General features: G+C 37.2%; 1 long non-coding RNA gene across 2 annotated transcripts; it reads left to right on the top strand.

Annotated features, from left to right (window-relative positions):
* Positions 1 to 27,329: 27,329 nt before the first annotated feature.
* Positions 27,330 to 60,110, top strand: LOC112653733 (uncharacterized). 2 transcript variants are annotated; one of them, XR_003132460.3, is made up of 5 exons: positions 27,330 to 27,531; positions 53,751 to 53,878; positions 56,265 to 57,658; positions 58,755 to 58,847; positions 59,827 to 60,110. It is a non-coding gene; the product is annotated as an uncharacterized LOC112653733 (long non-coding RNA). The 2 variants fall into 2 exon arrangements; XR_003132246.2 differs by lacking the exon at positions 53,751 to 53,878 and having other exon boundaries at positions 27,332 to 27,531.
* Positions 60,111 to 60,948: the final 838 nt, after the last annotated feature.

Genomic DNA, 60,948 nt, shown 5'->3' on the forward strand with positions numbered 1-60,948 from the left:
CTACAGGGTGGAGTTTGTTAACCTGGGCAAGTTAATCCTCCTCAGTCTCACTTTTCTCCCTGGTAAGTAATACAAGTTTACTGTGCATGAAAGATATCCAGTGCTGTTAGAGCACTGGTCTTCAAAGATACATCTAGATTATCTTGGTCTCTTAGATATAGAATGTGAGCCACAAATGCAAGCTGCATATGTAATGTGAAATTTTCTAGTAACTACATCTAAAAAAAGAAAATGAGACAGGTGATATTAACTTGAGCAATATATTTTAACTTAACATATGCAGAATGTGATTAGTTCATCATGTAATTGATAGAAAAATAATTACTAATTTTTGTTCATCTATTGAGTTGATTCTGGTTTTTGTGGTTTATTCACAATATAATATATATTAATTAATATAATTATATTAATATAATAATGTATTACATTGGTTTCCAGATGTTAGACCAATCTTGTATTTCTGGGAGAAAACCCTCTTAGTATAATATATGTAGATAGATAGATAGATAGATAGATAGATAGATAGATAGATAGATATACACATATAGCTAGATATGGATTGCTAGTATTTTGTTGAGGATATTTGCATCCCTTATTCACAGGGGATTTTGGTCTGTATTTTCTTTTCTTGTGATGTCTGGTTTTAGTATCCAGGTAATTCTAGTCTCATAGAATAAGTTGGAAAATGTTCCTTCTTGTAATTTTTTGTGACATATGTGAAGGATTGGTATTAATTCTTATTTACATGTGTAGAATTCACCAGTAAAGTCATCTGGGCCCAGTCTTTTCTTTGTGGGAAGTTGTAAAATTGCTAATTCAATCTCCTTATTATAGGTCTATTCAGATTTTTTATTTCCTCTTACTTCTGTTTCAGTTGTTTGTGTTTATCTGGAAATGTGTCCATTTCATCTAGGTTTTTAATTTGTTGATATATAATTGTTCATAATATTACCTTACAGTCCTTTTTATTTCTGTGAGGTTGGTTTCCAGATCCTCTCTTTTATTCCCAATTTTGCTAACTTGAGTCCTTTTTTTGTCAGCCTAGCTAAAAGGTCACTTTTGTTGATTTTTTTTTTTTTCAAAGAGCTAACTTTGGGTTTCATTGGTGTTCATTATTATTTCTGTTCTCTATTTAATTTGTGCTCTAAATCTTTATTATTTTCTTCTTTCTGCTTGCTTTGCTTTTAGTTTATTCTTCTTTTGCTAGTTTCTTACAGCAGAAGTTTAGGTTATTGATTTGAGATCTTTATTCTTTTTATAAATGTGAGCATTATTGCTCTGATTGTTGCTTTAGCTGAGTCTCAAAAGTTGTGGTATACTGTGTTTTGTTTTCATTTATCTCAAATTATTTTGTAATCTGCCTTGTGGTTTCTTCTTTAACCTATTTGTTACTTAGGTGAATTTTGTTTACTTTTCACATATCTATGAATTCTTAAATTTCCTTCTGTTATTATGACTTTAATTTCATTTTATTGTGGACAAAGAGCACAATCTATTGTGTGATTGCGTGCTTTTGAATTTATTGGATTTGTGTTATAGCTTCTAAACATAATCTCTATCCTGGAGGATGTTCCACATATACTTGAAAAAAGATCTACCTTGCTGTTGTTGACTGGAATGTTCTATAGATATGTGTTACATTTAGTTAGTTATTGTGTTCAAGTTTTCTATTTCTATTTCCTTGTTGATCTTGTGTCAAGTTGTTCTATCCACTACTGAAAGTGGGTTATTGAAGTTGCCAGATATCATTTTTGAATCATTATTTCTCCTTTTAAGTTATTTATCTTATTTCATGTTTTGGGGGACTCTGTTGTTAGGTGCATTATGTTTATAATTGTTTTGTATTCCTTTTTTTTTTTATAAATTTTTTATTTATTTATGATAGTCACAGAGAGAGAGAGAGAGAGAGGCAGAGACACAGGCAGAGGGAGAAGCAGGCTCCATGCACCGGGAGCCCGACGTGGGACTAGATCCCGGGTCTCCAGGATCGCGCCCTGGGCCAAAGGCAGGCGCTAAACCACTGCGCCACCCAGGGATCCCTGTTTTGTATTCCTGATGCATTTTCTCTCATTATTATTATGCCTCTTTTTTTTTTTGGTCTCTAGGAATAAATTTTGTCTTTAAGTCTATTTTCCTAGATACTGGTAGAGCCCCTCTGGCTCTCCTTTGGATACTGTTTGCATGGTATGTATTTTTCTATCCTTTTACTTCCCTCTTCTTGTATCTTTGAATCTAGTGTGTCTCTCTCAGATGGCATGTAGCTGGATCAAGTTTGCTCCATTCTACCATTCTCTGCTTTTTCGCTGGAGAGAGACACACATTCTTATTAGAAGAATGATGTCATCATTATTTCATAAACTGTACATTCATTGCTCTATTACAAATTAGTTAATGAAAACTAGCATATTGATTCATATTGATTCATCTTTTTACAGTTCATGAACATAGATTATTTATATTAGATCTATATTATTTTAATCTCAACTACTTTTCATAATCTTACAGGATTCATTTTGTAACTTATTTCTCAATGTTTTTATAATATTGCAATGCTTATTAGCACATTTATTTGAACTAAAAATATAAAGGCAGAATTTTTCTGAAAGAAAGTATAATTTAGCTTATTGGTTTGCCAATAAGATATATGATGGACAATTTCCATAAATTGAACTAAATATGCAGGTCCATAGTTTTGCTTTCATATAATGTATAAATTCCAGGGAAAAAGTATAATGGAAATGTGAGTTCAAAGAGAAAAAGGAACGAGATATTTATAATAGCTGGTCATGGGTATTAAATTATTATAATATTTTATTGAATATTATAATATTCAAATTTCATCAGATATATTTAAAATGATATAGTCACTATATTTAAATATATGCTAAAATTACATCCTTTGCAACTCTCTGAACTTATGATAAACTTTATAGATGACTTAAAATGTATAAGACATTTCAGGGTAGCCCTGGTGGTGCAGCGGTTTAGCGCCGCCTGCAGCCCAGGGCGTAATCTGGAGACCCTGGATAGAGTCCCACGTCAGGCTCTCTGCATGGAGCCTGCTTCTCCCTCTGCCTGTGTCTCTGCCTTTCTCTCTGCATCTCTATGAATAAATAAATAAAAATCTAAAAAAAAATGTATAAGACATTTAAAACAATTTAAATATATAATATTTTTTTAATTGTTCAAAATTTCTGTAGGTGATTCTTGAAGAGAAATGCTTGAACAATAAGTACAAAGTGAATTCCAAATTCATTGTCTCTGGTTGCCTTATTTACTGCTATATTCCCAATGTCAATCAGATCCCCATGATTGAATGAATGAGTGAATGAATGAATGAATGAATATCATGAATAGTAACATTACAAATTATATACTTGCTGCTTAAAAGAAGAATGGCCCTATCATTTTTCCCTATCTGGGGTAGGTTATTATTAGTTGGTAGGTAGAGAGAGCAGATAGAAAAGGGGTAAAAATCTTCATTCCTAACTTGAGAAGACAGCCATGAATGACTAGCTTTACCCTTGTCAGACCCCAGGAACGTGAGAGAAAGATTGAGACCAAGATTTAAGGGAGGCCAACAAAATATGATCCATACATAGCAATTGCCTTGAATTCTGTAAGTATTTTGTGAACATCTACTTCTTGTCTGGCACTCTGCTAGGCATTGGGCATGTAATGGTGAAGAAGACAGGGTACATGAGGAATACATTTAAATTAAGAGGTCTAATGAAATGGGATAAATGCTATAAAAGGGATATATTAAATTACTATTATTTGACCATTTTTTACTTACCCCAAACTGCTAATTCATTGGTTCAACCTACATGGAAGTGTAAATCCAGTTGAAACAACAATAAATCTTGAGGGATTCACTATTCAGGGAAAGTGATATATACTCAGTAGCATTTGGGCTGAACACTGAAGGATCAAAAAGAATGTGAGTGGATGGATGGATGGATGGGTGGATGGCAGATAAGACTTTTGAAACAACAGAATCAACAAGAGCAAAAGTGGAGAGGTACAGAGGATATATATGTGTTCTGGAAAGGTGCATTAAGTTTTTGTGTGTGTTGAGGTCTGAGAAGTGTGGAAAAAAGGAGAAAGGAGCCTGAGACTTATGTTAAAAGTCCTGTAGGCCTAAGAAGACACTGCTGGATCAGCAATAGGAAGCCATTGAAGATTTCCTAAGGGAGTAATGTGAACAGATACCAGCTTTAGAAAAACTCAGGTGGGAAGAGAGGGAAGAGGGGAAGTTGAGACTACAGATACCCAGATGCTGAGGAATCTCCTGTATTAATAGTCAAGTTGAATGTAGTCAGTGTGTATAGGAGTCTTGAAGTGGGGCATAACATTTCTCTGACAGAATTATCATACTTTGGTCAATGATTAGGTTGAACAGTTAGTTGGAATAGGTACAGGATCAAGTACAGGGGGAAGAGAGTAAGCTACATGGAGGTATCAGTGAGCATGGAATTCTGGGCTAGGGGTCTTGACTCTGTTGGTGCATTGTTGATAGCTGAAGCCATGAAAGTGGATGCAGTTATCAAGGCAATCTGTCTTGAGAGAGCAGGAAAACTGAATAAGCACAAAAGGACAGAGCTGGGGAGTAAGAATGAATCTGTACCCTATGCTTTACCTTGTTGTATCTCCATCATAACACTTGTTTACCTGAGTGTCTACCCTTTGCAAGTGCAAAGGTGGGATGATAAAAGATCCCAAAGGTGGGATATCTTATCTATTCCTTGGCATCCTGCAAACTCACACATAGTCAAGGGATAGCCACTTAAAAAATTCTCTTCTGAATTATACCAAAACTTTTATGGAATACTTTCTTTTCTAGGCATTATTCTATGTGCCATGCAGGTGCCCTTCCAGTTCGTATTTTGCAAATGAGCAAATGGAAGCATTAAACTTGTTCAAGGCCATAGTGGGTGACAGCCTGGATTTAAACTCAGGTGGTCTAACACAAGAGGCCAGCTGCACTTAATTCCCATGCCATGGAATGGGTGGAGTCAGAGTGACATCTGCAGCTGAGAATTATTTACACAATAATGTTTTCTAGAAAATTCTAACATCTTCAGAGTAACTTTGTGAGATGGAGGGAAGGCACAATATTTCTATTGAGTAAATGAAAGCTAAAGTTAACTGAATTCATGAGGAAACACAGGTAGTAAGTGCCAAAACCACTGTCTCCTGAGTTATACCCATGTCTTATTTCAGTTTTGCTCCCTGTAAGTCCAGTTGTTTCCCCTATCATTCAAGAAGATGGAATGCCTCAGCATGTGTCCAGAGGAATCTGGAGAGAGGGGCTGTGGAAAAAGCAAGAAGGCTCTTTGCCTAATAGATTCTATTTCCTTGAGGGACTTAGGAACTTGGTTCTGGGTAAGACTATAAGAATCTGTGGGTCAGGCATCCCTGGGTGGCTCAGCGGTTTAGCACCTGCCTTCGGCCCAGGGCGTGATCCTGGAGTCCTGGGATCAAGTCCCATATCGGGCTTCTGCATGGAGCCTGCTTCTCCCTCTGCCTGTGTCTCTGCCTCTCTCTCTGGGTCTCTCATGAATAAATAAGTAAAATCTTAGAGAGAGAGAATCTGTGGGTCTAACTTGCTTGTGATTGCTAGCATAATATTCTCCCTTTTATTACTAATCATGAGTGTTCAAATTTAGACACAACTCACGTGTAGAAAAATATTGGTTTGTTGACTTTAAATGTGAATGAAAGATGATCTTTTAACTTGTTACTTATTCATCCTTCTTGAGGACGTAATCTGGAATCTGTCCGTGGTAAAACATCAGGCATCCCTTGACAGTCTAAAAGCCCCACCCTCTTTAGAGCCTTCTCTGGTTCATTTAATAAGGGGGATAAGATGTACCCTCTTAATAGGAGACTGGAAAGAATGATGGATACTGAATTTTTGTAAGCATTCGTTTAACCTAATCCTGTATAACACATAGACTCTTCTCTGATGGCTGGCCTCCTTAGATAGGGGAGTCTCACAAAAAGATTTCAAAGGAACTGAAAATGAGATCGATAATAAGCTTTGTACTTGTGTTCATCTCAGTCCAGTTGAGAAAAAAATATCCTGGTGCATCTGACAGATATTGCCTTGTTTAAATTTTATGAATCATAGGCAAGGTTGTCCTGCCATTTCTCAGCCATTATACAACATTGGCTATCTTGCCAAGTTTCAACATTGTCAATATAGACTCTGAAGCAATAAATACCACAGAGGACTCAAAGATGGAAAATCTCCTATCTTGTGAGTTAAGTGTAGACATATTTATACAGAAGATGAAAATATATCCTCAACGTAGCCAATATATTTAATCCTATGACTTCTAAAATACACAGTGTTAGGATAATTAAAACAGAGGCACCTTCATTCTTCCTATTTAAAGAAGGATAGAATGAAGAAAAGGAATTCAGTAGTTCTTGTCTGTGTGTTAGCTAACATATAATTTTAACTCTTAACAACTTATGATATTAAATATTAACATTTACCTAGTACTCTCTTACATGCAAGATGCTATTCCAAACATTTAATCCACTTTACAACTCTCTGGTAAAAACTCTATTATTGCCCTCATTTCACACATGGACAAACTGAGGCAGAGAAGTGTTAAGCAGCTTACCTGAAACCACAGAACTAATAGTAGAGCTAGAATCCCAGAGTTCCTGCTCTTAATCTGCTGGGCTAAAATTGTGGTGAGTCCAATGACTTTGTCCCCACTGAAATAAAATGAATTTAGACTTTAGAATATATTTCAAAGATGGGGACAAATTTAGAAAAATGAAGAGCTAGAAATTTTACAATGTTTGTAAGTAAACCCTCTCTTGTGTAGCTTTGAGGGATTCTTACACTTAGATAACTGAAGTCTCACTGAAGTCTAGAGCAAGGTCTCTGTATGCAGCAGAGTCAGGATGGTGTCTCAGGTCTATGAGAAGCTGATGGCTTTGTGCTGGGATGGTTTTCCTGTTGATCTTTTTTTTTTTTTTTTCTTGTTGATCTTATTGGAATGGGGCCATCTAGTCCCACAGGTGCATTCTTGTCCACTGATAGCACCCCTCAAACACTGTACAAATGGATGCCATTCCTTCTTTCTTCCCTTCCTCCCTTCCTCTTCTCTTAGTCAGTGAAATTACTTAAAATAGCCAGGTTCTGTGCCAGGTGCCAATGATTAAATAAATACGTATGTAAGTAAATAAGGCAAGGGTTCATAGTCTTTATGAAGACTCAAAAATGGTTTTAAAAATTGATCATCTGAGAAAGAAAAGGAGGACCTTGGTGGCTCAGTCAGTTTAGTGTCTGACAATTTTGGCTCAGGTCATGATCTTAGAGTCGTGAGATCAAGCCCCACATTGGGTTCCACACTGGGCATGGAGACTGTTTAAGGTTCTCTCTCTCCCTTTGCCCTCCTCCCCAACCCCTTTCCTTCTCTAAAAAAAAAAAAAAAAAAAAAAAAAAAAAAAAAAAAAAAAGCCACCTGTTCATGATATAAGCAGATGCAAAAGCGAGGATGGTTACTTCAATGTTGGGAAAATCTTCATAGAAGAGGTTGTACTTAGGGGCACTTGGGAGGTTCAGTGGCTGAGCCATCTATCTTTGGCTCAGGGTATGATCCCGGAGTCCTGGGATCAAATCCTGCATCAGGCTCTTTGCAGGGAACCTGCTTCTCCTTCAGCCTATGTCCTGCCTCTCTCTCTGTGTGTGTCTCTCATGAATAAATAAATAAGGGACACCTCAATGGTTGAGCATCTGCCTTTGGCCCAGGTGTGATCCCAGGATCTGGGATTGAGTCCCACATCAGGTTTCTTGCAGGGAGCCTGCTTCTCCCTCAGCGTATGTCTCTGCCTCTCTCTATCACTGTCTCTCATGAATAAGTAAATAAATAAATAAATAGAATCTTTTAAAATAAAAATAAAAGTAAGAGGTTGTACTTGAATCAAGCCTTAAAAGATATATAGGTTGGGGGTGGGATGATCAGAGCAGAATGAGTAAAGCCCTCTAGGAACAAGGATCAGCAAGAGCAGCAAAGGGTCGAAGGAGCAAAACAATAGGACATGTTGAAGGAAGTGGAGAGAAGGTTGCTGGAATAGGTACGAGTGTGATGTGCAGCCATTAGGACAAGGCTAGAGAAGCAGGCAAAGGCCAGCCCAGCAGAGACAAAGAAGTTTCATCACTGAAAATCCACTTCCAGGCCCTAAACACAAACACGGTGCCTGTGTATGGTGATCATGTTTTAAAAATTCTCTGCAGTTCATCATATACTATCTGAGCTTCAAGCCTTCAGGAATACTGGATATATTTACTAAATTTTAATAGCCTCCTAACTGGACTCCTTACTTCCACTTCTGCCCTCTTATAATCCTTTCTCTTATAGCATCTGTAGCATCCAGCTACATCATTCACTTGCTTAGGATCTTTCAGTGTTTTCCTTGCCTTGGTCTATGAAGTCCTGCGTAATCCACTGTGACCTTGCACCATTCTCTCCTCCTCCCACATGCTTAACCGCACTGGTCTTTCAGTTTCTTAAACACTCCAAGATTTCCCCTGGGCCAGCAGGCTCTTCTTCCAACTGCATGGCTGGCTTCTCCTCTTTCATGTCTCATCTAAATGTGATTTCCTCATAGGGTTCTTCGTGGACCATCTGCTCCAAAGTACCTCTCTTCTTAGGCCATCCTTTCTTTCCTTAATAGCACATACACTATTCCCATAGAATTAAATTAATTAATTTTATTGTCTGTTTATTTCAGAGAATGTAAGATCCATGATAAATTAATGCTTGCCTTGTTTTGACTTATCCCTGGCTGGTTCCTTACACATGGTAGAGAATATACTCTCAAAAGAATAGTTCTGTGTTAAAAGAATATAAATATCATGAATCTTTGGCATGAATAAAAAAACCCATATGATCTTTTTCCTTCTCTTCTTTTCCTTAAAAAAGAGAAAAGACTAGGGGCACCTGGGTGGCTCAATTGGTTGCACATCAGATTCTTGATTTCAGTTCAAGTTGTGACACAGGGTTATGAGATCAAGCCCTGAAGCTGGCTCCTTGTTCAGCACAGAGTCTGCTTGAGATGCTCTCTTTCTCCCTCTTCCTTCACCCCTCCCCCTGCTCGTGTATGCTTTCCCTTTATATGTAAATAAATAAAATATTTAAAAAAGAAAGAGGGAAAAGACTAGATTAGTGGTTCCCAAACTGTATTTTATTCAGTAATGAATTAAGAAAACACAACAAGAGCCAAATTGGATTGCCAAGATTTTACTGCTAGGTAAGTCTTCATATAAACAGCATGAAAAATGCACACTTTTGCCCCTTTCTTCCTCACTGCTGCCTACAGAGGTGGCAGCTATTTCCTACTTGGCATCATGGTTGCCCTTAGACCTCTAGTGAAGTTCAAGATCATTAAAAAGAGTGATCATCCAGTACCAATCAAATATGTCAAAATTAAGTGCAACTGAAGGAAACCCAGAGGCACTGACAATAGGATGCACAGAAGATTCAAGGTCCAGATCTTGATGCCCAACATTGGCTATGGGAGAAACAAGAAAACAAAGCCCACACTGCCCAGTGAATTCCGGGATTTCCTAGCCCACAATGTCAAGGAGCTTGAAGTGTGCCGATGTGCAACAAATCTCACTATACAGAGATTACTCACAATGTCTCCTCTAAGAACCACAAAACCATTGTGGAAAGAGCAGCCCAGCTGGCCATCAGAGTCAGCAATCCCAATGCCAATTTTTGCAGCAAAGAAAATGAATAGACGGCTTATGTGATGTTGTATGTGTGTTAAGAAAACCATAAAACTACCCCAAAAATGGATACTTTTTATGCCTATCATCATTTTACCAAATAGATGGAGAGCTAAGGCATTCCAGACTGAAGACACTATGAAGGCATAGAAATGGAAATAATAGGATGGCCTTGAACAAAATCAGTAAAATTGCTGGAGGAGTCACCAATAAAGAATTTGAAGAATTTGGTAGGTTTAGACAATGGAGAGTTTCATGTACTATGCACAATCTTTTGGACTTTATGCTACAGTGAGTCAGGAGCTCTATAGGATAAAAGAACTTTAAGCAGGAAAATTACATGGTTCCATTTGTATGTAAAAATTATCATGTGTGGCCTGTGTAGCAAATGGCTTGGAGAGAGTTGATATATGTACCAGGGAATCCACTTAGAAGGTTATTACAATAACCCACAAGCAAGATGGTGGATCAGGCATGGCACTGGGGATGAAGGGGAAGGAATGGGTCTTTGCTATTAACTCTTCTTGGAATGATTACTGTAAAACTTTAGTAAAGTCTTGCTTTTGGTTTTGGCTTGTATTATCTACCTAGGGGCTTTCGAATAAATTTCCATATTCTTTATCTTTTGGCCTCTTAGCTACCTTTTTTGATGACTATGTATTTTTTTAAATCACTAAACTATAGAGCCTTCGTTGTGAGGATAAAAAAAAATAAATGGATATGAAAGCATTTTGCAAAATATTACACAAATGGAAAGTATTTTTATTCCCAGTAAGTCAATTTAGTTTACAAAGAGGAAAAATCACTTCCCTACATGTAAGCTCCCATAAGCATACTCCCCAGGCAGAATGAATCACTCTTATAACCAGGACATTTTTTTTGTACTTCTATCATAACACCTCCATTAATTATAAATTGTTTATGCATTGGTTTTTCCTTGTAGCATATAAATCCTTTAGAGGCAGAGAGAGAGTCTTATGAATCTTTGTAACCTGGTTTGTGGTAGGCAGTAAGTGCTCAGTAAATGTTAATTGCATGCATGAATGAATGATTAGTTCCCAGGAAAGGATAAAGGCAGGTTGTAGGGAGCTGATGGGGACTTCAGAAGTAAATAAATAATAGGGTAAATGTGTTAAAGTGAGAAGATTCAGAGTGATTGGTGATCATATATTTTATTTTAGTCTAGAAGATATGCATAGATTTACTAAACTGCCAAAATACAGTATCAACTTGCTCTTAGTAAAGTTAAATATTTTGTAACTGATAATTAAGCATCCTTTTGCAGTATTGATTCTTTATTCCATTCATTTAGCCAGTTTCTTTCCAGTGGCTGATAAGTACAAGGCACTGTGGTGTGGTTTGTAGATAGTCATATTCCTGTCCTCATGAAGTTTACTATCCAGTGGAGGGGAGGGTAGAAGGCCTGCTCCAAACCAAACAGTGTCTTACAAATTTTACATATTTTATAGTAATTACCATTTAGTGAGTATTTCTTATATTCATAACAACCTTGTCATACCTGAGCATTATTATGCTCATTTTCCAAAAAGAACCCTAAGCTAAGGGAATTTTATTAATTAAGCTGGGATCACCAAGCTAGGAAAGGACTGGACCACACTGATTGATCACTAGGAAGAACATCAAGGGTTATTTTCTCCTTTCATAATCCATATTATCTGGCAGTCACTGAAGTTGATACTAATAGAATACCAACAAGGACAGATGTATAAAATGACAATGAGTTATAATGATTAAGTTACCACCCTCATGGAATTTTTGGTTTGGTGGAAGGGTTTAGAAAAATGAACATAATCAAAAGGTGGGATTTTAACCAAAGACTGACAGATCTTTGAGGGGAAAATGGTTCTCAGGAGCTGAGCAGCATTGCCCTGTGGTGTGAAAAGCATCCTCGGCTTGGGGGCTAAAGGCCACTATTTAAGACCTCACACCAATTCTGCTTGGGGGACTCTGAGCAAGACATTTACATTTCTGGGCTTTACTGTCTTCATTTGTTAAGCATGAGCAACAACAGGTGAGTTTTCTACCTTATTTTAAGAATTAATGGGTTGAGATAAGGGAAAGCAGTTTCTGAAGTGCAGTACAGATGAATGATAAAGAAAGCCAATTTCCTAGAAACATCCTTTTGGTGTAAGAGCCATCAAATAAGAGAAAGTGATTTATAAATTCTTATCCCTATACATAATCTGGTGCCTGTCACATAGTAAGTGCTTAATAAATACTTACTGAGCTTAGCTCCTGAATGGCTGCAAGAGAACAAAGGGGACCAAATCTTTCCTTTAGCTAGTAGGGAGGACATATTGCACCCAACTTCTTGTCACCTGGTGAACACATCAAGCAGCTGTCAATAAATACATTAGTTATAATCCAAAGTGCCATTTAAATGGGATATTTTTGTTTGTTCACTTGTTTTTTTTTGTTTTTTTTTTTGAAGATAATGTATATGACTCTGTGTGTCTAGAAGAAGATATTTGGGGGATTGTGATGAGCAGTCCTCATATCTATTTGGTTCTGTTAAGTATCTGTGTACTCCTCTCTACTGGTAAATACTCACAGTGCGCTGTACTATTAGGGTCTAGAATAATACCATATATTCTCTATGGATGTTTCTATTTCAACAGGTATTATAGACATAAGCTAGGGGATAAAGCTTAAGCCTGGTAATGCTATGCACTAGCCAGAGAGAGGATTTATTTGAGGAAGACAGGCTTACTTAGCAGCATCAAGCCACACACCCAAAGGCAGTTACCTATCTGCTTACCACGACTAGCTTTTAATTTGGATCATTGGCCAGACATGTACATGCCTTTGTACAGATATGAACAAATAAGGACCACCCACATGTCTACATCTTGTGTGTTTTTACAACGTTAATATTAGTAAAATCATCTAGAATTCTTTTTTTCCTAGCATTCACATTTTATTTAATGTGATTTGGAACTTTTTTATAATAAAATATTAATAAAGATGAATATTCAGAACTTCAACTTCCATTAAGGTAGACGACTTTTCTCTGTTCCTCTCACTGAGTACAACTAATAACTCTTGATGTTATACATAAAGCAAACATAGAATGTCTGTTAGGTGAGAGGAGAGGGCAAACTGTCTAGGGACCTCTGAATCCAAGGGACAATGAGGTAGTGAGTTCCTTGTATTTTCGTTTTGCCTTACATATCCCAAAATTGGAATTGCAGAAGTTAGAACACTGGAAAGCTAACAGGTACATGAGGGGACAAAGTCCCAACAGAAGCCTGCTCTCTGTAAATGAAAGGACCAAGAGATGGGTAGTCTCACATCACAGATAAGTTTTACAAAATAGCTGCTCTACTCTAGCCAAACATCACAAGAAAGAGATTGTGACCCCACCCCCTACCCATGTTAGTAAAGACCAGGAGTTCCACCCTACCTTGGATATAACAAGGTACCCCTCCACTCACTAGATGACATTGGAGGAGGACTTTGATTCCCACTGAATAATCATGAACCACCACCCCCATCCCCCACTCCATCCACAGTGTCTTGGGAGACCATGTATGAAACCTAGACTTGAACCTACACCCTGCAATAATAAGGTTCACTTCCCTCTCCTCACTGCAGTTAAGATGTCACTCCAATTCTCCTAGTTCTAGGATCATGGAAAAAATACTTTACTGGGTTGATTCCAGAGGAGCTAGTGGATAGTCAAGATTTTACCAATATCTAGTGCTAATGAGGCCTTACTATCCCTGTGATCACACTGTAGGGTATGTGGGGAGCATTTATGAGACACTCTTATTCCTCCTCTCTGGTGGGTATTGGAAGAGGCCTACAAGGAAGTTGGATATCCCATTTCTTCCCATTAGTGTCATGGACCCACCTGCTCTGTCCTCTTCAGGTGTCAACAGAAGCCAAGTCTATCTCAACCTAGCAGTACTGAGGCAACACCCTCCTCTTCCTGTACCAATAATACTATGGAAAGCTCACTAAAACAGAAAGCTGAAATAAAATCTGTAGTTTCTTAACAGAATACTAAGAATGTCCAGGTTCCATCTGAAAATATAGTACCAAGAACCAGGAAAACATCAACATAAAAGAACAAAGACTATGAGTGCTAACACCGAGATAACAGAGGTGTTAGAATATGGGAAGTCTTCTGATATTATTTCTTTCAGCTTTCTTTTCTTTTCTCTCTTCCATATTCTAGTGATACAAATGCTAGAACATTTATTATAGTCACACAGGTTCCTGAGTGTCTGTCTCTTTTTTTTCAGTTTATTCTCTTTGTTGTTCAGTTTGTTATATTTTTATTCTTTCTTCCAGTTTGTAAATTCTTTTTTGTCCCTTCTGTTCAGCTGATGAAATTTTAAAGCAGCCATCATAAAAAATGCTTCAGTGAGCAATTATAAATACATTTGAAACAAATAAAAAAATAGAAGTCTCAGCAGAGAAATAGAGGCTATAAAGAAATCTAAGTTTTAGAACTTCAAAATACAATAACCAAAATAAAAAGCTCAGGTGGATGCATTCAACAGCTGAATGGAAGGATCAGAGGAAAGAATCAGCAAATCCAAAGAAAATAGAAATTACTCAATCCTAATGACAAAGAGGATAGACCAAAGTAAATCAGTGATCAGAGACTCAGGAACCTGTATAATAATAATGAGAGACCTATTTTCTGTATCACCAGAGTACTGCAAAGGGAGGAGAAAGAGGTTGAGACCAGAAAGTATTTGAAGAAATAGTGGTTTCCCAAGTTTGGCAAAAGACATAAATCCTATAGATTCAAGAAGCTGAGTAAATTCCAAACAGAATGAACAACAAACAAAACAAAAATCCACACCAAGACACACTATGGTCATACATCTAAAAGTTGAAGAAAAACTCCAAAAGCAGTGAGAGAAACAACACCTTAACTATGCAAGAAACGCCATTCAAAGGACAGCACATTCCTCATTTGAAATCACAGAGGCTGGAAGAAAATGGCACAACATTTTTTAACAACTGAAAGAAAAGAACTATTAATCTAGAATTCTAGATCTATAAGAATATCCTTCAGGAATAAAAGGGAGATCAGATATTCTAAGATAAAGGAAAACAAAAGGAATTAGTCACTAGAAGAACTACTCTAAAAGAAAGAGTAAAGGAAGTTCTTTAAACAAAAAGAAAGTCTTGGAACATCAGGGTAAGAAGAAGGATCGTGATAAGCACATAAAAGGGTGCCTTTTGAGTTTCTAAATTTGAGTTTCTAAATTATGTTTGATGGCTGTAACAAAAATAGTAATACTGTCTGATATGGTGCTAAAAGTATGTAGAGGAAATATTTAAGACAATTGTATTTTGAGTGTAGAAGGGTAAAGAGAAATAAAGGAAGTAAAATTTCTATACTTCATTCTAACTGGTAAAATGTGGACACCAGTAAATTGTGATAAATTTTGTATCTATCACATAGAGCAGCCACTAAAAACCTGTGCAAAAAGAGATACTCAAAAGATACCATAGATAAATCAAAACTGAGTTCTGAAAGTGTTTCAGTAGCCCATAGGAAGGCAAGAAATGGAAACAAATGAAAAACAGAACAAACAGAAGATGGAATTAAATGGCAAACCTAAGTCCTGACATATCAATAATTACTTTATAGGAAGCAAAACTCATAGAACTGAACAGCGAAATCAACAAATTCACAATCATAGTTGGAAATTTTAATATTCCTGTCTCAACACCTGGTAGAATGACTAGACCAAAAATTATCAACCACATAGAAGAACTTCATACCATCAACCAACAAGATCGAATATACATTTACAAACCACTCCACCCAAGAACAGAATACACATTCTTTTCAATCACCCCATGAGATGTATCATATCCTGGGCCATAAAACAAACCACAGCAAATTTATGAGAATGAGAATTATTTAGAGTATGTTCTCTGACCACATAGAATCAATCTAGAAGTCATTAACAGAAGAATAACAGGAAAATCTCCAAATGCTTAACAACTAGACAACACACTTAAATAACTCATGAGTCAAAGTAGAATTCTTGAGGGAAATTAAAAAAAAAAAAGAAAAAAAAAAAAAAACAAAGAAACGAAACCCTGATGGGGCACTTGGCTCAGTTAAGCATCCAACTCTCAATTTCTTTGGGCTCAGGTCATGATCTTAGGGTTGTGGGATCGAGCCTCACATTGGAATCCACACTCAGAGGGGAGTCTATTTGAGATTCTTTCTCTCTGACCCTGCCCCCACTCTCTCTCTTTCTCAATAAATATTTAAAAAAATACATTGAACTGAAAGAAAATGGAAGGAAAACATATCAAAATTTTTGGAGTTCAGCTAAAATAGTGCTGAGAGGAAAATTTATAGCACTAACTGCTTCCATTAGAACATAGGACAAATTTCAAATTATTAATCTAGTTTCCCACATCAAGAAAATAAAGGATGAGAAAAACAAACCCAGAGTAGACAGAGGGAAGGAAATAATAATGATGAAAGCAGGAATTAATAAAATTAAAAGCAGAAAAATAGAGAAAATCAATGAACAAAAAACTGGTTCTTATAAAAGATCAATATAATTGTCAAGCCCCTAGCAAGCTTGACAAAAATAGAGAGGAGATTCAGATTACCCATACAAAGAATGAATCAGAGGAGATCATGATGATCCGACAGACATTTAAAAGACAGTAAGTGATTGACTCCACACTGAAGATTTTGCCAACTTAGATGAAATGTACCAATTGCTCAAAAAGCACAAATCATCACAACTAATCCAATAACAGAGATAATTGGAAGAGCCTAACAACACTTTAGGACATTTTATTGGTATTTAAAAAATTGTCAAAAAAATATCTCCAGGCCCAGATAGTTTCACTGGATTATTCTATCAAACATTTGAAGAATAATTAAAATCCATTCTAGAGATGCTTGGGTGGCACAGCCAGTTGAGCTTCCAACTCTTGATTAAAGCTGGGGTCTTGGGAGCACATGGGGCTCCACACTAGGTTCAGAGTTTGCTTGGGATTCTCTCTCTCTCTTCTTCCCTGCCTATTTGTGCTCTCTCTTTCTTTCTCTAAAATAAATAAGTAAATATTTAAAAATATATCTGTTCTACACAACCTCTTCCAGAAGAAAAATTAGAAGGTAATGCTTCCTTATTTTATGAAGCTAATATTGACTCTGAAATGAAAACCCAAAAAAGTAGAGAAAAAGAAAACTATGGATGAATATCCCTCATAAACATAAACATAAAAATCTTTAACAACATATATAACCAAATATATTTAACAAAATGACAAAATAAAACGTTAAAAATATTTAACAAAATATTTAATGTGTATTAAAAATAAATAGAATTAGGCAATATATATGAAGAATTATGCCTCCTGATCAAATGATTTTTATCCAAGAATGCAAGAATTGTTCCATATTGAAAAATCAATCAGTGTAACTCAGTATGATAGCAGGTAAGTAAGAAAAATTATATGATCTTGTAAACCAATGCAGAAAAAGCATTTGACAAAACTCAATACCTGTTCATGATTGAAATTTTTTTTCAGAAAAATAGGTATATCAGAGAACTTTCTCAACTTGATAAAAAGAACCTAAAAAATATCTACAGTTACCATTATATTTAGTGGTGAATGACTGAATGATTTCCCTTTAAAATTGGGAACAACACATGGATGTTAGCTCTTGTCACGTTTAATCAATATAATATTAAAGTTCTAACTGGTGCAAATAAGACAAGAAAAGAAATAAAAGGCACGCAGATCAGGAAGGAAGAAATATGTCATTTGCAGATGATATGATTGCCTGTATAGAAAATTTTAATGCATCTACAAAAAACAAACAATAAAATCCCAAACCTCTTAAAAACCTCTCTTAGAACTTAAAAGTAAGTTTAGAAAGATGATAGGATACAAGATAACCATACAGCAACTAATTGTTTTTCTATTTTTTTATTGATGTATAATTGACATATAACATTGTATTAGTTTCAGGAGTACAACATAATGATCATTGCCATGAGGCTTACTATTCATCCTTCTACAAAGTAATAATTTTTTTTCTTGTGTTGGGAACTTTCAAGATCTATAAATTCCAAATATGCCATACAATATTATTGATTATAGTCATCATGCTGTACATTACATCCCCATGACTTACTTATTTTCTAACTGGAAGTTTGTACCTCTTGTTCCCCTTCATCTGTTTTGCCCACCCCCACTGGCAACCACAAATCTGTCCTCCATCTATGAGTTTTGTTTATCTATTTGTCTTGATTTTTAGATTCCACAGATGAGTGAAATCATACAGTATTTGCCTTTCTCTGTCAGACCTATTTCATTTAGCATAATATCCTCAAGTTCTAGCATGATGCCACAAATGGCAAGATCTCATTATTTTTTATGGCTGAGTAGTATTCCATCATGTATGTGTGTGTGGGTGTATACCATATCTTCTTTATCCATTTATCTCTCAGTGGACACTTTGGTTGTTTCCATATCTTGGCTATTGCAAATAATGCCGCAATGATTATAGGGGTACACATATCTTTTTAGTAGTATTTTTACTTTCTTTGGATTACCCAGAAGTGGAATAGCTGGATCATGTGGTATTTCTATTTTTAATTTTTGTAGAACCTTTGTACTGTTTCCCACAGTAGGTGCACCAATTTAAATTCCCACCAACAGTTTGTAGGACTCTCTCTCTTCTACATCCTCACCAACACTTGTCATTTCTTGTCCTTTTGGTACTAGCCATTCTGACAAGCGTGAGGTGTTATCTCATTGTGGTTTTTATTTGCATTTTCCTGACTGTAAGTGATGTTGAACATCATGTTTTCTTCGGAAAAATGGCTATTCAGATCCTCTGCCAATTTTTAATTGGATTATTTTTATTTAATTGTATGATTTTTGTGGTTCCGTGTAAATTTTCAAGTTGTTCTATGAAGAATGCCATTGGAATTTTGATTAGGATTGCATTGATTCTGTAAATTGCTTTGGGTAATGTGGACATTTTTTTTTTTTTTTTTAATGATAGTCACACAAAGAGAGAGAGAGAGAGAGAGAGGCAGAGACACCGGCAGAGGGAGAAGCAGGCTCCATGCACCGGGAGCCTGATGTGGGATTCGATCCCGGGTCTCCAGGATCGCGCCCTGGGCCAAAGGCAGGCGCCAAACCGCTGCGCCACCCAGGGATCCCGGGTAATGTGGACATTTGAATGATACTGAATATTCTAAACCATGAGCACACAGGAACAATGCAGAGGATTAGGGGAGGAGTGGGATGGCATGTTTCCCAGGGTCAGGGGTCAGGCTCCAGTGGGAGGAGCAGGGAAAGGCAAGATGCTCAATTGGGCTAGTCAGTAGGGAGAGTGTGAAGATGTTGCCCACCCACACTGATGCCTTCAAGGTAGAGGGGGAACACCCAGAATGGTGCCTGCCAGCGCCTCCATTCCCAGAGACAGTCCCAAGAAGCTTCTGTTCCCAACAGCTGCCTTAAGGTTAGCAAATGAATCTCCTTCAGGTGTGGTCTAGGTGTTTTTCGAATGCTGCTTTTGTGCAGGTCCCCGAGTGATGAGTCTGCACCTGAACCCTCTAAGCATGGAATCTCCATTCCCTATAGTCTTATGTTTCTCCTGCATGCAGGCCCTGATGGTCTTTGAAGCCAGATGTTTTAGGGGGTCTTCTCTCTGGTACAGATCCCAAGAGTTGGGTGCCTGGTATATGGGATCTCTTGAGACTTTTCCTGGCTGTGGGTTGCCAGCTGTGGGGTTGGGTTTTTGATGACATTGTCTCTGCCTCTCCTGCCCCTTTCAACATGGCCATTGTATCCTTTGCTATGGAGGATCAGTTCAGCTAGTTTTCCTACTTATCTGAGGCAGGAATAATATCTAGACTATATAAAGAATTCTCAAAATTCAACAGCAAAGAAACAACCCGGTTATAAAGTAGGCAAAAGTCATGAATAGACATTTCACCAAAGAGGATAACATAAACAGATGGAAAATAAGCACATAGAAGTTGTACAACATCATTAGCATTAGGTAAATGCAAATTAAAACCACGGTAAGATCTTGCTACACAGGTATCAGAATAGCTCACATCAAAAATAGTGAGGATACCAACTGCTGGTAATTGTATAGCCACTCTTGAGAACACTTTGGCAAGTTCTGTATAACCTAAACATGTAATAACCATGTGATCCACTCTGGGGCATTTATCTCAGGGAAATGAAAACTTACGTTCACATGAAAAGCCTGCATATGAATGTTCAAAGAACCTTTATTTATAATAGGCAAAACTGGAATAACAACTCAGATATCCCTTACTAGGTGAGTAGAAGAAAATAGGTGTATACCCTGTGGTACATCCATATGCTTATTTAGCATCTACTTGATGTCAAGATTCACCTAGGGGCTTATGTGCACCTGTGAACTTGGGAAGTTAATATTTTTATAATAATTTTGTAGATTAGAAGCTTGAGGTTTAGGTAGATTAAATGTCTTACTCAAGGTTATTCAGAGCAAATTCTGGGATTGGCAACCTGGGTTTTTTGATATTCCAAAATCCATTTTCTTTCCACTGCAGAAGGCTATTGTGGAAATTAGACAAGGGGCTATGTGTGTTTGTTTTTAATTGTAATCCGGAAGGATGTAACTAATGGTGTGTTATCCTGTTTAAAGACTGGTTCAGCCAGCAGACCTTTAGTACAAGGTGATTGCCAAAGAACAGATTTTCCTTCTCTGTTGTGCACATCAATTGCTTTTACCTAGGCATCTGCAAAGTCATGTCCTAACTTATGAGTCTTACTTCTCTAAGAAGGAGGGGGGTGCTCAAAACAAACTCTCCTGTATTGACTCATTTTATCATATAAAAGAATTAATTCTTGTCCTTCGTTGTTAGTTTGCAACTTGTGGATCCTAACACACTCAGTTGCTCACAGAACTGCCTGACATGACTTTGTTTTGCAATGTGGATCCCTGCCCTTCAGAGTCAACTAAAACATAACACTTGATGTCCACAATTATTCAGCAGGTGTGGCTGAAAAAGGTGATGCATCATCACATTTCTGAGCCAGAAAGGATCAGCATTCAATTAGAATAATCATCCCATTTCATAGAGAGGTAATGACTTGTCCAAGTCACACATATGTGTTTAAAGTGGAAACATGAGTCTTCTTGCTTGGGAGGCTCAGATCTGAGTGTTACCAACATTGCTTTCTATACCCCATACTGTGAGCTCTAGTTGCAATTGGTCCCAGTTTTTTTTTTTTTAAGATTTTATTTATTCATTTAAGAAAGAGAGAAGACAAGCTGGGGGGAGGGAGAAGCAGGCTCCCCACTGGGCAGGGAGCATGACGTAGGGCTCCATTCCAGGACCCAGGGATCATGACTTGAGCCAAAGGCAGATGCTTAACTGACTGAGCCACCCAGGTGCCCTGGTCCCAGGTTTTAGGCATGTAGTTCATGTTAAATTGACTATCAACAAAATATCTATTTATTTTAGAACGAAAAAGCAAAACTCCAAGGTTCTTAAACTGAGAAGGAATGGCAGGTACAAAAAAGAATGGGAGTACCTAAAATCTTATGATTAGATGATTCTAGAAATTGCAAACATTGTATGACTGAAAAAATCCAAGAATTGGAATTACTAGTTCTAGGTTAGATGACTTGCTGTCTGACCTAAGTGGTTCTGTGTCTTCAGCTGTGCCTCTTAATTTTGATTCCTCCAACAAAGTCTTATTTGGTGCCTGCTTTATCCTTTGCATTTTGCTTGGCTCTGGAGATTCAGTGCTGACCAAAATAATAATAATGCCTGCCCGTACCTAAGTCACAGCGTTGGTGAATGAGAGAAATGAGATAGTAAATGTGAAAGCTCTTTGTAAAGTGTACAATTCCATAAAAATTAGTCATAACCTGATACCATTTCCAATTGCAAGTATATGTGGTATCACAAATGGGGCTTTGAAGATAATGAAAACTCCCTGAGCATAAATTGAAAATACATTTATATTGTGAGATTGTGAAGTCTAGAAATCGAAAATGGACAGAATGCTTAATAATAAACAATTGCAATGTGCCAATCACTTGCTTATCATCTGTGTTCCCCACTCAAATATAAATGTAGAAACTTTTCCCTCCTTTACTACTATTATTTCAGCTCTTAAAACAGTACAGGTATGCTGTATGCACAGAATATTTGTTGAATAATAATTTGATGAACCTCTTTTTGTGTATGAATGTTCTTTTTTTAGGGTAAATGACAAGAAGTAGAACTGGTGGGCATAATGTTATATGCATTTGGTCTTTTTAAAAAAATATTTACTTATTTGAAAGAGAGAGAGAGAATGTGCATGCACACATGAATGGGGGAGGGGCAGAATTAGAGGGAGAAGTAGACTCCCTGCTGAGCAGGGAGCCCAATGTGAGACTCTCTCCCAGGATCCTGGAATCACAACCTGAGCTGAAGGCAGACACTTAGCTGACTGAGCCACTCAGGTGTCCTAATATATGCGTTTAGTCTTGACAGATACTGCTAAATATCCCTTCTAATCGACTATTAATTCATCTTTTAATTGCCTAGTTCATTTTAAAAGACATTTTAAGGGGCACCTGGGTGGCTTAGTGGTTGAGCGTCTGCCTTTGGCTCAGGTCGTGATCCCTGGGTCCAGGAATCAAGTCCCACATCCGGATCTTCACAGGGCACCTGCTTCTCCCTCTGCCTATGTCTCTGCCTCTCTCTCTGTGTCTCATTAATAAATAAATAAAATCTTAAAAATATTAAAAAATATATTTTAAGCCTGTATATTTTGGTAGAATTTATATCTGGCTAGTATACATATATTTTTCTTCTGGAAATAGCATTATTTTCTTTTAGGAATTACACCTTCTCTTATCCTTTTTGTGGGAGTTATCAAGTTGAACATACTCATCTTGTGCTGCAGTACATTGCATTCTGGAATCCCATCTCTCAGGTCATTAATTATTGGTCCTAATGTGGCCATTGTTTCTAATCAAGGCCAGTTAGTCCCTACCTTAGGATTTTTGGACCTGGGGAACTTGAAACTTGAATTAGTCATTTTCTGTCGGTTGAAGCTGTAAGACATAAAATTCAGACTTTGCTAGTTGCCATGTTTTCCACCAAATGGAGAAAGCCATTTGACACTAAGAAAGAGAAATCTGAAGCCAACATGCAGATAGGAACAGAAGGGATGAGTTCAAATGCAATCTGAGTGCCTGGTTCCTAGGGTTTAAGTAATCACTAAGATTTGGGAAATACCCCAATTTATTTTTAATGGTTAAAATAATAATTTCCTTTTTTGTTTGTTTGTTCAAATTAGTTCACAGTGGCTTTCCCCCATGTTTAGAGCCAAGAGTCATAATAGTGAAGCTTGCTGCACAGTATCTTGACTCATGGTATCTCATATGTAGCAATATATAAAAGTACCCATTTTCCCACTTATTTGTCTATAAAATATCTTATCAATATTTAACATTTCTTGTGAATATGGTAAGTGAAAACAATGATATCACCTTATTATTTAAGTCTATGTTCCTTAAGAACTAGCTAAGTTGAGAATGTTATTATGAAGAAATTCACTAAATATGATGGCTATTGATCTTTGTTAGTTATGTACGTTGCAATTATTTTTTCCTAGTCTGTTATGTGCTTTTTAAGAATTTTGTTCATGCAAATGTCACCATAGAAAGGTTAATAATATGCATATATTCAAATATATTATACTTTTCCTTTATGATTTCTGAATTTTTTTGTCTTGTTTAGAAAGACTTGTCCTACCTCCAGATTATTTTTAAAAATCAAAATTCCCTTTTTACAGATCTATACATTTATTTCTACATTTAATTTTACTCTAATCCAATCACTATACCTTGCCCTTTGCATATATAACACTTACTTTGCAAGATATCTGTTGCTATCTCTACTTTTCAGATTATGATAGGGAAAATGAGGTTCAGAAAGTTGTCCAGGTTATCCACAGCAAATGCTGAGATTCTGACACCAAGGGCATGCTCTTTCAACCTTGCAATGCCATCTCTGCAAAATATAGCCTTGAAAACAGGTCATTTATAGTTGATGGCATTTACCTTATTTATCTTTCCAGTCATTCTCAAAGTGATCTGAGTGGCTAATATAACAAATTAATATAACAAAACAGACACTTATTGTGTAAGGGAACTGATGTTAGCACAAGCTGTGATATAAATGAATTCTATGCTATGTCCTTGATTAAAGATGGATGGATGGATGAATGATAGCATCACTCAGAGGCTGGGGTGGCAAGGATCACACTGACCCCATCTGTACTGGAAGAGCCAAGGTTAAGCAAGAAGCCACGATTTGGAGTAAGATGAGGAAAAAGCTGGCTGTCAGGTGGTGTGCAGCAGCCTGTCAAGGCAGAGCTGGCTGTCTGGAGGTCTCAGCTAATCACTGCCGTTCCCATAATTGTTACATGTGGTTCACTTCTCTGAATCCCCAAAGCACCTCCAAAGACCCTCATAGCTCTTTTGTCCTTGTCTGTTTTTGCCCAATAGATTAGGTGCTCCTAAGTTTGGCACTGAGTCTTTGTGTCCTGTGCCCTAGTGCCCTTGCAGTAAAAGGTATAGAAAAGAGCTGTGGTCAGCCCACAGGTTGAGGGCCAGCTGGGGACACTGAACTTTGGAATGTGGTCTGTGAGCTCATTTCAAGAGGGAAAAATCAGAAAATTACCATATTATTGATGCTTTTCAAAGAAGTCTCAATATTATAATTTTGGTGGTGAAAAAGCAATGCCAATGTTCTTAATGAAAATCTTCTATTCAAAAAAAAACTTCTATTCAATAAAGTGGGTAGGTAATTAAAGTTCTAAGAATAGTTATTTTATTTTTTTGTAGAAACTAATATGGTTATTTTCCTTTTGAGTAAGAGAAACATTGCCTCTAAATAATATGTACATACACATACACCTCATGCACACCTACCCATATGCACACATCCATCCATCCATACATATTGTGCCTGAACTTGCCTTCACACAAAAGGAAGTTGCTCACCACTGGAGCCCATGCTCAGCAAATGCCTAGTCCAGCAAGGGCTCAATGCATTAGATTCCAGGCACATTCAACCAGTAATATACCAACTTTTACCAACTTTCCCTATTGATGGATCCCACCATAGGGCCAACACTAGCCTCAGCAGCTTCCTCCCTGCTGGTCCGTCATGAGCAGTGAAGGGTACAATAGTGCCTGCCAGGACAATGTCAACATCCCAGCACTGTTCTTTAAATGATGGCCTGACCAAAAATTGCTCAGCAAACATTGCATCATATGTGCATTTTGCTCATAGAAATGCAGTCACAGGGGCTGTGGCAGCTCTGGAGGTCCCTTCAAGAGAAGGGACCTTCAAGAGAAGGTCTCAGATCTCCCTTCAAGAGAACCTGCTGTAGGGGGCTCAGCTGATAGCAGCTGTTGGACTTTCCCTATCTGGTGATGCCAAGGCCATGCTTCCCTTAGATTTCTCCCAGCCATCATCTGAGCATGGCAGGGGCACTAGAGCCAGGCCTTTCCTGCCTGACAGGGGATTCCTTCAACAGGCAGTGTTTGCTTGTGGACTCCCCTCTGGCCTGGCTGAGACTTTTTGAGAATCAGAAGGTGGTCTGGGGCTCTTCCCAGTCAATCCTCCTTCCTTCCCTCTCTCCTTTCATGGGTGTCTGATCTGTGTCACCGTCTGAAGCTTCTCTCTGTACACCTCTGCTCCCTTCTCCTTTATCCTATAGATATTTCTCCCAATAAACCTCTTTGTCCATTCTTGGTGGCTATCTCTCAGAGAGTCTGGATTGATACAGTAGTTCATACCCTCCTCCCCCCCCCAAAAAAAAAAAAAGAAAAGAAAAGAAAAAAACAAGGAATTTTTTTCAATAAATATATTTTTTACAGATTTTATTTATTTATTCATGAGAGACACACAGAGAGAGGCAGAGACACAGGCAGAGGGAGAAGCAGGCTCCCTGTGGGGAGCCCAATGTGGGACTTCATCCCTGGATTCTGGGATCACGCCCTGAGCCAAAGGCAGATACTCAACCACTGAGCCACCCTGGCGTCCCTCAATAAATATTTTGTAGCATTTATGTCATGCCAGGCATAGTTCTAAGCATTTTACACCTACTTAATCATTTAGTTCTCACATCAGCCCTGTGGTGAATTATTATTTCCATTCTGCAGATCAGAACACTGAGGTAAACTTGTCCAATGCCACAGAACTATTGTAGTGGGGCTGGAATTTACTTCCACTGCACCATGTTATCTCTTATGTTAGAAGTCCTTTGCTGTGCTGAGATTGCAGTATTTAAAGATAAGTATTTTTTTAAGTTTTTATTTAAATTCCAGTTAGTTAACATACAGTGTGATATTAGTTTCTGGTGTACAATATAGTGATTCAGCATTTCCATGTAACACCCGGTGCTCATCACAAGTGCACTACTTAATCCTCATCATCAATTTAATCCATCACCCCACCCACCTCTCCTCTGGTAACTATCAGTTTGTTCTCTAGAGTTAAAAGTCTGTTTCTTGGCCTTCTCTCTTTCTCTCTCTCTCTCTCTTTTCTTAATATATCCTCAAAATTTTGGTCCATTTCCTTGTAGGATACCAAGCTAAAGAAATAAGACTTTTCTCCCAATACTAGAAGGAAACTGGCTTCACTAAATTTGCTAGGAAAGAGTCTTCAGTGTGGCAATTTCCTATGGGGTTTTCAAGATGATTTTCAAGAATTGTGGCTAATTTTTTCTTACATTAGAACATACCCCTACCCCTCTCTCTTACCCTGCAACTTCACTGAAAAACCTTGCCTGGATGAAGCAAATCTGTGAATTGTCATTCTAAATAGCTAATTTCTCTAGACTACAGGGGGTTAATTAGCAAGAAAATGTTCTTCTCTGGAAAATGTACTAGGTAATGTACATGCTTCTAATAATTCAAACTTCTGGACCACCTGTCAAGTTTCTGCCCGTTTGAGAAAGAATAAACCTGAACTGGACATGTTGAATAAATTGCCCAAAGTCAGAGCTAGTTCAGTAGCTGAGTCATATGGAAATCAACCCTTATCAATTAGCTTATGGTTTTTCTTTTTTTTTTTTTTTAATTTTTTTTTTAATTTTTATTTATTTATGATAGTCACAGAGAGAGAAAGAGAGAGAGGCAGAGACATAGGCAGAGGGAGAAGCAGGCTCCATGCACCGGAAGCCCGATGTGGGATTCGATCCCAGGTCTCCAGGTTCGCGCCCTGGGCCAAAGGCAGGCGCCAAACCGCTGCGCCACCCAGGGATCCCCCGCTTATGGTTTTTCTTTACTTGTATTTGGTTCTGTCCTTTTAAACTTTACCAGCTGACTAGTGTCTATCTTTCTGAGCCCAAAATGTAAATAAAAAACAGCCTGGCTTTGATGGATTGTCTTCACTATGGCAGTCATACCCAGTTTAACTTTTTCATGATGTCATAGGGACATCTTTATGAATCATAATTACTTTAATGATGACATTTGTGAAGTTATTTATGATTTTATATGAGCACATCTGTTATTAAGTTTTTTTTTTTTTTATTCAGAAAATGTTTGTGGCATACCCTCTGCTAGTAGGCAGAATTCTAAAAATGGGTGCCAAGATCTCCTGCTCCCTGTGTCCATGTTTTAAATAATCCCCAGGACTGTAAACATGATAGATTTTGCTCCTGTAATTGGGCTATATTACTTGGCAAGTTGACCTTAAGATCTGGAGATTATCCAGGTAGGTCTCATCGAATCACCATGACTCCTTTGAAAACAGAGTTTTCTAGCTGGTTATAGAAGAGGCAGGGGATCCCTGGGTGGCGCAGCAGTTTAGCGCCTGCCTTTGGCCCAGGGCGCGATCCTGGAGACCCGGGATCGAATCCCACATCGGGCTCCCGGTGCATGGAGCCTGCTTCTCCCTCTGCCTGTGTCTCTGCCCCTCTCTCTCTCTCACTGTGTGCCTATCATTAATAAGTAAAATAAAATAAAAAAATTTAAATTAAAAAAAAAAAGAAGAGGCAGTCAGGTATTCAAAGCATGGGAAGGATTGAACAGTTGCTGGCTTAAAGATGGAGGAGGCCACATGATAAGGAATGTGGACAGCCTCTAGGTGCTAAGAGTGGCCCCTGGCTGACAGACAACAGGGGATGGAAGACCTCAGTTTATAGCCTCATGGAGCTGGATTTTGCTAACAGCCTGAATGAACTTGGAAACAGATTCTTCTCTAGAGTTCCCAGAAAATAACTCAGCCTGGTTGACACCTTGGTTTCAACTTTTAATGCCCTGACCATGTTGTAGAACCTAGACACTGAGCCTGGACTCCTGACCTGCAGGACTGGGAAGTGACAACTGGAGTTGGTTTAAGGTACTAAAATGATGGTAATTTTTTATGCAGCATTAGTAAACTAATATGCCCTCTATGTGCTGGGCACAGTTCTTGGTGCTGGGGGTATAACATGGCCTCTGCACTCAAAGAATTTATGTTCTGGGAGGAGGATGAGGGATGAAGGAGATGCAATGAAGAAAAACCAATACAGAGGCATACAGTGAAAGATCAGATTGTGGTTAGTACTATGGAGAGAATTATAAAAGGGCAATATGATTGAGAATGTCTTGGTTCCCTCAGATTACTTGGTCAAGAGTAGTCTCTCTGAGGCTGCTATATCTGGAAAGGCTTACATGACAAGAAGATTCTGGGGAAAAAAGTTATCCAGGCATAGGAGGGACCATGGCAAGGGGCTTCATGTGGAAAGAACATGTAACTGACAGAGGGAAAGAAAGGAAGCTTGACTGGGACTTGGATGGTCAGAGTGCCAGCAGAGGAGGTAGGAGTGATGGTTAGGGGCCAGAATAAGACAGGACTGTGTGTGTCTTGGGAAGGAATTTGGATTTGATTCTAAATGGGTTGGGAAGCCATTGGAGGATTTTAAACAAGTTATGATATGATTTACATTTTTAAGATTTTGTATAGCATGGAGGCAAGTAGAAACATTCCAATTAAAATCAGGAATAGAGCAGGACTTTCTTTTTTTGTTTGTTTTCATGAAATTGAAATATTTTGCCAGCTGTTTATGCATAAAATATATTTAAATTTTTAATGTATTCTTGGGCTCAGGGATATTTCCCTTTTAACTTAGGGTTCTTTATCTTCCTTTCTATGTGTTTATGTTCTTTTTAGTGAGAACATTAGAAGAAATTTACAGAGAACAATATCCAAATGTCCAACTAAGAATTGACATTTTAATGTACTGACATGTTCATTCAAGTTCTTACGTTTTTTTAATAAAATAAGGAAACTGTGTAAGAGTAAAGTTCATTCTGTCCTTCATTCCTATCTTATTTTCTTCCTAAGAAGGTATATGCATTATAGATTTTGTGTGTATCCTTCTAGGCCTTTGTTCAGTTTTAATTTTTTTTTTTTTACATCCACAAGCAAGTTTTTATTGTTTGGTGGATTTTTAAAATTAAAGATTCTATCTTTATTATATGCATTGTTCATTTATATGTAATATATTTTTATAAAAGTTATAATAACTGTAAAAAAAAAAGATTGCAGAGGGCAATTGGTAATGGGTAACTATTTCAGAATCGATTGTAGACATTCAGATGAGCAAAGATGGTGGCTTAGACCAGGGCAGTTGTAGTGGAAGGAGAAATAAATGGACAGACTTGAGGTCTATTTCAGAGATAATGTTGCTAGGTCTTGCTGATGGATTGAATAGGACACAAGACAGAAAGAGTAGACTCAAGATATCTCCTGGATATTTTTAGCATTAGCAATTGAGTGGAGCAATTTAGTCCTCTCTGACTAAAATAGGGAGGACTAGGGTTGGATGATGGAGAATCAAGAGGTCTCTGTTGGCCATATAAAGTTTGAGATATCAATTAGACATCAAAGTGGAAATGTCAAATCTGCAGTTGGGTTTATAAGTCTGGAGTTCAGAAGGGAAGTTAGGACTGGAAATACAAATGTAGAGATGACCAGCAAAATGAATCATGCTTAAAGCTTTGAGATTACCTAGGGAGAGACTGCAGATAGAGAAGAGAAAAAGAATGAGAACTGGACTCTAGGGTACTCCAACATTTAGAGATCAGAGAGTAGAACCAGCATGGGAGGCTGAGTAGGACTGGCCAACAAATGAGAAGGAAACAGGACAGTCTGGGGTCCTGGAAGCCGAGTAGAGAAAGGACAGGTCAAGGTGTGAAATCATGTCAGTGACTCCATCCAGCTCTGTTACTTTTGATCTCTACCACAAGCCTGTGCAGTAAGCGGTGATAGAATCACTATTTTCATTTTAGAGATAAAGAACAGCTTTGAGAGATTAAATGACTGGTCTCAAGAGACCTGGCTCATCAGGGGTCCTTCAGAGTATATGGTTCCTGACCCCGGCCCTACAAGGAAACTCTGCAGCTACCCTTTTTTTTTTTTCTTTACTATTGGGTTGTATTATAGTAATGTCCTGAGGCCTGTGATACATTTAACCCTCTGTGCTTCTTTAAAAAAAAAAAAAAAAAGAAAGAAAAAAAGAATGCTGGCTTTTTATAGGTTCATGACCAATTTTTGTGGTTTTCCTGGCTCCCTCATTTGCTGTAAAGATGCCAACTAGCACTTCTCCCTGCCCTAATTGCCCCTGCCTTGAGTCACCCTGGCTTGCCTTCTCTTATTTTAAATTTGTAGAGCACTTAATGATTTACACCTGAATATCAAATGTGTGGCTGATAACCAAATGATCCATAGACGATGCTAAGTATATATTAGAACTCTTTAATTTTTATATCATGTGTGGCCCTGTTTGATAATTGTTAAGGTTATATTAAGTGAAACAGAATGCTAACCTGGGCTTTTGGTATTCTTGCAGAGATGTTTAAGGCTTGGAGTAAATAGCAGTCCTGAATTTTCTCTTTTCTTTCATAGCAAATTAATTTGTACCCAGATCATCTCTTTATTGCTAGTTCTGGAAAAGTACGCTAGTTTATATTTGGCTTTAATCATTAGGAAGTAATCATTGAATCAAACAGCCTCAAACCCATGCTTGAGAATGTTATTCTTTTTTTGGTCTCTGCTTCGTTTAAGGAATATTCAGCTACTGAGAAAAAAATAAAAGGAAAAAAATTAAACAATGAAAATCACAGAGTTAGGCATTAGAAAAAAAAAAGCACATTTGCAAGATATGGAAGTTGCGTTTACACATACAATGATTTGGTTGGTTTGGTAGTGTAAAACGAAATTAAAAAACATTTGTTTTAAGTGTAAACCTCAGCCAAAGTTTATAAGGGAACTCAATGGACTGGGATTGTTTTCAATAAAAAATTTTATGATACTAGTTTGTATGGTTAGCTCATAATAATTTAGTTCTTTCCAAAATAAAATGGCACTTATTTGTCATCTTATTATTCAAACTATCTCCTTGATTTTGTACCTAATGTAGATGGTGGTCAGATCATAATAGTAAAGGAAAAAGATGTCTTAAAATTGTAAAGTATTTAGAAGCCTCCTTACTTCTTTTGTGGGGAAATATGTATTCCATTTATAGGGATAGCAAGACAGCGAGGAAGGAGACTCACAGTTTTGGAGTTCTATTACATATGGGCCACCACATCAGGAGTTTCTATGTGTAATAGTTTGGTTTTTGATTTACGTGTTTTATATCATTTCTTCCTTATGATGAAGGAACAGAGAGAGGTTGATCATCTGGCCCCAAATCACACAGCTAGTTAACATTAGAACTCATACATAAACAAGGTGGTCTGTATGAATCTGTCAGATACAAGCTTGGACCAGGGAGAAGGGGTGAAGGAAGCTGTCCTTCCTGGAGTACACCTCCATCTTCCAAACAGGCTTTGCCTTGTCACCACAAATGGCTGCAGAGGAAGGCAATGTCATCCTCACTGTCTCTGCAAAGGACTCAATTTCCTCAAATACCCTTTTGGAAGAAATGTATTCATGGAGGGGTCAGTCATCTGAAGGATCTGAAAATCATTGTGTTAGTTTGCTCGGGCTACCAAAATAAAGAACTATGGAGGGAGTGGCTTCAACAACAGAAAGTCATTGTCTCAAAGTTCTGGAGGCCAGAAGTCTGAGAGCCATGTGTCAGTCAGCAAGGTTGGTTCCTTCTGTGGGCCGGGAGGGAAGAACCCATTCCAGACTTTTCTTCTTGGCTCTGTCCTCACAGCATCTTTCCTCTGTGCATGTCTCTGTCCAAATTCCCCATTTTTATAATGACAGGATTAGGCCCACTCGCATGACTTAATTGAAGCTTGATTAACTCTGTAAAGACTGTCCAAATAAACTCACATTCTGAAGTACTGAAGGTTGGGACTTTTTATGAATTTGTGGGGGAAACAATTCAAACTGTAGCAACTGGGTATCTTCAGTTCATTAACTTAACAATTTATTGATCCCTCATGCCAGACCCGACACTGTGCCAGGAATCAGTGTCAAGGCAGCCATTTCCTTACTCTCTATCAGGGGAGACAGATATCAAAAAAGCCCTGCAATAAAATGTGAAGAGTGACATAATGGGAAGACTACCAGAAGCTGCAAGAGGTGACTAGGAGTTGGCCAGATGAGGGAATGCAGGGGAAAATGTTTTCAAGTCTTCCCCTGAACAAACCACGAGGGGAGAAGAACTTGATAGTTTCCCTCTCAGGGTTAGGGCATGTAAACCTAGGCCTGTCCACACAGGTGGGATATTTCTTTCATTGAGGTTTCCTGCTTCCTCTTTCAAAGCATATGTGTTTATATTCTATTCTGTATATATGCCTGTTGGTTTTTAAATACATAATTAATATTTTAAATCCTGTACCACCAAGAAAAAGCCAGGCCTAAATGGCTTCCTAACTATCACCAGGAAGATATAACATTTTTATCTCCTGTTGTATGCCTCAGGGGTTCTCACTTTATCCCAGCTTGAGAAACGCGGCTCTGATTAGTCTAGACCTCATGCTTGGATTAACCCTAGGCATTCGAGAGTTTGGATTTGCTATGGTTTGAATTAAAAAAAATCTCAGAGAAGCCTAAATTAAATTTGAGTGGTGTGGATAGATGTTTCAAAACATGCTGTTATGTATACTGTAGGGATGTTAGTGATAGTTCCATAATATTAGTTAGTGGTTCTTTTATGAAAAACCATGGGGAAAATATTTTCTCTGAGGATTCTGGGTCAGAAATAGCCTTCCTCTTCCAAAGTTTTTAGCTGATTGTTGTTCCTTCTTTGCTTTGGCTGCTAGGAAACTCAAAACTAAATTACCATTTCATCTGCAGTATTTGTTTGGGACTTTTACTGTTTGGAGTCTGTCTAGTAACATTATCATTGTTTTCATCTTACTATTTTTTTTTTTTAATTCAGAGAGAGAGAGGCAAAGGGAGAAGCAGGCTCCATGCACGAAGCCCGATGCGGGACTTGATCCTGGGTCTCCAGGATCACACCCCGGCTGCAGGCGGCGCTAAACCGCTGAGCCACCCGGGCTGCCCTCATCTTACTATTTTATCTTTATTATCCCTACACCTTTTTAAAAATTTATAACATAATACCACTATGTTTTATTACACAGATTATATATAATATACTATAATATTGTAATAATACTAGTATATTGCATCATGATGTCTATAACATTTTTTAAATGCATTCTGAATGCAGTGGACATTGCTGTTTATATGACTTATATCCATCCTTTTCTTCATCACTGTAAACTATCCCAGTGTGCATTCACAATGCATCCTTTCCCATTATAGCCTGTGGTTTCAGGGAGACTGGCTCCATCCTCAGCTCCAGAGGTGGACATGAGCAGTCTAGAGATAACCTTCCAACATGGCACAGTGGTTCAGAAATGCAGGCCTAAGACAGTACCTGGCAGGTCGCTGGACTAGTGGGCTGATTCATGGATGGGCATGTCACACACTTCTGGCCAGAGAGATAAGAGGGGTAGTTTCTCGGGCCAGACATTTTCTTTCTTTCTTTCTACCTTTTTTCAAAAAGATTTATTTATTTATTTATTTATTTATTTATTTATTTATTTATTTGAGAGATTGAATGTGAGAGAACACAAACGGGAAGGGGCAGAGGGAGAAGGAGAAGCAGACTCCCTGCTGAGTACAGAGCCCAACACTAGATCATGACCTGAACAGAAGGCAGATGATTAACCAACTGAGCCACCCAGGTGCCCATGGCCAGACATTTTCTCTCTCCACACAGGGAGCTACTGGACTTGGAGGGAGGTAAAAACACTGAAGAAAGCATGGTCCCAAAACTGTAGAAGAGCTGAACTAGTGTCTCTCAGTTAATAAATGCTGAAGTCTCACTGGTCTCTGGGCTTCTCTGCTGCTCAGTCAAAAATAAAAATAAAAATAAAAATAGATGTCAACCACAGAGCCTAATCAACATATTAGGATTTTTTAAATGCATTGGATCTAGAAAAGGTTAAATTTTTCAAAAAATTTTAGAATTGAATCTTTATGTGTGTGTATCAAAATCCACAAACTAGAAAGTTTGCTTTCTAGTTATTTCTCACTACATCTCTGAGCCAGATATAGTCCCCTATGATTTAAGCCATTCTGAATTGTTGTTGTTTTGTTGTTTTGTTTCTGTTTTCACATAAACCACCTCAAATCCTTTCAGAAATAACACAGAACATAAATAAATAAGCAAGGCTAAAATGGCGACAAGAGAAGTCATTTATAGTGGGATCTTGTCCCACTTCTCCATTCTTAACTCTTGTTAACTCTTGTTATGACTCTTTTCTTTGCACCAGTTTTGTCCCAAGTCTGGAAGGATTGACTGTTCTCTAGACGGTCTAGATGGTCATCATGCCATCTTGACCATATGCTTGCTTTCATCCATTGCCGCTATCTCTTGTTCTTGTAGGTTAACAAGAGTCCACTTAAACATCACTTCTTAAGGAAGACAGACCTTAGCTTGCTTTTTAAAATACTTCCTCAGCACCTTGTCCATCACCTCTCCATTAATGCAGCCATGACATAGCTTTGTAGCCACTTACGTGCCTCCGGTAGGCAGTAAGTTTCTTGAGGGTAGGCATGAAGTCTCCTCACCTTAGCATCATTCTCTGTAACACGGTGCCTGACAAATAGCAGGTACTGAATCCCTTTGTATATAGTTCATTGTCCTTCAAGGTAAGCAACTGGAAATCGAAGAACAGAGATACATTTGGTTCTTTAATAATAGAAGGGGTTGAATCCCAGAGGATAAGATTGTCCTGTACTGTGGAAAGAGCTCAGAAAGTCCAGGTTGGATTCTATAATTCCAGAATATTATATTTAGGAGGGTTCTTAATTTGACTTTCTCACTTTTCAAATAAGAAAGCTGAGATCCAGAAGGAAGAGGTAGCTGGCCCAAGGTTTCATAGCTTATTAGACTCACGGCCAGGAGAACCCAGGTCTCCTGCCCAGACTGCTGCTCATTCAGCTACTTTTCTGCCATGCTGTGTCCTCTCAATACCTTGTATGACCTTGACTTGAGTCATCTAAACCTTGCTGAGTCCTTTGTTTTTCCATTGCAAGAATGGAATTATATTATCTCTGGATAGTTGGCTAGAAACAAATGATAAAAATACATGAAAACACTTTGAGAACTATAAATGCATCTTCAAAGCATGAGGTTTCATCATAGGATGCTTCTCACCCAGATACTCTGCAGAAAAAGTCACTCATTTGCATTGGTGACAGGAAACATTGTTGAATCCTGCAATTTAGCATCTATAAAGAGTAAAATTGAAGACATTACAGAAAGCATCTTTTCCCCATTTGTTTTAACAAGCATTATTTCATTTTAATAATCTGTGACAAAATGTCAGCTAATAAGAAAAGCATGCTAAATGCATGAGGTGAAAATGAATACAGTCAGCACTGAAGGCTTTTTCTGAAACACTTTGCTATCAACTCTTTTGTACAGTGGGAGATCAGTGCCGCCAGGTAGGCTCATGTGGGATTTGCCAGCCTTAGAAATTTGTGAAAAGAGTTGGAGTCAAATTGGGTTGCTGACTTAGGTGTCACTCAATATGCCTAATTTATGCATAAAAACTTTGTTTAAAAAGGTCTGGATATGAGAGATTTGGGGGCATGAACATTAAATGAAAGGCATAGTGAACCAGCTATTTTCAATCCTATCACTCCATGCTCTTAAAAATGTTTATGTAGAGGATGCCTGGTGGTGCAATTGATTAAGTGACTGACTCTAGGTTTCAGCTCAGGTCATGATCTCTGGGTTGCAGGATCAAGCCCTGTGTTGGGCTCAGCGCTCAGCACACTCTGCTTTGGGAGTCTGTCTCCCTCTCCCTCTGCTCCTCCCTCTGTTCTCTTTCTCTCTCTCAAATAAATAAGTAGATCTTTAAAAAATGTTTATGTGGAAAATTTAACCAGTTTTCATGTATTACCAACACCTATTGTGTCTAGATACTTACTAGGTCTGAGAATTAGAGAACTAGACCCACTGGGTGCTTCCCACTCACAGGTATAGTCTCTTGAGGAAAAGAGATGAAAAGGTTATGAGAATTATTAAGGCGAGTACAAGGCCCTGGAGGGGAACATAGTGAGGATTCCTCAATATTACCAGGAATTGACTGGCATATCAGAGCATCTCAAGGCCAGCTTAAGGCTGACAGTCGATCTGCTTCACAACATAGTCCCACTTTCCATTTCTGAACTTTCAAGGTGCTTCTTTGTCCCACCCTTACTGCATTTAACAATAATGATAACCAAATAGCTACCATTTAATAAGTTCCTATGTGAGAGGTTCCTAAGTGGCATCTTGCACAAATACTCATCTTTAGTTTGGCCCTTCAAATAACTCTAGTTTGCATTCCCTGCTCTATAGCTTTCATGCTTTGCCTGGGGTAGAGGAGTAGAAAAAAGAAGGCAAAACATGAAAGCTATAGAGCATGCCTGGAGATCAATGGGTACAGACAAGAACAGAGAACTGAAGGCACTGGGAAAGAGGATGCAGGATGGCTGAGTGGAAGAAGGGAGAGCAGGCAGCAGAAATGGAGGAAACATTTGAAACTGTGGTTGAGCATTCGTAAAAATTGTAAAAAGCTGTGTTGGGGTAGTTGGGGAAAAAGTAATGATAAGAATGGTTAAAATAAAAAACACAAGGAACAACAAGGTTGGTGAGGATGTGGAGAAAAGGAACCTTTGTGCACTGCTGGTGGAAATGCAAACTGGTGCAGCTCAGCTGTAGAAATAGTATGGAGTTTCCTTAAGAAGTTAAAAGGAGAGAAAATGAGTGAAAATATCAGTGAGGGTGACAAAACATGAGAGACACCTAACTCTGGGAAATGAACAGGGAGGTAGGTCGGGGCTTAGGGTGACTGGGTGATGGGCACTGAGGGGGGCACTTGGCAGGATGAGCACTGGGTGTTATGCTATATGTTGGCAAATTGAACTCCAATAAAAAAAAATCATTTATTATTTAAAAAAAGAAGTTAAGGGAATCCCTGGGTGGTGCAGCGGTTTAGCACCTGCCTTTGGCCCAGGACGCGATCCTGGAGACCCGGGATCGAGTCCCACGTCGGGCTCCCGGTGCATGGAGACTGCTTCTCCCTCTGCCTATGTCTCTGCCTCTCTCTCTCTCTCTGTGTGACTATCATAAATAAATAAAAAAAGAATTAAAAAAAAAGTTAAAAATATATCTACCCTATGGTCCAACAGTCACACTACTGGATATTTACCCCCCAAATACAAAAACACTAGCTCAAAGGGGTACATGTACTCCTATGTTTATAGTATCATTATTTACAATAGCCAAATTATGGAAACAGCCCAAATGTCCACCGACAGATAAATGGATAAAGAAGATATGGTATTCAAATGTATATATAACGGAATACTATTCACCCATAAAAAGAATGAAATCTTGCCATTTGCAATGACATGGATGGAGCTAGAGAGTATAATGCTAAGCAAAATAAATCAGAGAAAGACAAATACTGTATGATTTCATTCACATGTAGAATTCAAGAAACAAAACAAATGAGCAAAGAAAAAAGAGAGAGAGATACAAACCAAGAAACAGATTTTTCACTATAGAGAACAAAATGATGGTCAACAGAGGTGGATGGGTGAAATAGCTGATGGGGATTAAGGGGTGCACTTGTGATGAGCACTGGGTGAGGTATGGAATTGTCGAATCACTGTATCGTACACCTGAAATTGATACCACACTGTATGTTAACTATATTGGAATTAAAATAAAAACAATATAATAGTAATAAATACATTTAAATGAACAAATAAAAAGTTAACTCTAGGAAAAGCTATAAGTTCAATGAGAAAAGGTATGAAATCATAGTATTTGATATATAATTATGTTTGATATATAATTAAGAAGTTGAGAGTGGTATAAAAAAACTTAATGCTTAACTGCTATAACAGAATTCAATATAAAAGGTTTTAAATTTATAAAACAAGATACAGCAATTTAAGCATCTTATTTAAAGATAGGGAAATGATTACCAGGAGAAGTAGATAAAGTAGTTGAAAGAAGTTGGCTCTAGGGCAGAGGACTGGGGATGTGATGGGGATTGGGGCAGTATATTATCATTTTTCAGTATAAACCTGTTTATTTGATTTAAAAAGGGCATTTATTATTTAGATTAAAGAAAGCAACCAACCTTAGCAGTTATTCTTCCCATGCAGTTTTTCTTGATGCCTCCCATATGGTCTAAATTATTTGTCTTTCAATCTCCTCCCCTCTGAGTCCCCATCCCCTATTTTGTGCTAATGAGCACATTGTATGATTTGTTATGCTAAGTTTTTTATTATTATTTATAGTCCAATTTTTGCCACTAGATGATGAGCTCTTTGTCTGTAGGGACTATGTGAGAGGTTCCCCAAAATCTCTTGGTTCATGTTGCCCTTTCTGTCTCAGTCATTTCTTTCTGAGGTCCCTAGCCTAAAAGAAATAGCAGGTCTGTTTATTGTTTAATTAGGTCAAAACAATTTAAGATTATCCTTTATAAATATAAGTGCTTTGAGAAGGAGCATCAGGAGCTTACAGTGCATGGTTCTCATGTTGGAAAGGCCCCAGTTTGTGTCCCTTTTCTTTAATGTCCTCACAACAGGGATTGCTAAAGCAGCTAACCACAATAATAATGGAAATTGAAGATTAAAAAAGACGAAGACTAATCTGGAATTCTACCCCTCATAAAAGCACCTATTTTTATTGATCTATTCCTATCTAGTCCTTGTCCATATATAGACATGATATTTTTACATATAATCAGCGAAATGTATTGTGATTTATTCACCCACTTACGATTTTATCCCACATAGTTGTCCTTGCTGGTAGTTAGCTTGCATAGTGGTTATTGTAATCAACTGTAGATTTCACCACATTGTATTTATTTAACCATATTCCAGAGAATGGATATATTGATTGGATCTTTTTTACTCTACAATTAGCATCTTTCTATGCCTATCTCCATTATTCTTTTTGATTATTTACGTAAAATAATTCTCTAGTAAAGGCTAAAATGGGCATGAAATTTTAGAATTTTAGAATCTTAAAACTGGAAAAAAAATTGCAACATCAAATCTCAAATTCAAGGCAAGGATGCCTTGAAAAACAATACGCCTTTTCCCAACTCCTTCCAATAAACCTCATTTTCTCATGTGGAAGTTCACCCATTTTGTTTATTTACAAAACAAAAACCTAAAACTTCTTGCTTTTTTGAGCCCAAAGCAGCAACATTTACTCCACTTATCTGTCCTCAGGAGCTGTACAAATGGGTGTGTTCTCTCTTTCCACATGGCAGCCCTTCACATATTTGAGGGTGATGATCATGGACAAATGACCTTTGCACAGTGTTTCAACTAAAATATTCTTCATCCATGACTCTGAATCTTCCTACTCACTCACCTCTGCGATTTTCTGCCCCAATTACCCAAACTTCCTCCTCTCCCTGACAATCACCCACAGTACCCCCAGCCTTCTTCATGGGCTGCCTTTCATGTCTGTGCCGCTGTATTGTGTTAGTGTGCAATGCCATCATTGCCTTTGAGTATCACTAAGAAACAAAACCATTGCCAATTAAATTCTGACATGACATCAATTATAAGCATACTTCATTTTCAGAAGTGTTAAAATGTGGGGAAAAAGTATTTTAGAATCAGTGAAATATAGTTTCGGATTGCCAATATGTGCCATCCAGTGTAGCTCCTGGACCTGGAAACAGTATTCCCAAAGTGGTTGGCTCTCCCTGACATTGGTTGCTGTCCCAATTTGTACCCTCATGAGAGGGCCTGCTTAGGCAGGGGGTAAGGTTCTTGTCATGCATGATATGGTTTGGTATTCTGTGTGTGTGTGTGTGTGTGTGTGTGTGTGGTGTGTGCATTATAAAGGCATGTCCCATGCCCTAAGAATAGCAATATAGTTCTATTCTAATAGTCCCCATAATGGGAATAATAGGAACAATTATACCAAACGACTATATTGCAGAGTCAGAATCCAGGAATGGAGAAACTCTATTCAAAGTTCTGGTAATGAATATTAAATCAAATTAAAAAACAGATTAAGTCTGAAAAAAATGTTAAATTTATGGTCATAGCCCCAAATACAAATGACACAGATTTTGACAATGCCACAATGATAATTTAACAAATACATGGTGAGAAGTAGAGGGAAGATGTGTGTATCAGCAAGTATAAGCATTTCAATATCCTCATATCAGAGAGTTCACAAAAGGTAAAGTTGAAGCATAGTTTAAGAACAATGAATCTAGCTTTTTAGTAAGTTCAGAATTATTTTCATCCCTTTAGATGTAATAATATAGAAGGATAATTTAGGAATTGATATTCTTGTTGGGAAGAAAATTGAGTAATTTTCAGCAGTTCTTTTAATTCTACACAATTTATACTTTTACTGTTTATTCAAATAAAACCAAATTTGATACTTTTATTAATAGTAGTACTTATAGTATAATCCGTTAAAAAATCTTACTTCTAAATTTTCTTAAGTTCAGTAGGTTCTTAGTTTTTTTTTTTTAATTTTTATTTATTTATGATAGTCACAGAGAGAGAGAGAGAGAGAGAGGCAGAGACACAGGCAGAGGGAGAAGCAGGCTCCATGCACTGGGAGCCCGACGTGGGATTTGATCCCGGGTCTCCAGGATCACACCCTGGGCCAAAGGCAGGTGCTAAACCACTGCACCACCCAGGGATCCCATTTAAAGATTTTAGTTTTTTTTAAAAATCTTTATCAGTAGGTTCTTGAAATCCATGGTAGTTAAATTCTATAAAGTCATTGCAAAAACTTAATTAACAAATACCAAACCATTGTTCCTAGGGGAAATGCAGGGTTAGGTTCCTACAAGCATCTGATCGTAGCATTTACATCAACCAATCAATACATAACCTTGATTTATGCGTGCTTCTGTTAAGGACACCTTATTTAACATTGCTGTTGATTTATTAACAGTGAACTCAAGGCTGACAGCTCTGAGTCACACTGGAACAAGCTTATCTGACATACACATTTCTAGCATAAGGCACATTTCAGCCCTCTTGCACTTAGGAGGACTGGATAGCACTTTGGTGCTGTGCTTGGTGGGGGGCATTTTAAACAGTGAGAACACTAACAAAAAGCACAAAGATGCAAAAAACCTTGGCACTAAATAGGCTGCACAAAGGACACTTTTTTAAAAGATTTTATTTATTTATTTATGTATTTATTTATTTATTTATTTATTTATTCATTCATTTATTCATTTATTTATTTAATAATAAATTTATTTTTTATTGGTGTTCAATTTGCCAACATACAGAATAACACCCAGTGCTCATCACATCAAGTGCCCCCCTCAGTGCCTGTCACCCATTCACCCCCACCCCCCTCTGTCCTCCCCTTCTACCACCCCTAGTTCGTTTCCCAGAGTTAGGAGTCTTCATGTCCTGTCTCCCTTTCTGATATTTCCTACCCATTTCTTCTCCCTTCCCTTCTATTCCCTTTCACTATTATTTATATTCCCCAAATGAATGAGACCATATAATGTTTGTCCTTCTCTGACTGACTTATTTCACTCAGCATAATGCCCTCTGGTTCCATCCACGTTGAAGCAAATGGTGGGTATTTGTCATTTCTAATGGCTGAGTAATATTCCATTGTATACATATTTATTTAGAGAGAGAGAGTGTGAGCAGGAGAGAAACAGAGAGACCTTAAAGAGAAAATCCCAAGTAGGCTCTACACTCAGCACTCATCACATATCCCTATGCAGGGCTCAATCCCACAACCCTGAGGTAGTAACCTGAGCTGAAATCAAGAGTTGGATGCTTAACCAACTGACCCACCTAGGTGCCTCCAACGGACACCTATTTACTCCAAAACAGAAAGACAGAGCATTTCTTGTTTGACCTTTGGGGAATGTTCAATTTGGGTCTCTCAAATTTTTGCTGTTCCATAGGTATTAGTGAATGACTATTTAAGTAAACACTGTGAGTATTGATTTGGGAGTTACTTTTATTTAAAAAACTTTAATTGATATATAATTGACATGTTACATTAGTTTCAAGTGTACAACATAATGATTAGATATTTGTGTATATTGCAAAGTGATCACCACAACACAGCATGTAGGCAAATTCACAAGTACAGAGTCCATAAATAATGAGAATTAATTCTATTTCTAATAAAACCTTATTTCCCCCTTCTTTCTTCTCTCCTTTGCTAACTACCTACCTGTCCTTACATGTTTCTATCCATAGAAAGATGTATGGAATTGTCAGCAAGAGTTGAAAATCACTATAATTGGATTAAATTTTGAATTAAAAACAAAAATATAGTAATATTTGTTTTTACAAATATAATGATGTCATTGTTTAAAATGATAGAATATAGTATTAAATATAAAAATAAATAAGATTTTTTTGTTTATTTATCACAATGGTATTTGTGTTCTTTCCCCCACACTGAAATTCAATAGTGCATGAGAATGGGAGGAAATACCCAGTCACATACTACTGGTTTTAGTATAAATTATTACTATGTTTGTTGGAGAAAATTTGGCAAAGTTCACTCAAAGCTCCAATGGTTTCCATTCTCCCCTTTTAAAAACTTATTTTATTTAAATCCAATTAGTTGACATATAATGTATCATTAGTTTCAGAAGCAGAGTTCAGTGATTCATCTGTTGCATATAACACCCAGTGCTCATTACATCATGTGCCCTCTTTTATGCCCATCCTCCAGTTACCCCATCCCCCATGTACCTCCACTTCAGCAACCCTTAGTTTGAGGGTTCCATTCCCTTTTATACAGTTATGACATTTGGAAATTTCACTCATGGAAATAATAAAAAGTTTATTAACACATATTATTATAATCAACCCTATAGACAGTAAATGAGACCTCACAAGAAAGAAATACAGCTTTTGTAAGTCATGTTTTTAAGGAGGTAGAATTCTAAACAAACTTCACTTAAAAGATATTTCAATGGGGGGTTCACAAGTTCTACAGTAAGTATGTATTTATGATGTGGAGGAAAAGGATAACTATTATTTAGGAATAATACTTGTACCTTCAAGAAAGCATAATCCTCAATGGTATAATTTACATAAATGCAGACACTTGAGTTTTTGGTCATTTTTTTTTTTTTGAGGACCTTGTACTTACTTGGCATGCTCATAAACATTGCATCATTTAAAGTAATTTGCATTATAACCCTGTGAGGCACGTTTAATTATCTCCAATTTATGGATGACAGTACCTAGATTCAGAGAGATTATACATATACCCCTAAGGGCCCCCAGTTAATAGTCAGGGACAGAGTCAGGACACAAACTTTCTGACCTCTCAACTACAAATGCCAGTATCAGTGTTGTGAGGCCATTGTCCTGTAGAGACCAGCAGAACAATTTGCCATTTTATTATTACACACACACAAAAAAAAGACATTTTCTGTAATCTATCTCATTTAAACGTTACAGCAACCCAATGAGTAAATGATAGTATTACTAAATGTGGTCCTTCATGTTATTATTACAAATTATTTCAATCAGGATATGTGATGTTAAGTAGACCATTCATTCCTTGAACCAACATATTCCAGGTGCCTACAACATGCCAAACACAGTTCTAGGCATTGGTGATACCACTATTAATCAAAATCCCTGCCATCATGGAGCTTTCATTCTTCATTCAGAGACACAGATAATACAAGTTCTACTACATGACATGGGAAGTGGTGATAAATGCTAGGAACAAAAGCATTATGTGGAAAGGGGCTTTCCCCATGTCATGATCTGTTTCTATGTCTGGGTTCTGATCTTTGAGGAGTATGTGATTACTTCATCTTAAAATGGAGACGCTGGGAGAGGAGTAGTTTTGGGGAGTAGAGTGTGCATAGAAAATCAAAATCTTAAATTTGAGACATGTACTAGACACCTAATGGAGACGTCAAGTGGGCAGTTAGATCAGCCTGATGTTTAGGTGAGAGGTCACATGTGGAGATGTAAATTTGGGAGGCATTAGTTTCTAGATGGTACTACTTAAAGTCATGGAATTACATGCAATTACCTAGGGATATAGTGCCCAGGAGAACACCAATATTTAAAGGAAAAGAGGAAGATTGGGAGGCAAAGGAGAATGAAAAAAAGAGGAAGGTAGGAAAAAAACAGGGAACCATGGTGTTCTGGAAATCATTTACTAAAAAAATCCAGATTAGAATGCAGTTCTGTCTCCTAACGTTGTTCCATTCCTAGTTACTAAAGACTTTTATATGCTTTTCTTCTCTTTTTTATGCTTATAATTTTTTGTCCCTAAAAGAGTAATTTAAATAATAATTGAAGTGGTAGATTTGCCAGATGGTAATTGCTAAAATGACTTCCTTTACTTTTTTAAGTCTTTTGGGCACCATTCCAGTTTTCTATAACCTTCAAACATATGTGTAAATAGTTCAGTGAGTTCATTATCTAACTCCCTGAACAGCAAAGCATGATATCATCCAAAAACCAATTCTCACTCCCATAAAATGGAGCAATGAACCATTTACCTTAAAGGACCTTCACAAGAGGGTTCATATACTTATGTAGTCCTTCAAAATTCATGCTTTGCTATTTATTTTTATTTTTACATTTTTCCCATTCCGTAGAGGTATAGCCTTTGCATAATAAATTGAACTAATTTTAAGGTCAATGAATTTCTACACCTGTATAATGCCCGTCTGCCCATGTGCAGATCAAGATTTAGAAACTTTCCAGCACCCAGAGTCCTCTATCATGTCCTGTCCCAGTCAATACCCACAGTCCCTTTCCCCCCATCATCATTCTGACTTACATGATGATTGATTAGTTTTGCCTGTCCTTGAACACAATATAAATGGAATTATAAAGTATTTTCTTTTTGTGCCTGACTTTTTATGCAACATAATGTCTGTGAGAGGAAATCATATCATTGCATGTAGTAGTTCATTCTTTTTAATTTTCTCTGTAGTGTTTCATTTTGTGAATACACTCAATTGATTTATTCATTCTATTAAGGTGGACATTTCTGTTGTCTCCAGTGTTTGGGCGTCATGAACAAAACTCCTGCGGTAGACACATATACACATGTGCACACATTTCTCCCTCTTTTTTTAAAAAAGATTTTATTTTATTTATGAGAGGGAAAGAGAGAGAGAGAGAGAGAGAGGCAGAGACACAGGCAGAGGGAGAAACAGGCTCCCTGAAGGGAGCCTGACATGGGAGTCGATCCCAGGCCTCCAGGATCAGGCCTGGGCCAAAGGTGGCACTAAACCGCTGAGCTACTGGGGCTGCCCTGCACACATATCTCTTATGCATTTCTTTGGGAGTGAAGTGGGTGGGTCATAGCATATATATATGTGTGTGTATATATATATATATATATATATATACATATATATGAATATATATATAATTCTAGTTTCTAAGAAATGCAAATTAGTGAAGTATAATTTATTGCTTATGAAATTAATATATATTTTAGTGTATAAAGTAGCCACTACATTCCATTCTCACTTTCATACATTGCTGGTGTGAGAATAAACCAGTATGTCCTTTTTGAAAAATATTTCATCAGTAGGTAGTAATAATGGCCTTTAAAATTTTTATACCACTTGAACTAGTAGTCCTATTTTTTTTCCTTTTCAATTCTGGAATATATCCTAAGGAAATAATCCTAAATATTTTTAAAAGTTTATGAGCCAAGATATCTACTGGAGAATTATTTGTAGTGAAAAACACAATGGAAATGACCTATGTCCAAGAATAGGGAACACTTGAGGTAAATTATATAACTATTTTTTAGTAGACTATATAATGTTTTGTCTATGAAAAATTTATAATGGTGTAGAGATATGGCTTGCCACAATGACAAATTTAGAAAGCAGAACATGTATTTAAATTTGAACATAACTTTGGGATAAAAATACATAACACAAAGAGAATAAGGCCTTAGGAGGAAATATCAGCAGAATGTTAATACTCAACAATTAAGTGGCAGTTTACTGGCTGGTTATTTCCTTTTCTCTGTTTTGCAAATTTTCTGAAATGGTTTGTCTTGGTTTATTTAAAGATTTTGAAATTTAAGTCTGCACATGCATTGTCAATGGCAGGATAGGATGCTAGTTAAGAGTATGATTCCAAAAGCTCTATTACCTGGGTACAAATTCTAGATTACAGGTTTCATTGCTTACTAGCTGTGTTTTTCTTTGGGCAAGTCTCAGTTCCATTTAATTCACCAGGTATTTGTTGAGTGTCTAGTATGTGCTGGGCAATGTTCAGCAAACAAATGGATAAAATTCACTGTACTCATGGAGCTTCCAATTGTTGTGTGATGTTTGCAAAACAGGTGTCAGCAGAATGTCTAATGTACAGAGTGGTGACAAGTCAACACTGGAGAAGTGTCTGAAATATGAGCCCTTGAGAAGTGTTAATAATTCCAACTATTATTGTATTTATGGAGTCCTATAATTTCCAACTTCTCTTTCAGTTAAAAAAAAGTGACTTTTTCTGGAAAAATGCATTTGACGTGGTGTATAATTAACCACTTTTACTGGTCACTTGAGAGCAACATTGATTACCACCCCAATTAGCACTTTTTTGTTCTGTACTCACCACAGATCATAGGACGTGGCTCTGGCCAAGGTAGAGCCCAGTTTTCCTAAGAATTCTTCCCAGGAATTCCTGCTTCCTTATATTCTTCCCAGTGATAGAATTATTTTTTTATTGTATTTTGCAGTAGTGTAGTATTTTTACCATTTTCAACCAGCGATGCAATTATCGGTTTGGTATTTTCAAAACCAGTAGTGTTTTAGTTTTCAAAGCTGTCATAGTAAAGTGACACAAATAGGAGGCTTAAATAACAGACATTTGTTCTCTCACAGCTCTGGAGGCCAGAAGTCTGAAATCAAGGTGTCAGCAGAGCTTCATTCCCTCCAGAGGCTCTAGGGGAGGGTATTTCTTTGCCTTTTGGGGTATCTGGTGGCTTCTGGCAGCCACTGGCTACCTCTAGCTATGGCAGATATAACCTCAATCCCTGCATCCATGTTTTCTTCTCGCCTTTTCTTTGAATCTCTCTCTGTTCATTCCTCTTTTCCTTTTTTAAATAAAGATACCAGTTACTTGATTTAGAGCCAGCCCTAAATTCTGGGTGATTTCATCTTGAGATACTTAACTAATTACATTTTCAAAGACCCTGTTTTCAAATAAGGGCACATGAGATTCTGAGGGAACATGAGTTTTGGGGAAATACTCTACAACCCATTACAAATAGCAATAATATTATCAACAATACTACTCTTGTGATTTTTAAGTCCATAAAGAATACAGATGGTAAGCAGAACAATGGTTTCCTTACATGTGTGCAGTTCATTGCCTTCTTCTAAAAAGTGGATGTAACCCAGATTTCTTAACAGTGTGATTTTTGAGGAGCATGAGCTGGAGAAGGTTAAGGAAGAGTCCATCCTAAGAAGCTTCAGTCACTGACTTGGTAAAGTTTTGGAAAGACTCTTGTATCCCCATAGGAAGTGAAATCTGAAAAGGTTAAGGGTTGTGTCTAATGAAAATTTACTGGAAAAACAGGAAATGAATGAGGCGTCTAAACATTTGAACAGAGATTTTGTTTTTCTTTGCCATTTCTCTTGATGATGTAGATATTCTGAAAATCTATTATTCACACTAAATCTTTCAGTACACCAACCTAGTTGAAGGTTGTTATTTGTGATTCTTCTGTTGATAGTTGTGATGTTTTCCCAGTAATTGGACCCTCTAAATTTTGCTATCTTAATCTAAGCAAATTCCAAGAGCACTTACTATAATGAACATTCAGAGATTAATTTTGACAGTTATACATTTAATAGTGGTTTATAGTTTTGTAAATTAGAAGTAATAAAAGAAAGCTTTATACTGCATATGTCTTTACTCACTTTTGATCAAGTAGCAACATCAGTGTTTAGGACAATGGCATTTATTAAAAAATATTTATTGAACACCCCCTCTGTACCATGCCCTGGACTATGTGTTGAAAATACCACAGTGACCAAAACAGTGCACCTTCCCTTAGAAAGATCCATCTTTGGGGGCAGATAAACAAGTAAACAGACATTCGGAATATAGAGAAGGATATGAGATAGGGAAGAGTTCTAAGGTACAAGCAAGTAGAATACTGTAGCAGTTAAGTGAAGGGGCATCTAATTTAATCTATGTGTGGTGGTATCATTAAATGCTCCTCAGTGGAAGTTCTCAACTAAGCAGAGATCTATGGAGCCAAGGGGCTCAATTTTAGTTGCTCAATAGATCTTTGTTAGAGAGGAGTGAAAGAATGTGCTCATAGTCTGTTATTCTTCTGTCATACTCTTCTGAAAGAGTACTATTTCACTAGAACAACAGTTTAAATCATTTGGGGTGTCCACTGGTCTTTGCAGAGAGAATCAGAAATTTAGAGAATCCTCCAGAATTCATAGGCCAATGCAACACAAGTGAATTCACATCTGGAACATATTCTATCGTGCAGTGTTTAGAAGAAAGCCCAACATAGTCATCTCCATGTGGTAGGTGTTCAACTAATGCTAATTAACACCAATGATGAGGATTTATTAGGCATAGTCAAACTTTAGTAATTAAATGAACCTGAAGTTTTATTATAAAAATTAAAATAGCTGGAGCTCCAAGTAGGAAACAATTTGTAGTGAAGCTCATGTCGTTTAGTTATTATTTCTTTTCTTTTCTTTTTTTAAGTTGCTTGTGTATGTGTGTGCTTAGAATGATTTTTATTTTTTAATAGAACTGTGGTAAACAAATTAAGCTTTTAAAAATTAACTGGATTTTTTAATTATGTGAAATATTTAGAAAAAGTAAAAAGGAGTGATATGATATCCACAAGCCCACTACCCCACTTTGTCAAATCTTAATATATCTGACACATTTGCTTCAAATAATGCTTCCTAAGGGATAGCCATCATATTGTGATGAGCACTGGCTGATATATGGAAATACTGAATGACTATATTGTGCATCTGAAACTAATATTACACTGTGTGTTATGTAACTGGCATTGAAATGAAAATTTAAAAAATAAAAAATAAAAAATAACCATCACAGAAACAGATCAACTCCCTGTGTGTTATTGTCCCATCCCATTTCCTTTTGTCATTAATTAGAGATAACTGTTAAATCTCATTAGAATGTTATTGGAAACTAAGTGTTTGCCATTACCTAGTTGCCTACCATAATCCATTCTCCCTTTCTTCCTTAGAATATATGAATCTTGATTTTTAGAAGGAAGATTTTATTGCCTAATTGCCCTTGAAATAAGTGTACTCTTAGTAGTAAGATTTGACTTTTAAGATAAGGCAATAGTATTTTGTCAATTACTTGGAAATCTCTTTAAAAAATAAGAGAAACCACCTTCTTTGCCCTTTTCTTCATCCTGCCACTGGACATGATGGTTGGAGTCACAGCATGCATCTTGGATCCTACAGAGCAGAAGCATTCTCTGGTGACAGAGAAACAGCTGGAAGACTGGGAATCTAATTACTTTAGAGGTTGGCCATATGAGAAAAATATAAACTGTCATGCTTGTTATTTCCTCAGTCTTTGTATCTAACAGTTGAATCTAACTGTAATCTATAGCATATCAATAAAGAATATTTTTTTACATTTAAATATATTAGCATTCTATTCTTAACATTTTGCAACTTATTTTTTCTTTAAAGTTATATTTTTTATATTTATCCATCTTCATACACTAAGCACTAGTTCATTGTTATTTGGTTTATAATTTATTAAATCATTTATTTAATTATTTCCTATTGATAAATATTTAAGTGGTTTCTAACATTTTCTTGTAATAAACATGGATGTAGTGAGCATTTTTTAGAGGTCTTCCTTCTGCACTTATTGTAGAATTTCTTGTTGACTTTAATATGTGGATCTGTTGTCTAGAAACCTTGCTGAGCTCTCTTTTTATTCTAAATAATTGTTCTATAAATTATCTTGGTGTTTCATGAGAAAATTTTACTATGTGAAATAAGGACAGTTTATCCTTTTCCAATTCTTATGCCTCTTATTTATTTTTCTTATCTTATTGCATTGTCTGGGGCCTCCAATACAGTGCCAAGTGGAAGCAGAGAAAGAGGATATCATTATCTTGTTTCTTTGCTTGAATACTTTTAAAGCAGTGTTTACCATATATGTTTTGCTGTTATTTTAGGTTAAATATATTTTATTTTATTTAAAGATTTTATTTATTTATTCATTAGAGACACAGAAAGAGAGAGAGAAGCAGAGACACAGGCAGAGGGAGAAGCAGGCTCCATGCAGGGAGCCCGATGTGGGACTTGATCCTGGGTCTCCAGGATCAGGCCCTGGGCTGAAGGCGGTGCTAAACCACTGAGCCACCAGGGCTGCCCATATTTTATTTTTCTATCAGTTTCTTAAGAATTTTGTCTTGAATGATTTCTGAATTATGTTGGATATTTTTTCCTTTTATTTTTAAGTTAAAAATTAATATGGAATTAATATTTAAATATGGTATATTACATTAATGGATTTTTGTAATTTTCCTTTTTAATTTAATTTGATTTATCACAGTATCATGTGAACATGTTTTAAAAGCCAAATACTTCTACAATAGTAGAATCCACTCCTAATTATCAGTCTCCAAGGCTAACTTCTTTCAAATCATTCAGTGTCTCTGTATTTACCACCCAAACCAATATTTCCAGATAACATGCATATATTTCTGTTTCTTGGTTTTTTGATTTTAGATATTAATATACTGCTTTTTTTAGTTTTATATGTTAACTATTTATTTTTATTTTGGAAGATGAATAATTTGCTTCTATCTTTCTCCCTTCCAATATAGCCATATTTTTTTTTGTTTAAATGAGTATTTACATTATGATATGTAAATATTTTTCACCACTGAATGATGCAGGATACTATTTTAATTTTTCATTTCTTGTTTATATGTGTGCATATATACTTTACATATTGTTTTCTCTAGAGTTAATAAATTCCTTATTGCTTAGTTTTTTGTACACTTATTATTCATTCTAAAACTCACAAAAAGGTAATGTAATCTCTTTTTAGTATATGCAGACACTGTAAGCAATATGTCAAGAGTGTATGGGTGTATGTGCATGAGAGAGAGAGAGAGAAGAGAGAGAGAGGGAGAGAGGAAGAGAGAGAATATCAGATAGAAAAAGACAGGTGCATCTCTTCTGAAGTCTATGTCTTTGTGTGCTGGTCTGCTCTGATGTGTGGGCCTGTAGAGCAGCTGTTGCCTGGGACACCCTTTTCTCATCATTGTGAGAATTACTTTAACATCCTTCCTAGGTTGAAGTCCATATATTTTTGGATCCATTGTTTACTCTTTTTAAGTTTACTTAATGGTTACTTTACCATTCAAGACTTTGATTGGTAGAACACATCCCTCGTTATCTTTCTGAATCCATGACAGGTGAAAGGATGTTGCCAGTTCGGGAAACTGTTTGCTTTACCTCCACATTTGATTGATAGCTTGTGCTGGTACAGACTTTTTTTTTTTTAATAAAATAATTTTTTATTGGTGTTCAATTTACCAACATACAGAATAACACCCCGTGCTCATCCCGTCAAGTTGGTACAGACTTTTAAGTTTAAAATCACTCTCCTTTTAGGATCTTTGGATGTTCTAAAATGTTACAATACTATACCTTGGTGTCTTTTTTCATTTATTGCACTAGGATTGCACTAGCATTCAGTGGTGCCCTCCAATCTCTACGTTCAGGTTCTTCAATTCTGCAAAGTTCTTGTATTAACTCTGGTTATTTATATCTCTGTGTTTCTCTATTCTCCATTTTTCCCCCTCCAGAATTCCTAATTTTAGTTGTTGGCTCTCCTAAACAGATCATTTTTTTTAAACAATATTTCCTATAGTTAGTTTTTTGAACTATGGTTCCAGGAAATTGCCTCAGTGTATCTTCCAAATATTATATTTAATTAAAAATATTTTTTGCTATATTTTTAATTTTGAAGAGCTCTTTTTTTTGTTGTCATATAACTGTCCTTTTAAAATAGTGCTTATTCCTGTTTCATAGTTGCAATACCTTTTACTTATCTGGGATTTTTATGGTTTTTAAAGATAATTTCTTTTGATTCCAGTATTTAATCTCTGTTTCTTTTCTTTTTTAATAATTGTGTTGGTCTGTTTATTATATTAGTAGTATTTTTCAAGAAGCTGGTGATTATTTGCTGTTTGTTTATATTGTGGGAAAAAAAAGGCACTTGAAAGCTCATTGAAAACACAGTTTGTGAAGTCAGTACTTGTTGAGTGGTGGGCTTCACTACTGGGCAATTGAGCAGATAGCTCTTTCCTTGCAGAATCTCTAATTGTCCATTAACTCTAGGTCTTTTCACTTGGGCTTATCTGTCCTCTACAGACATTCCAGTATCCTCCAGGCTCTTGCCTGTGGGCATAAACCTGGGAGGTGGCTTTCTGGGAACTGAGTGAAAAATGGGTGCTGGGCTTTTATTTTCAGCATTTTTAGTTCTGCATCTTCCCTCAGCCCTGCCTGGTGTCCCTGTCCAAAGCCTTCTGGTTCAGTCAGTGACTCCAATGTTATACTTGTAGTCTTTTGTGGCCCTGGAGATGAGTGGAATGAGAATATTAATAATGTCATTTGGGGTATAAGACATGTCTTTATATATATATATATATATATATATATATACACACACACACACACACACACACACTTTTAATCATTCCTTCTAGTCTTTGCTCTACTGTATCTCCAACTGTGGTAGCATCTAGCATTTCTAATTCCTGATTTCTATTCCATCAGTGTTAGGCTAGGAAGGAAAACCTAGGATCTGACTTAGAATTAAAAGACTTATTTCTCTGTCTCTCTCCATCTATATCAACCCTACTCTCCCTAATGATTTGATAGTTGCCTTCTCCTTGCTCCCAGGCCAGTTGAATCCCTGTGTCTTACCTTAGTATGTCAGGAATCCTATACTCAGATAATGGGAATGTTGTAGATCCAGTCTCCAAGTCAGCATGTTTCTTGATTTCAGTCCTTGTTGAAAGGTGGTGCCTGTGTCCTCTGGGCTTTCTCAGGCTTGAAGCTTGCTACAATCTGTAGCTCCAGGTAGGGGTAGGCAGCAGGTATTCCCCTCTCCTTTTCATACATGTAAAAACTGTGTGTATCCATCCACTGGCTGTTAGTCATGAACCTAGTCCTGGCTCCCCGTTTCGGATGGTGGCTTAACTTTTATTTCAGTCACCCTGTAGGAGCCGAATCTGCAGCCCTGCTGCAGTCTCAGAGCCCAAGAGGCTTCTGGCTGCACCCCCTCTCACTCATTTGTTTTTATTCCATTCCTCATCCAAGAAAGGCTTTTTTCTTTTCCCATTTATTCCTGGCAATTTCTTTTTTTTCATATGTGTGTGTGTATATACAAAAATATGTATACATATTTTTTTCTTGTAACTTCTATTTGATTAGGACAGAACAACGTGTGAACTCTTCACAGAAAATCTAAGTATTGGTTCATTAAAAATGAGCAGAACAACAGCAACAATACAAGCCAATAACCAAATGAAAACCCATTCCCTTTTGCTTGATAAAAAGTGGTAAGATTTTTTTTAAAAGATTTTATTTATTTGGGAGAAAGAGAGTGAGTGGGAGAGAGCATGAGCAGGGAGATGAGCAGAGGGAAAGGGAGAAACAGGCTCCCCACTGAGCAAGGAGGCCAATGCAGGGCTCAATTCCAGGGCCCCAGGACCACAACTTCAGCCAAAGGCAGATGCTTAACTGACTAAGCCACCCAGGTGTCCCAAAAGTGGTAAGATTTGACTGGGTGTGATTTTGAAGGACTAAGCAGGATACTGTATATGACTGTGCTCTGTGATAGCTAGAGAGTCCCTCACAAATCTTAATTATTTATTTTATGTTTATGTGGCCACATCACCTGAGTAGGAAATCCTAAGCCCTTCCTCACATGACAGGCCTTATTTTTATTTATGCCCCAAACATAGAAGATGAACTTGTGCAGACCTGGGATTTCTCTCTGTCTCAGACATATTTCCCAAACTTCTAATGCAAAAAGAAATGCATATTCCTGTCTCTTGAGTTTTTGAGCCATGTTTGGCAGAGAGACATGCAAGAAGAGAGTTACAAGGGTGCTCTCGACAGGCTGAGTGAGTGAAAATGGCCTCCTTATTGCATAGGCTCTCCAGTCCTGATCCATTGCCCAGAAGTTCACCAGAAAGACAAACAGTGAGAGGTTCATGAAACACTTAGACTTTAATTTGCTCTTGAAATGCCAGGCTATTATCTTTACCTGGCAGAAATCGTTGCTTCTCCTCAACCTCACAGAATCTAAACTCTAGTCCTGCTCTTAGGAGCAGTTTTCCCTGAACTTAACCAGTTCAATTCAGCAAATATTTATTGGAGTGTGCCAGGTAATGTTAGGTACTGGAGTGTACTGATGAATACAGCACAGTTTCCATCTTCTGTGGCCTCACAGTCTGTTGCCTGGGAACACAAACAGGTCTGTGAATGAAGAGAATTAGCACAGGTGGCTAACCTTTGTGCTTAGAGCTCTGGCTTTGGCATCTAGGTGTCCATGTTCACACCTGCAGGAGCCACTCCTCATTGTGAGACTGAGAATGAGTCATTTAGCTATTTTGTGCTTTAGTTTCCTCATCTGTATAAAGAACATGGTAGTGATGTCATATAGTATATATATAGTATATATTGTGGTATCTACATTTATACATCATATGATAATACTTTATAACATATAATAGAAGTTGACATTTATGAGTGCTTTCTGTTTGCCAGGCTCAATTATATACATTTAACATGTGAGATGAAACATTTGGACTTTAATTTGCTCTTGAAATGCCAGGCAAATGCCATTGAGGCATTGTAATATTTAACCTGTACCATAATGTATAAGATATAATGTAACATATTATAGTATGTTAATTATATATTTATAATAACTAGTATGTGTGGAATTATAAATAAATATGTAATTATAAAATAGCATAGTATGTTATAATAGATATTAATGCAAGTTAAATATTACAGGAAGCACTCATAAATGTCGACCTCTATTGTTAAGTACATTTTAGCTATGGAACATGAAATAGTTTGAACTAGTAATGGATAGAATGTGGTCTTTAAAGATTTAATTAAAAAAATAAAGATTTAATTAATTAATTAATTAATTAGAGAGAGGAAGAGAGAGAGCGAGAGAGCATGCAATTGGGGGTGGGTGGAGGAGGAGCAGAGGGAGAAGAACAAGCATACTGCATTGAGTATGGACCCAGATGTGGGGCTCAATCTCACAACCTTGAGATCATGACCTGTGCTGAAATCAAGAGTTGGATACTGAACCAACTGAGCCACCTAGTCACCTGGAAACATGGTCGTTAGAGTCAAACAGCCTGGGTTCAAAACCTTGCTCAACAACTTACAACCTTGAGTAAACTTGTATGGAAGTTCTTAATGTTAAAATCAATGGCTCAATAAGTGTTGCTGTTTTATTATATTATTATTATTACTATTATTATTATTATTCATATCTCTGAAACAAAGTTTCCCTATCTCAAAAGACATGAACATTCTTTTTATATTGCAAAGTTTCTCTTTTTGTTGGAGATAATAAATTTATCATTCTTCGCACAAAATGGCTCTTGTAAGTAATCGATAAAAAGGTGAACATTTTAAATATTATCAGTTCCAATGTTAAATTTTTGATGTAAAATGTCCCCTATGTGCCAGAGTGTGGCAGAGAAGAGGGAAGACAAGATCTCCAACCCAAATCCCCATTCTCTCTTCTACAGAATAGAGCTATTTCCAGGGAAGAATGGCCTAGCCAGGGACTATATCTCTCCCAGCCTTGGGCCAAGTGCCTGTTCTTGCAGTAGAATATGAATATCACTGGTGTGTGTCTAGGTAAAAATGATTAAGAAATCTGGATTTTTAACCCTCTTTTTTTCCCTTCAGCTGGCTAAAGAAAGAGGACTTGAGGATTTTAAGAAATGGGAGATCTACCAGAGGGAAAAAACCTGGGCCCCTGAATTGCACATGGAGAAAAGTTGTCCACTGAGTAGGAACTCCCACATTAGATTCCTACTTGAGAAAGAATTTTTTATTGTTAGGCCACCACAATTTGAGGATTTATTTGTTAAAGCAGCTAGCATTATCCTAATAAACACTATATGTTAAATGCTGAAGCTACCCGGGACGGGGACGAACCATAAGCAGGCAAAATTTAGAGCACAATCAAAATTAGGCCATTTTAACAAAAACAAACACATAGATCAATGGAACAGAATAGGGAACTCAGAAAAGGGCCCTCAACTCTATGGTCAACTAATATTCAGCAAAGCAGTAAAGCCTATCCACTGGAAAAAGACAGTCTCTTCAATAAATGGTGCTGGGAAAATTGGACATCCACATGCAGAAAAATGAAACTATACCATTCTCTTACACCATACACAAAGATAAACTCAAAATGGATGAAAGATCTAAATGTGAGACAAGAATCCATCAAAATCCTAGAGGAGAACACAGGCAACACCCTTTTTGTACTTGGCCACAGCAACTTCTTGCAAGATACATCTATAAAGGAAAGGGAAACAAAAGCAAAAATGAATTATTGGGACTTAATCAAGATAAGAAGCTTCTGCACAGCAAAAGAAACAGTCAACAAAACTAAAAGACAACCTACAGAATGGGAGAAGATATTTGCAAATGACCTATCAGATAAAGGGCTAGTATCCAAGATCTATAAAGAACTTATTAAACTCAACACTCAAGAAACAAACAATCCAATCATGAAATAGGCAAAAGACATGAACAGAAATTTCACCAAAGAAGACATAGACATAGCCAACAAGCACATGAGAAAATGTTCCCCATCACTTGCCATCAGGGAAATACAAATCAAAACCACAATGAGATACCACCTCAGACCAGTGAGAATGGTGAGACTTAACAGGACAGGAAACAACAAATGTTGGAGAGGATGCGGAGAAAAGGGAACCCTCTTGCACTGTTGGTGGGAATGTGAACTGGTGCAGCCACTCTGGAAAACTGTGTGGAGGTTCCTCAAAGAGTTAAAAGTAGAACTACCCTACAACCCAGCAATTGCACTGCTGAAGATTTACCCCAAAGATACAGATGCAATGAAACGCCGGGTCGGCTGCACACTGGTGTTTTAGCAGCAATGTCCACAATAGCCAAACTGGAAGGAGCCTCGGTGTCCATCAAAAGATGAATGGATAAAGAAGATGTGGTCTATGTATATAATGAAATATTATTCAGCCATTAGAAATGATAAATACCCACCATTTGCTTCAATGTGGATAGAACTGGAGACTATTATGCTGAGTGAGGTAAGTCAATCGGAGAAGGACAAACATTATATGGCTTCATTCATTCGGGGAATATAAAAAATAGTAAAAAGGATTATAGGGGAAAAGAGAGAAAATGAGTGGGAAATAGCAGAGAGGGTGACCGCACATGAGAGATTCCTAACTCTGGGAAACAAACAAGGGGTACTAGAAGGGGAGGTGGGTGGAGGCGGGGGGTTGACTGGGTGATGGGCACTGAGGAGGGCACTTGATGGGATGAGCATTGGGCGATATGCTATATGTTGGCAAATATACCCCCCCCTAAATTAGGCCATTTTAAAGGTCCAATTAAAATGATATTTAAAGGAGAGGGAATGGGGACCAGAAGAGTCATCATGAGAAAAAAGGATTTTGTCTGGGTCTTGAAGGAGTTGGACATGTTTCAAAGCTTGGGGAGGCAGTGCAGGTAGAAGAAAAGCCAGAGAAAGTGAGGACAGTATTCACTGGATGGCGAATACCTCCTGCAAACTTACATATAGAGTGGATAGAGAAGACTAGTGAGAGTTGAAGACAGGAGGGCAGACAGAATCCACATTTTGAGGAGGAACTGGAATGAAAAACAAGTGTCTGGCTTTTTTTCCACCAGCAGTGGAGAACGACTTGTTAATTTTTGAATAGAGGGATAATATGATGAGACTTGCATTTGCAGATGATTTATCAGGATGTCTTGTAAGAGATAGTCTTGAAGAGAGAGAAATGAAGCCAGGGAAGTAAATGAGAAGACTACTGCAGTAGTCTAGGGGATAGGTCACCAGGATTGAGCTAGAAGATGATGGTGGAAATGGAGTAGATGAGATGCATGAGAAGATAGGATAATACACAGGATATACATGGGATAATATACTGTCAGTTGATTGGATTTGTGAAGCAAAGACCCATAAATGAGAAAATAAGAGTCTTAGGTTTGTTAACCTGGGTTAACTGGGTGACTAGGAGAAGGAAGGTGACATTAACAGAAGTCAGGAAGGGAGGTTAGTATGGGGGATGGTTAATTTTATTTTGAACATTTAATAATTGGATATCCGTATAGAATAGACTGTCGATGTTGACAAACAGGTATTTCTTGCTTTTGGACTAGTGTTGAGAAGAGAACATTAGCCAACTCAGCAATGTTGCTTGTAAGAGGTGAATTTACAAGGACTACCTGAGAGGAGAGGTTGGAGACTGATTGGTGAGTTAATGGGCTGAAGACACAGTGTCTTATTACACTCATGCTGCCATAACAAAGTACCATCGACTGCAGCATGGCTTCAACAATAGACACTTATTTTCCCACCATTTTGGGGGCCAAAAGTCCATGAACGAGGTGCCAGCTGATTTGGTTTCTGGGGAGAGCTCTCTTCCTGGGTTGCAGATGGTTGCCTTCTCACTGTGTCCTCATGTGCTAGATAAGCACTCTGGTATCTTTTTTTATAAGGCCATTAATTTCATTCATGAGGGCTCCACTTTCACAATCTAATTGCCTCCCAAAGGCTTCATTTCCAAATGCCATCACATTGTTGATTAGGGCTTCTATATGTGATTTTAGGGGAACACACACATATAGGCCATTATGGACAGGTAAGTCAGGAGTAAGTAGAGGAGTCAAGAGTAAATAGAGTAAGAAAAGGTAAATAAAATTATTATAGAAGCTTTATTAGAAAAGGCAAAAGTGATTGAGGCTGAAAATTTTCAGGCATTCCCATGATATTAAGAAAACAAGACACATTTAACCTAATTGAACATTAGGGAGAAGCCAGAAATGTAGAAATCCTATCTCTCCAACTTTTGAAAGTATCTGCCACAAGAATTGGGTTTTGGCTTTACATTTACTTCCCATGCATGAGAAAAAAACAATTTTGAGGCTTTCAGCCCAATTATTAGTTTATCCAATTTATAAAGTTTGTCTGGCATAGTATCCTTGCAGATAGCTGTTTTTACTGTCCTTTTCAAGTTTTTATTTTAATTCCATTAGTTCACATATAGTGTAATATTAGTTTCAGGTGTACAATATAGTGATTCACCACTTTCATACATCACCCAGTGCCCATGACAAGTGTACTTTTGATCTGAGTACATTTAGACTTTGAACATTGGTTTGTATACTATTGGAATTATAGACCAGGAAAAGCCCCTAAAGATGAGTCTTATTTTTCAAACTGTTTTCTTAGGAACCCCAGGGATGAAGAGGAGATGCTTCAAGGTTACCTTAGATGTGTGAGGCGTCAGAATTTGAGTGGGATCAGACACCTCCCATATCACTCTCATGCCCACTTTTCAGCTTGATCCACATGGATTCCATGTTCTCTATTAGGATTTGGACTAATATGTCTTTCGAAGAATGGATTTCATGGCTCTAGGTCTATACCTATGAGAAAAACTGTGATCTAGATCAAGAGTTGGTAAAATTTTCTGTAAAAGGCCAGATAATAAATATTTGAAATTTTGTAGGTTATATGGTCTCTGTCACAATTATTCAAAACTGCTATTGCTGGGAAGCTATTCTAGACACTATAGAAGTAAGTGATTGTGGCTGCCTTTCAATAAAACTTTATTTACAAAAACACTTGTTCGATTGCATGCAGACCCTTGATTTCACCAACCTCCCTGTCACTTTGCAGATTGAGAAACAGAGGAAGAATGAGGTTAAAAAGACTTACTTAAGGTAACAGAACAACTAATAGTGGATATGTGAAAGAAACCTCAGTCCCATCATTCAATTCAATCACTCCTTACTCTCCCCTGACCATGTACAGTGCTTTCCCAAGCCCCTTGATGCCTCATTCCATTGCCTTCACATGCTACATGATCTAGTTGCTTATTCATCCTTATTGTGTGCTCTCTTCACAAATTGAATGCATTGCAGGTATTATCTCTTTTACTATTTACAACGACTCTATCTTGCAGCTATTATTAGTCTCAATTTTAGGAAAAAGAAAATGGAAGTTTGGAGACTTGTCCAATATTGCACTTTTAAATTAAATTAAATTAATAATTATTTTTTGCTCAGGTATGATTGAAATATAGTGAGGTATTAGTTTTAGGTGTACAATGTGGTGATTCAACAATTCTGAACAGTACTCAGTCCTCATCACAATAACTGTGCTCTTATTTCATCCATCTCCCCACCCACCTCCCCTCTGGTAATTATCAGTTTGTTCTCTGTATTTTAGAGTCTGTTTTTTTTTGTTTGTTTGTTTGTCTCTTTTTTTCCTTTGTTTTGTTTTTTAAGTTCCACATATGAGCGAAATCATATGGTATTTGTTTTTCTCTGACTTATTTCACTTAGCATA

This window comes from Canis lupus, chromosome 3 (genome assembly GCF_003254725.2).
Source record: "Canis lupus dingo isolate Sandy chromosome 3, ASM325472v2, whole genome shotgun sequence".
In the NCBI taxonomy this organism is placed as follows: domain Eukaryota; kingdom Metazoa; phylum Chordata; class Mammalia; order Carnivora; family Canidae; genus Canis; species Canis lupus.